Below are 62,025 nucleotides of genomic sequence, written 5' to 3' on the forward strand. Positions count from 1 at the left end.
CCCTACAGTTGTATGTTTGAGCTTCACTGTGCAGAATGGTGCAGAATTTGACACTAGAAGGATGTTTTCATCTGCTGAAGGTGGAAAGTTTCTGTGCGCTCATTGAGAATCCAATTTTAAGGGGTGGGCCTATCAGCGTGATTTGTGACATCACGAATTGTTTGGAAGCCGATCCTGGTCCAATATTCAACTTACACAGGTGTGATGTGGAGACTTATGCAAAAGTTTGGACACACTTTCCCATTCACTTGAAATGGACTGGTACTGTACACTGAGAGTCATGGATGTATTAAGAAGAACTGAGGATGCTGAGAATGGACTTAAAGTAGGAGTGTTAAAGTAGAAATGTTGTGCCCAGCAGTTAAACTTCTGAAATGAAATATATTTGCACATTTATAGATGCATTTATAGATTATGATTATATTTTTAATTAGGGAGATGGAGTAGATGTAATTTTAAGGATAAGGTTGTGAGTCTATTTAGTTGAAGGTTCCCTTCAGTTTGGGTGTGTCGTCAGTTTACTTTATCTTTGCAGTCACCAGTTTTAACAACACATGTGGTGGTGTGCATTACTTTTTCTAGAGGAAGGCTGCAGAACATTTGGCCTGAAATATTTAATGATTTACTAACATTTACAACTGCAGGCTTGATGCCTTCTAAAGTAGAAAAACTCAAAACACACACCAAAAACTTCCTATCCACAACCTGGCAACTCAAAATTGTCTTTAGTTATTAATACAGAATAAATTCAAGATCCCCTCCAGACATGTTTTAAGATATGTAAAATACTCTGCTTTGAATAATTTGTGTCTAAGATGTTTTTTCCACTAAAAAAGTTCCAAATCCAGAATCTACAAATAGTCTATGCAAATATGTTTCATTTCAAAAGTTTAACTGGGTACAAGATGTCTCACACTTCATTGAAAAATGCATTTTTAGTGTATACTGGAGGCTTCAAGTTTCCACATCACTCTTCTATACTGGACGACAATTGGCCCCAAACTAGTTGTGATGTCACAAATCATGCTTGTAGTCACATGTCTTAAACTTTCACACTTCAGCCTTCTTGTGTCAAACATACAAATAAAGGATCAACAAACAAAACACATCTCTGACTGGAGGGGGACTTTAACCAATAATTTAATGAATAGCAACAACTAAAGCAAGTCTTTGTGACTTTGTATTGTAAATTCATATCAAACATTCTTTTCAAACGGGCAAAAAGTTGACAATAATGATAGTAGAATATGATGATGGCCAGATGCATCCTAGCAGAATAAGAAAGCTCACAGATGTCTTGTTTTCCTACTGTTTATCTGGCTATACACTGTCAGGCTCCTCATGCACGAGAACCTCCACCACCACCTCTGTATGGGTGGTCTGAGTGGCTGTGGGACCCTTGGCCCTACACTTATCACTTCTACTAAACCTACAGCTGTCACTTGTCTTAGTATGTTGGCTGCTTTGCATCTCCAGAACATCACAAAGGACTGATTGAGACACTGGCCGTCCACTTTGCAGGTACTCTGCCATCCAAAGCCCTGTAGGAGATGCTGACTCTGAGAGACAGTTTTGTCCCATAAAATAAGGCTGCAGCACTGTGGATTTTGGATGTTTTTCAGATCTTGTTATACTCTGCTTAGAATTATCAGAAGCCACAGCGTTGTCAGAGGAAGGACTGTCTGTTCTTTGGCCTCTGTATGCAGGGAGCTGCAGTATCTTCAGTTCAAGCTGAGATCTGGTAATGCAATATAGAAATTTGTTGGAAGAAAACTGTGAATTCTGATCATTTTTCAATATTTGCTTAAAAATGGTCTATAAACTATGTTATTACCTGAGCAGGTGAGGTGCAGGTGGGGTTTCTCCATGATCACTGACATCTGTGTGATCATTCACCATCGTTTGTTCTGTCATGTGTGTTCTTACGAAGCTCTGTAACACATGCACAAAGCACTAAAACAGCAGTAGCATTCCAGAAAACCACTTTCTATCAAATAAAGTATTGTGTATGTGAGAGCATGTTCATGCTGTATGGGTGGACGCACTGTATGCATGCCTCTGTGTCTTATTTTCTGACCTGTGAGTCCATGTTGGAGGGTTCCTGTATGAGTGACATGACAGGGCTGTCCTCCCTGTAGAAATGGACTTTGGGGGGCAGCGTGTGGTGCAGGCTGTTGGAGAGTGCATTGAGTCTGAACAACAGTTCATCTACTAAGCTTTCAAACTCCTCGAGGTAATAGGTCTGAAAACAAAAACATTTAAAGGCAAAAGGCAACAGAATTTAAGGGAAATGGAGTCTTAATTTTAAGAGACATCCTTCATTGTCTTAATTGTTTACAGTGATTACACCAAAGTGTCACGTCCTACCGGGACGTTTTCTGTTTTTTGGACTCTTTGTATTTTTGTTCTTTTGACTTCCTTGGTTTTTGTTATCCTTCTGATGCCCTCAGACTTTTTCTGTTTTTAGTTGGACTTTTTGAGGGACTCTTTCATTTGTGTTTCCTGGTTTTGGTTTTCTCTGTTCCCTTGTGTGTTCCTCCTGTGTTTTTTGTGTCACCTGTTTGTTTACTGCCTTTGCACTGCGTATGCTCCCAGTTTTTTTTTTTTTTTTTTTTAACTGTCACAAAGGTGGGTGAATGGAGCAGGTGGACCTAAATGCAGAGACGGTGGGCAGGTTGGATGCAATGCTGAATATTTAATGAAAGAACTCAAAAATCACAAGAGACACTGGGAACAGGAACAAAGACCATAAACGCAGGAAAAAAACTTGGCGCATACACAGTGTGAAGGCAGAACAAAAGCAGACAATTCGACAAAGACCAAACTGAAAACTGGACTATAAATACACAGGGAGTGATTGCAAATGAAACACAGGTGAGACACATGAAATAATCAAACACAGGAAGTCCAACTAAAAACAGAAAAAGTCTGAGGGCATCAGAAGGATAACAAAAACCAAGGAAGTCAAAAGAACAAAAATACAAAGAATCCAAAAAACAGAAAAAGTCCCAGTAGGACGTGACACAAAGTAATTTGACAATGATATGTAGATATTTAGAATATTTTAAAAGAACAGCTTTTTCCTCACCCTCGTCTCCACACTGTTACCAGTCCATGTTGGTTTATGCTGCCCAGTAAACTCAGAAACTTTCAGTTTGATGTAACTGGATAATTCTCTCATGGTGAGGACATCATTCCTGCTCTGAGATCTTTTGGCACGTCTGACCAACGAGGACACGGCACCTATCATCTATGAGGAACAAACACCTGTAAGAACACAAGAATGACCTAGACAGACTGTTTGTTCTATGAGAATAAGTTGTGTGAAGACTTCATGTATGCATAAATCAGTCTGCCACTTATCTATTCAGTCACAATTAGAATTTTATGAGGAAAAAAATAAAAATGATATAGTATATACCACTGCTGTCCACACTACTGTGCAGGACAGATAGAGAGCTCTATAGTAAAGGAAATCATGTCCTGAGTGGAGGAGGCCCCTGACGGCCCTGAGACCCCGGTAGTGACAGAGCAGAGTCTGAAGGGAGCGGGGAAGGGAGCTGAAAGCCCAGGAGCTTTGTACAAACAGCAGGTTCCCCGCACAGGACAGCGCCACCAGCAGGATAAGACCTGAAATCTAGGACAGTAGAAGATACCAAATTTTAGCGCTTTCTTCATCTGTCTGTGTAGTGAGCTTAGTATTTGTTTCTAACCAAATCCAAACTTTAAAATAATTATTTTCTGTACAATCTGTGAAGAAAAAACCTGCACACCTGAAAGCAGAACATATGAAAAGCTATGTTTTTTATTGCAGTTCACTTTCAGACAGCATTATTTCTGATGATGCAATCATATTGTACATATTTTGAAGACTGTGACTTGCTTTTTCTTGCAACAATATATATTAAAAGGAAGTGCTTAGAATCAACATCTTTCATAACTGGTGGTATTACTGCACTAAGTGTTTACCATCGGCCAGATGAGGCTGGAGAGTGAGCGGGCGAAAAGTGTAGCAGAGGTAGACGAGGTCCTGGTCACCCCCAACACACTCACACACCTCATGGTGAGAAGGAAGAGCATAACGCCACGCAGAGCACGAATATACTGCAGACACAAAACATCAGCATCAATGTGATCTCTAACCTCAAAGTTGGGTTTTCCATATGTATTTAATAAGGGTGTGTTTAGCAAAAACAACAAACCCTGTACACAGTGTGTCCTCTTAAAAAGTAACTACAATGCGATGTTAAACCAGTTTTAGTAATGTTCTGCAAACTCTTTATGTTTGCTCCAATACACAAAGAAAGACACGGAGAGTGAACTGTTTCTTAATATATGTGTTCCTTTCTTTTTCTCTCACTTGTTCCCAGGTAGCCAGAGGGCTAACATCCACATGCCCCCTGTGGTTGTGTCTCTGCAGCAGCTCCACAACCTCCATGATGACCATAGAGTGATATATGTAATGAACATAGTACGCCATGATCACTGTCAGCAGAATGACCTGCAGAGAGAGACAGATGCAGTATATTTCTGGTACATTTCATACTCTGCAGGCAAACCCTATTGTGTTTGACCTTCAAATGCTTTTTCTGTGTGGTTTACTTAAGAGCTACAGGTTGCCGTACCCTTTTAGCTAGGTCACTGTGATCTTGTTTACATTGTTGTGTGCACAAATGGGTGAGTGTGTATATGTGCCTTTGTCCATGTCAGCTGAGTTTACATGAGTCTTGTAATCTTTTTGTGAAAACATTATGTTGGAATTATTATTTTGCCCATGTGTGTTTATGAGGGAGACTCACTTCCAGCCAGTTGCAGGGTGTCCTGCAGTATCCCATCAGCCCTTGCTGCCCTGCAGTGTACACTTGAAGACAGAGATGCAGCAGAGACAAGAGGAGGAAGAGAAGCTGAAGGAGAGGTGAAGAAAACATGAGGAACTTTAAGTATTTTAACAAAAAAATGATTAAAACTGAGGTTGATGTTGTCATCAAAATGTACAATGTTAGTGTGGAGTTAGATGGTTATGCAATGAAAAATTGTATTTTTTTCCCCCTTTTAAAATCAACTGAATCATTAATATTTTGTTGCCTTTTACCTGGCAGACCATGACAACATAGTCCCACACGGAAGGAGTGTGATTCAACCTAACTGACTGGACTTTGGCAGAGGGCAGCAGGGCACCGATGGGGCTCTGCTCAGCAAGCAGGGTCACACTGCTGAACAAGTTGGGTGCAGGGCTGTACAAGGTGAACTGGACCTTCAGGGCCACCGTCTGTCTGCCCAGCCAGCCACATGAACGCAGGAGCTTCAATCTGAACAGAGCGTCAGACCTGTAGAAGAGCAGAGGGAAAGTAAATGATGGTTACGATGATGTCAGAGACACGAAGGAATAATTTCAGTAATAACTCCTCTCTCCTCTACGTCAGGACTGTGTGTTTCTCACTTTGTGTGGCCGAGGCTAACTGTAGCACTTGGTCCTAAATAACAGCCCGGGTGACCACATGTCCTTGAAGGTGTTCCCATAGCACCCATGGCATCTGACTGTGGGTAAGTTGATGCTCTGCTCCCAGATAATAAGTGAAGACATTCTGGTACAAGAGTCACGCCAGAAACCTGAGTCACAAAGAGCACACAGTCAGAGCAAAACAAAAAATCAAAGGCACATGCAAAAACACTTAAAGTCCCCCTCAAAAATATTTTGTTTATAGTTACTACACCTGAATATTTGACCTTCATTGTACAGAATGATAATGATGAAGTCAATCATGGTTCTATATGCAACTTTCACAAGTGTGATGTAGAAATTTGAAACATCCAGTGCAAATAAGTAGGAGACATCTTCTTCATGTTTGCATATTGAAAAGGTGGGGATCTTTAAATGTGACACAAAGGTATCTTCAATAAGGATACGGCGCAGGTTTCTCTAAATCTGAGCTCCTATCAGTGTACTCAATTCAAACCCTTAACAGACACTACAGATGTATATTAAAATTGTAATTAAAGTTCAGTTAATTATTTTGAAGCAAATCTGCCCGCTGGATTGTTTGCATTCAAAATACATATTGACTGATCTATCTAGTTGAGGCTTAGGCCCATTTTATGAAACAGCACACTCTACAGGAAGTTCAATGCAAACACAGAAGTGTGAACAAGACTGAAGAAAGTGACTTCTGATACAATACTGATTATTTTCTTGAAATTCAAGTGGCTAAAAAAATATATCTGGACCATTCAAGTAATATGTGGTTCATTTTTCTTAGATTGCTGTTCATTAAAAACACATATTAAAACTAGTATCAGTCATTTTTCAATGTTTGCCAAATCAGAATATTTTGCTTTTCAAACACGTCAGATAAGTCAACATTTAGTCATCCTTGTTTTTTCAGTAAATGTAATTATATTGGCACATGTTTGTAATAAAATTAGTTAATTAAGTAATGGAGTACTACATGTAAATGCAGTTTTTGTTTACCTGGTCCTGAAATGAGCTGGAGATCTCCATCTTCCACAGGATTGGCTCACCAATCAAGATGTGTGATTGTTGGATGACATCAAACTATTGAGTCACGAAAAAGGTGAAAAACATTTAGCTTGCGTACATGGTCAAGGTACATCATTTTTGAAATATTTTTATTGTATAACAATCTTTGACAGAGAGAGGTCAGAGCTGAAACTTGATTCTTTTTTGTTCAAAATTTGATTCAAGATTAATGGATGAATTCTTGTTGGTTTATCACAGAAACTTTCATGGAGTGCTGTATCTCTGCACAGCCCTTAGTTAATAGTTTACCTTAGTTGTGTCTGATGCATTTTTGTACAGTAAGTTAAGCAGGCTCGTCTGTGTCCACCTCCACCAGTCATCATGCTTTTGTATGGAAATGAACTCATTATCCTGGCTGCTACTGAAAGAAATAAAAAAATATGATTAGTCAGTGCTTGTAGTGAGTTTGTGAAAAAGGCAAGAGACTCTGCATGTGTGTGTGTGTGTATTACCCTAGAAACTGTTTTCTGACAGCTTTATTGACATGGTAATGGTCACTGAATGAGCTGCCATAGGTTATACACATCATCAGGAAAAGCATAGAGACACAGACAGAGAAATCCCTGGAGGACAAAGAGAAAGAGATGATTCCTTACACATTTACACACACACAAGTGCACATATAAACACAGAAACACACACACACACACACACCTGAGGGTTTTACAGATAAGAGTCTCTCTTCTTTTCCTCCCACGAGTCCTCCTCAGCTCTGCTGGAGTTGGCGGACGCACAAGACGTAGGTATCTGGCTCGCTGACGAACTCCTAGCAGCTGTCAATCAGAAACAATTGACTTGATGTTCTAATAGAGTAGACTAGAACAGGTTAAAATGAAATAAAATGTTGCTATCACCTTTTTGAGATATGAGCATCTTTCCTGGAGGAAAGCAGGTTCTGGTTGATTAGCACCATTTTGACTCAACAGTATTGAAGTCTCTATCTCAAAGTCTGTGATACTTGAGAAACTATGAAAGTCGGGTCTTCTTCTGTACCAAAGGGAGACAGTCACTGCCACTGCAAGTATCTGGAAAAGAAAAAGGACAATTGCAAAGAGTTAAGCATAAAACAACTTGTTTGATACTTGTTTTGTCGGTCATTTTAATTGAAGATTATGGATTATAATTTTATATGGTTAAAATGCAATTACCACAGCTGGCTGGATCAGGAGGATGCAAAACAACAAGGAGAAGAAAACAGAGTGTATCCAAAGCAGAACCTTGCTGCTGCTGAACCTGACAAATGAAAACACATGTTAATTAATGTAAAAATGACACAGGTTATATTAACAAGAAGAAAAACATGTTAAATTTTTTTTTACTTTACTATAATAATAAATCAATTGAACTCTTCCATTACCTCAGCCCCAGCACTGCAGAGAGCACCAGGCAGATGAGAGACAACAGCAAACACAGTGCCCAGGCCAGATATTGACACCACTGTGATGTTGATCTGACTTGTCTTCCTCTTAGCGTGTCAATGATGTGGGAACCACCACTATGCCCTGACCACGCTGCCTTGCGAAGCCTGTCATCCTCGAAGCCACCGTCTGATGGATCTTTCTCCTTCGTACCAGACAAATTATCTTTCTGGGTTCCATGAAACCTGCCGCTTTCACTAACACTATCCAACTCTTTTCTGTGACGTCCTTGATCAACCTTGTTTCCGTCTGTAATCAGAAATGAGTTTTGAAGTGCTGGTCCCGTACTGCTCTCAACTGAAAGAGCATCCTCCTTCCTTATGACCACATCTGTTTGGATCACAGATTTCTCATGTGTGTCTTTATTTTCCAGATCCCTAGTGGACATGGAGAGCCAGTCTGTATCCTACAGCAAAAATGAATAAGGATGAGGAGATGCTATGAGAGCAAAGACCAAGAGAAGAGGAAAAACAGAAAAAGATTGCTAACTGCTTGAGGTGTGACCTGATGTTTCTTCCTCCAGGCTTCCTGCGCCCACTGTTGAAGGCTGCTCCAGGAGGGCTCAAATATACTGTTGTTCACTGACAGTGCATCTGCACAGAGACAGACAATGAACAAGTGAGGTGACAAGAAAGTAAAGGAAGAAGAAAATGCAAAACAAGTAAATGAATAATTGGAATAATGCATAAAGAAACGGAACCACATGATCAGACAGTATTTTAATGTCATAAAGTAGAAAATAGAGGAGAAAGTTGGCATTTTTGATTTTGTCCATGAATTCTCACCATCAAAACAGTCACTGTCAAACTTTCTGCCATTTGCGTATTGGACTCCTGACCCCGTCAGCTTGACCTTACGCAGTCGGAACAGGAATGATATCACTATTGCTGCGGGCAACACTGCCACCACACTTAATACTCCTGTTGTCACAGAAACAGCTGATACATCAACCATGCCCAACTGCAACGGCAACTGTAAACAAATGATTTGGAACCACGGCGTTATAGGTGACAAGTTTTATAACTCTTATGCACCAAATCTCAAACTTTAATGTTTTTTTTAAACCAACCTGCTCATCTATTTTTGATATGATTACTGCGCTGACACATTCGTAACCCAACAGTAGCAGCAGACACACGCTAAGTCTCTGAGTGCGTGTGAATGAGCCAGGGCAGGGGCAGGTGCACACAGATATCCAGGTGTGGAGGTCGGCCAAGTAGTCAGATAACTTTAGGCACAACATCTGCAAGGTAGAGACCCACGGTCACACGGGAGAAGAGATTAAAAGATGTTTTCATATGTGTGTGTGTGTGTATGTGTGTGAGTGTTGTACCTTAGCAAAGCCTATTCCCTGGTTACAAACACGTAGTGTTCTCTCCACCTGGCCATCACCTTTGTTGACAGCCAACCAGCACTGACCGACAAAGAGCCAAGCACGACCCTTCACGTGGCCTCTGTTCACCTTTATTGAAAGTAGACAAACAAAGCATGTTGGTGGCCAAGTTGAAAGTGGAAACAACACATCCACAAAACAGGCAGACCTTACCTCAGATACCTCCACCAGTTTGAGGTACCAGTTTGGGGAGGGTCCCGAGTTGTCATGCCAGATGTGAACCCCCCGCACTGCGCCCAGGCTGGTTGCTGCACTGTGGTGTCAGACACAAAGAATACACTGGAGTAGAAGTTTATGTACGATTTTTATAAAACTACTGTATATATTATGTAGTGTTATAGTAAAATCTGTAGGAAACTAAAATTTATTTATTTATTTGTTTGGAGATATTTGAATGTTACCTGAGTATAAAGGTGGCTTGAGAGTTCCTCCTGAACAGAATGCATCCTGGGACTTGTAGTTCTCTTGTCTGCGAGAACTCATCTTCACCACACAGCACTATGTAGACCTGGTAAACATATAAAAACAGTTGCCCAGATACACATTGCAGTATGTGTCCCATATGCTGGACTAAACTGGATTTTATGAGGATAGTTTAGCAGCAAAACAAGTGTTCAAGGACCTTTAGCTTTATTTTTATATTTGTTGTCAAAGACACCTGTTTCATTCTCATACAGCAGTTCAATGACCTGTTTTATGTGTATATAAAGACGGGAACTGAGCGAGACGTGTCAGAATGAATTTTGCTGTCTAAAGAGGTGATATTTCACAATGAGGAGTGCTGCAGCTTTTCTGGCGTTGCTGCTCTGTCTGTACTGGACGAGGGCTCAGGGTGAGAGTGGAGGGGTGACAGAGAATGATATCACTCAGACAGATGTTCAGTCTGAGATCCTGGGTGTTAAAGCAACCAGTGATCAGACTAACATCACCCCTGATATCTGGGCTGAGCTGGAGGAGCTGAGATACATGGTGAAGTGCATTAATGTCAGTCACACAAGGCTTCACACATTCATGCAATGTTTGTATATTATTGAAATGACTGCTCTGAGTAGTTTATTGCTTTAGTTGCAGCTCATACAGCACAACTGTCTGTCATGTTGGTCCAAACTAACAGCCAGTGGTTTTATAGGCCCACATCTATTTATATGGGATGAGATTCATCCATGTAACTTTTATATCAGCTTTATGGTGCATATACTGTATATTTCCATTTTTAGTTTGGTAGTTTGACCAGAGAGTATCAATCATGCCTGAGATGTCCTTAGTCTGACTCATTTACTTTCTGCTCAGTTAAATATTTGCACAAAAGATGTTTATTTGAACAAAAAAGTATCTTTTTAAAAGACACAGTAACTTTAAATGTTTTCACAGTTCTGAGGGCCAGAATGAGCACCAGTGAAAAAGCGGTGGAGGAACTCAAAAGGGAGAACACAGATAAGCTACAATAACATGTACAAACTTTTTTACCGCATGCTAGCAATGAGAATATATTTATTTGATATTAAGGTATGGTTCTTGATGAACCTTTGGGTGAAAACATATTTGAAGTTCCAGTTTGGTACCACTGAAATGTCACTGGTCTGGATCATTTACTATCAGCTCAATTAGATATTTGCAAACTTTGATGCCCAAAGTGACTGAAGAGAATTTAAAAGATATTTATGTATTTAGCAGAGACAAGTTCAACATGAGATTTTACATCTGGCTGTTGATCAATTATTAATCTGCTTATTAATTTCACCTTCTATTGCAGATCTTCTGGTCAGAGTAACAGTGTGTGAAAATAAGAGCACAGGTTGGCCTACATAGTGATCATGTAAAAAACTTGAAACCTGCTGACCATAAACATACTTCATAATAATATTAATGTTAAATATGTTCACATGTGTGCAACACATGTCTGAGTCTGGGAAAACCAACTCATACACACAAAGATATCAGAGACTGAAATCCCACTTATCACCTGTTTAGATCTGATGAGGATCTGATGATCATTCAACATTAAAGGTTCACAACTTCTTAAAACAACAGTCATGTGTGTATATGAACACTGAAAGAGGTTTTCCTCACTGTAATCATTCCTCCTGTTCATACTGGATATTAAAAGATCCTCTTCAAATGTGCTTTCAATGTAAGTGATGGAGGCCAAAAGTCATTTTGTGCAGAAATGCATTTAAAAGTTGATGTGAAGCTTATATGAAGCTTCAACAGTCTGAATTAGTCATATCAAGTGGATATCTGCCACATTTACAGTGTTTTTAGCATCAAATTCCCTCTTTGTTTTTCCTCACGCAGTGTTTCCCTGTTGAGCTATAGTGGAAGTATAGTAACAAAAAGAGGAACTTTTGCACTAAAAAGACTGTAATGTTGAAAGAGATCTACTTGATTTACTTTGACAACAGCTTCATTTTAGCTTCAGATAAACTTTTAAACATATATTTCTGCACAGAAGGAGGCTTGAGGATTTTGGTCCCCATCACCTACATTATAAATGCATTTTCAAGTGATCTTCTTATAGTCAGTATGAACAGGAGTAATGATTATGGCAAGAAAAACCTATTTTAATGTTCATAAGGGCACCTGACTGTTGTTTTAAGAGAGACTTGAAATATTGTGAACCTGTCCTTTAATGTTGTTATTTTGAAGGATTCTAACTTGCTGTTTGCTTTAAACTCAGTTCAGTGTTCAAGGATCTTTGGTGTTATTTTTATAATTGTTATCAGACACCTGTTTCATTCTCATACAGCAGTTCAATGACCTGTTTTACGTGTATATAAAGACGGGAACTGAGCAAGACGTGTCAGACTGCATCTTGCTGTCTAAAGAGGTGATATTTCACAATGAGGAGTGCTGCAGCTTTTCTGGCGTTGCTGCTCTGTCTGTACTGGACGAGGGCTCAGGGTGAGAGTGGAGGGGTGACAGAGAATGATATCACTCAGACAGATGTTCAGTCTGAGATCCTGGGTGTTAAAGCAACCAGTGATCAGACTAACATCACCCCTGATATCTGGGCTGAGCTGGAGGAGCTGAGATACATGGTGATCCAACACAGTCTGGAGCTGAGTAACAGCAAGAGCAAGATAGAGAAGCTGGAGCAAGAGAATACAGGTTCATTCACATAGTGGTAAACAGATTCATGCAATTTTCACATATTCATTACTTTTAGGACTAATTTACTGCTTTTATTCCAGCCATACAGGCCAGACTGACAGCCAGTGAATGCATGAATGCAGGTAGATATTTACATTTTATTAAATGGTATATAATTCATTCATGTTTGTGATGATTTTCCTGTCAAGTTCAAGAGTAAATTGTAACCAAATCTTTAAGGTGTTTACTGATATTAATATCTAAGATGTAAATTAAACCTTTTGGTAAAAAACTTCAAATGTATTCACAGTTTTGGAGGCCAGAATGAACGCCAGTGAAAATTTGGTTGAGGAGCTCCAGAGAGAGAACATAGGTAAGCTTAAAAAAATCAAAGTGTGAAAATGAAACTGAGTATATTATGTTGGCAATGAGAAAATATTTAGTGAGGTTAAGATAAGGGTAAGTTTCATTAATAATGTTTTGGTGGGAAAATGTTAAACATCTTTGCAGTTTTGGAAACCAGATTGAGCGCCAGTGACAACATGGTTGAGGAACTCAAGCAGGAGAGCAGAGGTAAGCTAAAACAATCAATAAAAAGCAAAAATAGCACTGTATGTTAGAAATAAAAATATATTTAGTGAGAAAATGATCAAAGCATAATCAACCTTTTTGTGAAAAATGTTACAGTTTTGGAGACCAGAGTAAACACCAGTGAAAATGTGATCGTGGAGCTCAAGAGAGACATCATGGGTAAGCTACAAAAACATCATTAAAAAATAAAAATGGCATATAATGTTAGAAAACAAGTTTTTGCAAAATGTGATGTGCAAAAGTAATTGGAAAGGAGTTAAAAAGATTTAACAGAAATGTAACATCTGGGGTTGTTTATCAAATAATCTATTTAACATATTCATTTTTCTCCTCTATTGCAGATCTTTTGGTCAGAGTAACAGCTACTGAAAATCAGAATACAGGTAGGCCTACATAGTGATCAAGACAAAATGTGAAAACTGCAGACCATAATCCTATTTCACAATAAAAGTGATAAATGTGTTCACAGTGTTGGAGGCCAGAATGAGCTCCAATGAAAACGAGGTGGAGGAGCTCAAGAGAGAGAATGCAGGTAAGATGCTTAAATCATTATTGAAAGTCAAAATGCTGCTATCAGCATTGAACTGACTGCAGTGTCACTATATTGTGTGGTTGAAAAGCAGTATGTCAGTGAGGAAAATATTTTACAAACAAAAGATGCAGTTACATTTCTCAGAGACTCAGTGACGTTTTCAAAATGCATGTCTTCCACATTCATACAGACCGACCAAAGGTGGCGTTTTCAGTCGGTCTTACTGATGTAGGACATGTTGGACCCTTCAATACTGACACCACACTTAAGTTCAGTAAAGTCTTAACCAATATCGGCCAGGCCTACAACCCAACTACAGGTATTCAGCTCTTTTATATCCAGTTTTCAGTACTGATGTGGGGAGAAGTTCTGACCCCTCACTGATTTTCTCCTCTGATGCAGGTATCTTCACAGCCCCAATCAGAGGAGTCTACTACTTCAGATTCACCTTGTGGGACAACCGTAGTTCAGCTTGGATTTGTGCTTATCTTAATCACAATGACAATAGAGTGATGTATAGTTCAGACTACAGTGATAACACTGGCCATATCTCTATGTCTAATGCTTTAATTCTTCGACTAGAAAAGGGGGACGTGATCTTCCTGACTCTCGCCTTAAACTGTGGTGTTGCGGATTACAACAACAATCGTACCACCTTTGATGGTTTTCTGCTTTTCCCTCTGTGAGTGCAGCTGTGAAGTACCCACAGTTAATATTACACAGTTTCAACATTACTTAGAAAATATAAGCATTTATAAAATCCAAATAACTTTTTGTCTGTGTTTTTTTCTGGTTAGAAGAACAAGACTCTAAAAATTATAGAACATTCTCACCTAAAATATAAAAAAACCCAAAAAACATTTAGAATTTAATTTTAACTGTTAAACCCATGTTAGTGAATGATCACAACTCCTACAATGACACTTTGTGGATCCATCTATGCACCTTAGAGCTTTATATAGTGCAGTAGAGTCTTTACATATTTGGACAGTACATGTTTTTTGTTGTGTTGGCTTTGCTCTGCAGCACTATTTGCAATAAATTCTTTAAAAACACACGTTAATACACATCAGATGAACCATGACCCAGTTGTAGCCCTTTACAACCTGAGTCTGGGAAACAAACATACACACTTTTGAAAGATCAAAGACTGAAATTGCTCTTATCAACTGTTTAGTTCTCATGATCATTCAACATTAATGTACTGTGGTTTTTTAAGGATTCACTATTAATGATTTTAAAAGAACATCATTCTAACTAGTTGTTTGCTTTAAATTCAGTTCAGTGTTCAAGGGTCTTTGGTGTTATTTTTACATTTGTTATCAGACGAGGGCTCAGGGTGAGAGTGGAGGGGTGACAGAGAATGATGTCACTCAGCAGGGCTGTGCAGAGACCTTTAGAGGGGCAGTTGCTCAAAGTTAAAAAGGGGCACATGGAACAAGATTTTAAAAAACCACATACACCAACATCATTTATAGCACAACCTGTTGAAGTATAGCAACTCATATTCAAGCAGAATGTAACATGGAATCTTACAACAATCTGCATCATACTATATCATTGTCCCCCACCTGATGAAACAAAGGTCCTGTCCTGTAAGGACTAAGGTTTTGTCATTGTAAGGGTTAATGAATGGCAGGATTAGCCAAAGGCTTCAAGTATTCTTGTCTAACGGACTCAGTTTATAATGTTTGACTGAACAACATATAAAACAATTTACTTTCAAAAACAAAAACCCCTGAATGGTGAAAAGGCTGCTTTTAAGACATTTAGCATAAACATATTGTTTCTAAACAAAGAATATGCTTTTGATATGATGACAATCTCTGATCCAGACATAACATATAGCTCTTCAAATCCCATAATTACAAAGAAATAAAAAAAACAAAAAAACTACAAGACATACAACAACTGGGATGGAAAGGGGAGAATCTTTAAAGACTATAAAATACAGCTAAAAATAACAGAGAGGCAGAGTTCAAAAGTAGTGCAAGAGACAGTGAGACAAAACCAGCTGCTACAGTCTTATCTTAAAACAAACTAAACCGCAAAAATATTTATAAATGCTTGGACTCCATTTGCTGTATTTCAGAACATGGTTGAAATACCTTATTGGATGTTTTAATTGTTTTTAAAATAGAGATGTCACTGAATAAAGACTCAACTTTGTAGGATTCTTTAATATACATTTTTCCAACCAAAATGAGAACAAAATGAATTGTGATTATTCACCACTGGATGTTTTCTGATATATACAGTACTTTTCTGCTACTTCTACTTCTAGTCAGCACATCTTCAAGGCTTAAAACAGTAAGAAACGTCCACTGAGCTGCGATGTGTCATTTTCAGTTTTTCCAAACATGCTTGTCAGGAATGTGAAAATAGTCTCCCAAGTATTTAAATATTTACACAGAGATTTTTTTTTTTTGCTGGTGTCTCACCTATTTCAACCTGTTAACAGCTTGTGAAAACATCATGATAATAGAGTTGTTGTGTAGTGTTACTACCTGTATTAAAGGATCTGTTAGTCCTTTTATAGCAGGTTTCAATCTTGTGCTTTGACTTTTGTTTGTTAAGATGTCCTTTAGTTTACATTTGGATAACAGATTGTGCCTTTAAAAATATTTACCAGAACAGTAATTTCAACAGTAACAGTAATCTCCAACACAAGGTGGAGCTGAGGAACACCAAAAGCAAGATAGAGAAGCTGGAGCAAGAGAATACAGGTGAGTGCATTAATGTCAGTCACACAGGGCTTCACACATTCAATGTTTGTATATTATTGAAATGACTGTTCTGAGTAGTTTATTGCTTTAGTTGCAGCTCATGCAGCACAACTGTCTGTCATTTGTCCAGACTGGTTTTATAGGCCCAAATCTATTTATATGGGATTAGATTCATCCATGTAACTTTTATATCAGCTTTATGGTGGATATACTGTATATTTCCATTTTTAGTTTGGTAGTTTGACCAGAGAGTATCAATCATGCCTGAGATGTCCTTAGTCTGACTCATTTACTTTCTGCTCAGTTAAAGTGATCTTCTTATGGTCAGTATGAACAGGAATATTTAATGTTCATAATATTTGCACAAAAGATGTTTATTTGAACAAAAAAGTATCTTTTTAAAAGACACAGTAACTTTAAATGTCTTCACAGTTCTGAGGGCCAGAATGAGCATGAGGGAGAACACAGGTAAGCTACAATAACATGTAAAAACTTTTTTTTACCGCATGCTAGCAATGAGAATATATTTATTTGATATTAAGGTATGGTTCTTGATGAACCTTTGGGTGAAAACATATTTTGAAGTTCCAGTTTGGTACCACTGAGATGTCACTGGTCTGGATCATTTACTATCAGCTCAATTAGATATTTGCAAACTTTGATGCCCAAAGTGACTGAAGAGAATTTAAAAGATATTTATGTATTTAGCAGAGACAAGTTCAACATGAGATTTTACATCTGGCTGTTGCTCAATTATTAATCTGCTTATTAATTTTGCCTTCTATCTTCTATCGCAGATCTTCTAGTCAGAGTAACAGCGTGTGAAAATAAGAGCACAGGTTGGCCTACATAGTGATCATGTAAAAAACTTGAAACCAGCTGACCATAAACATACTTCGCAATAATATTAATGTTAAATGTTAATTTCACAGTGTTGGAGGCCAGAATGAGCTCTGCAACACACAAGATTCGAAATAAAAGAATGATTATGAGGTTAAAATGCTGAATTTACACTTTAATTTGTTGATATTGAAACCTGAGTCTGGGAAAACCAACCCATACACACAAAAAGATCAGAGACCGAAATCCCACTTATCATCTGTTTAGTTCTGATGAGGATCTGATGATCATTCAACATTAAAGGTTCACAACTTTTCTGTCTTAAAACAACAGTCAGGTGTGTATATGGACACTGAAAGAAGTTTTCCTCACTGTAATCATTCCTCCTGTTCATACTGGATATTAAAAGATCCCCTTCAAATGTGCTTTCAATGTAAGTGATGGGGGCCAAAAGTCATTTTGTGCAAAAATGTATTTAAAAGTTGATGTTCAGCTTATATGAAGCTTCAACAGTCTGAGTTAGTCATATCAAGTAGATATCTGCCACATTTACAGTGTTTTTAGCATTAAATTCCCTCTTTGTGTTTCCTCACACAGTGTTTCCCTGTTGAGCTATAGTGGAAGTATAGTAACAAAAGAGGAACTTTTACACTAAAAAGACTGTAATGTTGAAAGAGATCAACTTGATTTTCTTTGACAACAGCTTCATTTTAGCTTCAGATAAACTTTTAAACATATGTTTCTGCACAGAAGGAGGCTTGAGGATTTTGGTCCCCATCACCTACATTATAAGTGCATTTTGAAGGGATCTTCTTATGTTCAGTATGAACAGGAATATGTAATGTTCATAAGGGCACCGGACTGTTGTTTTAAGAGAGACTTGAAAGATTGTGAACTCGTCCTTTAATGTTGTTACTTTGAAGGAAAGAACATCATTCTAACTTCTTGTTTGCTTTAAACTCAGTTCAGTGTTCAAGGATCTTTGGTGCTATTTTTATATTTGTTGTCAAAGACACCTGTTTCATTCTCATACAGCAGTTCAGTGACCTGTTTTATGTGTATATAAAGACGGGAACTGAGCGAGACGTGTCAGAATGAATTTTGCTGTCTAAAGAGGTGATATTTCACAATGAGGAGTGCTGCAGCTTTTCTGGCGTTGCTGCTCTGTCTGTACTGGACGAGGGCTCAGGGTGAGAGTGGAGGGGTGACAGAGAATGATATCACTCAGACAGATGTTCAGTCTGAGATCCTGGGTGTCAAAGCAACCAGTGATCAGACTAACATCACCCCTGATATCTGGGCTGAGCTGGAGGAGCTGAGATACGTGGTGATCCAACACAGTCTGGAGCTGAGGAACAGCAAGAGCAAGATGGAGAAGCTGGAGCAAGAGAATACAGGTTCATTCACATAGTGGTAAACAGATTCATGCAATTTTCACATATTCATTACTTTTAGGACTAATTTACTGCTTTTATTCCAGCCATACAGGCCAGACTGACAGCCAGTGAAAGCAAGAATGCAGGTAGATATTTACATTTTATTACATGATATATAATTAATTCATGTTTGTGATGTTTTTCCTGCCAAGCTCAAGAGTTAAATGTAACCAAATCTTTAAGATGTTTACTGAGATTAATATCTAAGATTCAAAATGAACCTTTTGGTAAAAAACTTAAAATGTATTCACAGTTTTGGAGGCCAGAATGAACGCCAGTGAAAATTTGGTCAAGGAGCTCCAGAGAGGTAAGCTTAAAAAAAATCAAAGTGTGAAAATGAAACTGAATATATTATGTTGGCAATGAGAAAATATTTAGTGAGGTTAAAATAAGGGTAAGTTTCATTAATGATGTTTTGGTGGGAAAACTTTAAACATCACAGAGCACAGGTAAGCTACAAAAATCAATAAAAAGCAAAAAAGCATCATATGATAGAAATAAAAACATATTTAGTTAGAAAATTATCATGATAAAAGGTTCATAATTAACCTTTTTCTGAAAAAAACGTTACAGTTTTGGAGGCCACAATAAATACCAGTAAAAATCTGGTTTTATACATGCAATTTTCACATATTACAAATGGTACAAATGTCATTTCACACTTGACTGCTGATCGACTGTAAATCTTTCATAATAGTAACTAGAAATGTGTTCACAGATTTGGAGGCCAGATTGAACACTGCTGAAAACGTGCTGGAGGAGCTCAAGAGGGAGAACACCGGTAAGCTGCAAAACACACAGCTGCCAGTTTATTAGATACACATACATGTATTTCAAGTTCCAGTTATGTAGTTTACCTCCTTTACAATAAAAACGATGAATGTCTTCACAGTGTTGGAGGCCAGAATGAGCTCCAATGAGTTCCAGGTGGAGGAGCTCAAGAGAGAGAATGCAGGTGAGCCGCTTATATCATTATTAAAAAGTCAAAATGTCATATTATGGTAGCAGTGAGAATGGCAACGGTAAATCGAGGGTCATCCTCTGTGCAGCAGGATGCAGAGTGACATGAATACAGTTATTAAATGAGGCAGAAGTGACATTTTGCAGCTGTTACTGATGTGAGAGGAAAATATTCTCTCTATGTGTGTCTTCCACATTCACACAGAACGACCAAAGGTGGCGTTTTCTGTCGGCCTTACTAACGCAGGATATGTTGGACCCTTCAGTACTGCCATCACACTTCAGTTCAGTAAAATTTTCACCAACATCGGCCAGGCTTATAGCCCAACTACAGGTACATATACCTCTCTAACCTACTCACACTGATTTTATTTGAATTATTACACAATCTTATAGATTTATGATCCAATTTATCATTTTTTTTGGAATTGCCTTTTTATGGATAACTTTTATTGTATCCCTAGTTGTCCAAGTGTGGAATATCTCTCTTGAAACTGTCTGACTCGCCATTTTTTAAATGTTTTTTTCTTTGTTTGTATTTCTTGTCTTCTTAGTAGGCTAGTTCTGGGTTGGAAGCTCTTATAAAGCTCTTTCAGATAAAGTATGTTATACTGGGATATACATGATGCCATGAAGGGAAGGGACTTTCTCTTTTACATAGTTTGCACATGTATTATGTAGCTATTTTTATTCTATTTGGCAGTTTTTTTTTATTTTAATGGGTGCTTCTGTGAAAGCTTTGATAGTTCTCACTTGTATTTGGTTTGGTTTGTGTTTTCACTGAATTGATTAGATTAGATTTCTAACACAGTCTAACATCACGGACTTGGCAACAAATTCCCAGAGTTAGACAAACACCTATAAAGCCTGACAAAATCAATTAAAAGACTGAATTCCTTCTCTGTTGCAGGTGTCTTTACAGCACCAGTCAGAGGAGCCTACTACTTCAGATTCAACGGGTTTGCTGCGTGGAATTCAATAGCTATTGACCTGTATCACAACGGCAACCAAGTGACTCTCTCTCTTGATAGAGTTGGTAACAATGATTATGTCAATGTGTCTAATGGATTTGTTCTTCAACTGGAAAAGGGAGATATGATCTATGTGGTTCTCCGCTCAGGCTATGGTGTTTATGATGATTCCCTTGATCGTACCACTTTTAGTGGATTCCTACTTTTTGCTATGTGAGGTCAGCTGTAAAAACAACTACAGTTGATTGCATGAAGTTTCAACATTACGCTATTAAAAATATGAAATCCAAATAATCTGTTTGTGTGTGTGCATTTTTGTCTGGTTACATGAACAAGACACAGGATGAAAAAGTTCTCTACTGACAATATCAAAGAACCTCTCCACAGTTTAAGATAAGTTACATTTTAGTGTTAATTAATATGAAGAGGATGTCATATGTAATTAAAATTATTTCGTAAAGCATTTTGAAGAAAAGAAGAAAAATGCTTTACACAACTCCTGTAGTAGCACGACAATATTCTATGACTAACTGTTTTATGAAGAGAGAACACAGCAAGAATATCCTGGTATCAAAGTACTGCAAATGTCATTTAGATAAGACAGCAGCATCCAAATGACGACCCTTATGGTCATGACTGATCATGATCAATTATTAAAGAACCACAAGTCAGTTTCAATAAATTAAAAGCAGTGTGACCAACTCTGTTGGTCTGAAGGAACAAATGACAGCCTTACCTTTGCGCTCATACTGGCTGCAGAGTATAGACCAGTGTGGATGGTCACAGCATAGAGGTATGGGTCACATAGAGAGTTGTCAGTAAGGTAGTGGACTCTCTGATTCTCCTCGGAGACGACGTCAGCTCTCCTACACACCACCAACCCCGGGACGTACAGGCAAACACACAGCACCAGCACACAGAGCACTGTCACATCACTGGACACACTGAGGTGACAGAGAGGGGGGAGAGAGGAGGCACAGGAGGGTCTTATTGTTTTATTGAATGAGCACAGACATACAGAATGATGTTTGTGTCATACAGGACCATGTGCTAGTAAAGAAAAGGTCCAAATTACTGCTACAGTTAAAGTAACAGAGATTTTGTTTGCTCTTTTTGAGCCTCAGGATGATGAGGTCACCTTAGGAACGGATCCAGATCGACTGTGTCATGGCTACTCTGGATCTGCTGCTGCACCACAGTCAATGGCCTCAACTGGTGACAACTGAGACAAACAGGAAATACAGAGAAATATGAAGTGATTAATTTCTGTAAAACATCACACTGTGTAGTTCTTTTTTGCAATGTGTGTGGGTGTTTTAGTGTCTGTGCATAACTGCATGTTTTCATGCCCCCCCACACACACAACCCCTGCCTTACCTGCAGTTGACTGTAGTATTTGTGTCTGCCTGGTGTGTTCTGCAGCCAATGTGTGTCCAGGCCCCCTGGTGGCCATTCCAGGACAAACACAGGCTGCTGTCCGCTGTGAGACTGTAGTTGACCTGGCTGCTCAGGTGATTGTGTCTGGGTGGCTTCGCAAAGTCAGCGTTCAGCAGGGCCAAGTAACAAACACCTGGAGCTAGACATTTTTTATGATTGTTTAAAACATTCACTGAAATTACATGTGAAATGTCAAAACAAGTACATTTTCTGAGACACTTATTGCACTGAATGAGCATTGTCTTGGCAACTAACTGTCAAATGGTGAATAATAATCAGTTTAATATGATCACAACACACTTTCTATGTTATATTTTGTCTTTCAGAAAAACAGAGGAAATTGGATTTTAAAATTTTGATCACAAGTATCACTCAAATATCTACAAACTATGAGACATGTTGGACACACATTTTAAACACTGATGATACAGTATACCTCTTTTTTACATATTACATGCTTAAACCTTGTTTGACTATTTGAGTTACACATTCTGCTTCAAAGATTTATTCAGAAAACATGAAGATTTTTTTGTGGATGATGAATGAGAGCAGGAGGGAGAGGAAATGTAAAAAAACGAAAACTAATATAATGTGCAACATTTATTATATTAAATGAGCATTGGATTGGCAACTTTGTGACTGTCACATATTAACCCTCTAATGTGATTGCAACACATTTTCTATGTTGTCAATATCTGTCACAAATACAGAGGAAATAGGGTTTTTATGACAAGTAAAACTCCCAGAATGACAAGGATCAACTGAAATATGTGACAGATATTTTGAGTGTTTTACACTTTGCTAAAGCCTTGTTTAATTATTTCAGTTACACATTCTGTATAAAAACTCTGTTAATGGATGATAAGTCTTATACTTTATAGAATGAGCAGAAGAATGGTGACAGAGCTGAAAACTGGATGGAACCAAAACAAATCTTACTATGGAGGTAGGACGGTGGCAGAGTGATGCGAGTGCTGTTGCTCTTCCAGCGGTGAATCCTGTGCAGATGGTGCATGCTGGGAGTCGGCCTCTCAAACATCCTGGCACAACAGAGAGTCAAGGTTTAACTTTGTGGCACATACAGTAGATTAACCATGTTGTCTCTAATGCTCTACCTACCTGAAAAGCAGCATGATGGGAAACGTCTTGTTGGGTGGCGGTGCAAACACCACACTCAGCTGGACGGCCTGCTGCAAGTGCTCCTGGGTAATGTTGAAGCTGTGGTAGTTGATTTGGCTGCGCAGGAGGACGAACTCACGCACAGAGCTCTCCTACAGCACAGATGTGATCACATGTTGTAGTTACTTCAGTCCAAAAACATCCCCTCTAGAGCTCACATGGTTAAAGATCATCCACTGAAAGGTAATCCTCAATTTCACTGATAACTAGCATTTTCTAATGTTGCTGGTCACTTTTATCTATAAAATATTCTTTAGTGATAAAGTGGAGTTGCTGAAAACAACAGAAAAGAAGAAGTAGTCACATACATTTCTTGGTGGTTGTTGTAGCTTGATGTCGATTGGCTGAAAGAGGGTTCGAACAGGAATTTTTCTTCTCGTGCTGCATTCATACAGACTCAGGTCAACCACCGGTCCACTCAACTGGAAATCAGCAGAGGAAAATGAGTATAATGCCTTCCCTTTAATCACTTAAGTGTCAAATTATCATGCCAGTCTCACCCTTCCAGGATAGCGGGTCAAGGTATAAGGGCTGTAGGGGAGCTCAGTGAGCAGGCTGAGCACACATGGTTGACGCTGTCTGCTCTCAGTCTCTCCTCTATGACCAACAAACAGAAGCTGGATGAGGGAGGGAGGCATGTAGAAGGTGGTTGTGTCACTGCTGATGACTGTGGAGGTTTGGTTTTGGTATGTGACATAGAGGGACATGAGACTGGTGTTGACTCTGTGCTCCTGGATCTTAGAGAACAAGATGTACTTCTGAAAAAAAAAAGACAATTGATGTCAGTCGAGAGATAAATGGAAGTGCAAAAAAAGTTAGTGAGTGTAAGGAAACAAGTTTGTTTTTTCTCACCAGCATCAGATCTGAAGCAGTCTGCAGAATATCATCTACAAGCCGCATCACCTGCTTTGTTGAAATAGATGTTTTAATAAAAACACCACTGGATGAGTCTGATATGCAGCCATTTGGATCAGCTATGGCATTTCTTATGTTTTCACCAGTATGTGAGTCTGATTCCATTTCTTGTGTAATGTCAGCACTGTTGGTTGTGAAGTCATAACCGGTGACAGCAGCCTGCAGGCTGTATGAGAGCAGGGTGACCAGGCTGTTCAGCGTCTTCTGGTCCAGATGGTACCAGACAGGAACACTGGACTCAGAAAACTGCTCTGAGATGGCCTGAATGTGAGCTCTCACCCGTCTGGCACTGGCTAATGTTACCTAAGAAGGATAAAGCAAGTGTGAGAAACAATTTTCATCTTTCAGCATGAATCTATCAGCATCTGTTTGTGCATTAAAGTCAATGAAAGAAGGCAATTGTTCACCTACCTGACTTGTGACTTGTAAAAGGTCGTTGAGAATGTAGATGCTGTCCACCATTGATACCTGGGATTAAATTACATGTTATCAAAATGCTTGAAAAGTTGGACAAGTTTGTTGAGATCTAACTGAGTGAGAGATGCTTAAACAGAATATTTGAGGGAAATATGAGTGTTATTTCGGTCAGTCTTGAATATATGTGTGTGCACCTGTTCGCTGCTCTCGAGTTCACACACTGTACAAATGAGTATATTGCGTATGCGTCTCTGTGCGTGTGTGTTGGCCTCAGTGTCCATGCTGAGTCTGTTCAGAATGCTGGAAAGGAGACTAATGTAGTTACGGATCTCCACACTGTTCCCAAGCTGCACCAGAGCTGACAGGTTCTTCAGACCTGACTCTGAACTGGAGAGAGAGAGAAACTAGTAACACAACAATACAAAATATTGACAAAAACTGACAGTTGACTTGCTTAGAAACCTAAATGAGCAGGGTTATGAGTACCACTTCCTGATAAGGAATACTTAAAAAGGGGTTTAAGTTTTAATTAAGTGTTTTATTGATTTATAAATCAATAGTAAGTAATTTGTAAGAACAATGTTTTGGGTTGCTAGTTTGTGAAACCTTCCTTACAGCTCCAGATCAGGATCATGATGGGAAGAGGAGTCTCTGAGGAAGCTTGGCTGGACTTGGACGGTGACAGGACAGGGTTTAGTGGCTGTTCCATACGTGCTGCTTCTGATCTTTGTGTAAATAGTTACTGTGGAAACAATGACGTTCAGTCACTCAAACAATCAAAGGGAAATTGCTGTGATAATATGTTTTGATAAAACATCTGTGTGGAATTTAATAGTCATGAATCAATGTCAGTATGTTTACCTTTATTGTCGTCGCTGCGGTCTCCAGAAGGAAGGCTGAAGTAGTACTGGAAGTCTCTCCCCTGATACAATATCCTGGGAGGTCTGTTTCCGACACTGAAGCTATACTCATACAGTAAGTCCTTCGGCACACACACACACACACACACACACACACAACTTGAGGGTGAGGGTTGACATGAAGGGAATCATGTAAAGAAACAAAAGCTGGAGAGAAGTAGATACATTTGTAGTTTGTGATGTTCAGATTCCTTGAGCGTATTTAGAGTGTAAAAATCTGAATTTTCCCAGTGAATGGGACAGTGGATTAGTAAGTGTGATGTAGGATTTTTTTTTTAAAAAATGTCACTACATCTTAGCATGTACTTATGGCACCATTAAGCAATCACAACTTCACTGCGAGTGGCAATTTAGCTCCCTTTGCTTCAGCGATTGAGAGTATTCTCAAGGACTAAAAATACATTTAAAAAGTACTACTGTTCAAAAGACGATCAAATTAGCCTTTACTTTTTTTCCTGCATTGAAAAACCACTCCCACACAGAGAAAGTCAAATAAGTAATAAGTTTAAGTGCTTGGTCATTTACTTCTTTGTGTAAATGTATGTATGTGAGATGGGAGATACCTCTTTCCCCGAGGTGCAGAAGATGCTGAAGTGTGTGTATAACTCCGACCCTTTGATCGGTTGCACCTGGCACGTCATTCCTTTTGGAGCAGAGTTGGTTTTTAAGAATATCTGAGTCCGGCCCAGAAAACTACTTTGAGACTCTGAGTTCAAAAGATAAAACAGAACAACAGTGTTAGCATCCAGATCCATCCCTCCAATATTCCTTTGGAAAACAAATGATGGGCTGACACAGAATCAATGTCAGTGTCAACCTCTTACAGGACAATTAGAACATTATGTGATGACTGCAGTTTTCCCTTGCTGCTGTTATTTCATTGACATTGACATTATCTGCAACAATAAATTTGTATATCATAGCTCCTTTGTGTTTGGAAAGAGCTGTCTGGCCTGTCTTTAATGACTCATTTTGACTTTCAATACTTTGAAATACTTTTACAACTGAAACAATGACCATAATCAACAAAAATACAACTTTCAGTTTCCAGTTGACCACCTTACCACTCATAGTTAAGATGTATAAATTAACTTTTATGGGTTTGTGTATTGCCTATTGCATTTTAGCAAAAATTAAACTTACTGGCAGTAACCCCCAACATGTATCTGCTCCCCGGTCTCAGACTGAACGGTCTGAAGCTGAGCAAAGGGGAGGAAATTCCTGTAAAGACGGACAGAGAGAAAATTATGACTAAAAACTGAGATATAGAAAAAGAGAGAGGAAATGTGTGTTTGTGGAGTTTTCTGAATAATGTACCTGTGTAAGTGTAGGACTCAAACAGCGCTCTGTCTACTGGGTCTCGAGGTAAGTCAAGCAAAGTTGGCTCCTGGATCACCATAGACGGCCTGGAATCCACCAGATTACTCCCCTCATCGACATGTGATGCTGGATCAAACACTGAGTCATCTTCTGGACTGAAGGTGTCATCATCAACACCTGAGAATACATACAAGTTAATGTATAACCTTTTACACATGTGACAATTTGCATATGCACACACATACAGTATGTACCTGTGGGTCTTCCTGCTGAGATTCCTGGGTCTCCCTCCTCTGTGCTCAGGAAGGGAACATCGTAATCTGAATCTATAAGAGCAGATCAGCTTTAATGCACATTGCAGATTCACACTGAAAATCTGCACATAAAAGAAGTTACTAATTATGTTAGGATCAGACACAGAAATTAAGTGGTTTGGTTTCCTATTTTTACATGGTAGCATTTTGCTGAGTTGGTTGTTGGTTTAGAAAACTATTTTTTTTTTCATGTACTGGCTGCTTTTCTCCTTATATTTCATAAAAAATATTTTTGTTAAAGCTGCTGTAATCAATATTTTTATATTAACAATGGATGAAATTACTATGTGAAATGTGAAAGGGGTCGCTGGTAGCGATAAACCCACAGACAATTACAACTTGACTCTGCAGTTTGCCTCAGCTCTGCAGGCTTTTTTGGCATCTTTCAGCCAGCATCTTTCTCATGGTTTTGGTTTTACCGCCTGCAACTTTAACGTTACTGTTTGGTTCAGTCTTACCGCTCTCACAAGCATAGCATCAGTGTCAGTTTTTAGTGGAAAGCTCTTATAACCTGGTTATATACTATTCTCCCAGTACCAAACAACAGACAGGCAAAGTTAGCAACTGACTAGTGTAAACATGACTCCAAACAAATGCTAATGTTGCTCCATATCTGCTGGATGTGTAAATAGGCAACTGTTTGCTAACAGGTTTGCTATATCTACTGTATAAGATGATAATGTGTCAATGTGGTGATAATAGCTTGTTTCTGCTGCCCCCAAGTGGCTAAAACAGTGGTTAATGCAGGTTTAAAACTGTATACATCCATGTTACACCTAGTTTTCATTAACTGTGCCTGATTAGACATCTTTTTGGACTGTGTATATGTACACAGCCTGTGCTCGGTCCACATTGACCTCACATTCTGTTGCACCGGATAAGGTGAGACAACTTAGACCTTTATCAATCTTATTAGTATATGTATTTTGACCTCACATCATTTTCCACCCAACTTCAACCAGAACAGAGGTGTAATCAGCCAGAATGACTGAGAACACCCGTGCATGTGTGCAGGGCTTTTAACCACATCATTCAAAGACCAGATTCAGTTTCAATTAGATTTTGATTGACTGCGTTTCAGCTACGTTTTTTCTCACCCAGTCCATCTCCCACATCACCACTCTCCAGGACAGGAAAAGAAAACTCCCAGTCAGTAGAGGAGTCTGAGTCAATAGGGAATTCGCTGATAACGTCACCCTGGCTGCTACCATTGTCAAGGGCAAGTGGCAAGTATTCAGTGGAGGAGTACAGAGGCTCTAGAAACTCTCCCAGAGGATGATAAATGGGCTCCTCTCCTGGACATAAAGAGGATATTCTGTTAAATAATTCATAAACTACCGATTTTACTGTAACTATGACCTTGCACATAATTACTTCTTGTAGGTTTCCTTATTGATGTCCAGGACACAAACACTTTGGGGCTTTTTTTTAAAATATTGGATTCCAATAAAAGCTAGCAGTATTATGGTAGTATAAACAGCTCCCCACTATTACCTGACTCTGCTGTTCTTATGTTGACTGGAGAAGAGCTGAGGAGTGGCTCAGGGTCTGTCAAACCTGTGTGAGGATTAAAAGGGAGACGTCAAATTTAGTGAGTTATACCGTTGGTACCCTCGGGATTTGTTTTTACTGAGGTGATCACTTGTGAATTGGCTCAGAGGTTGCCATTTTTATCCCCCCAGTCACATTTAATAACACACCGGCGATGTGTAACGTGTTTCTGTTCCTCTTTAATGATGTCTCGCTGTCAGTCACATTCGGATTTTGCTTTTTGGCTGCAGTTTCAGAAGCATTCTCACTCAGGGGGACAGTACGAGTGTAGTGTGAAGCATCTGCAGCAGGTGGATGCAGGGTGGATGTCCCAGGAGTCTGAGGAGAAGTAGCAGGACCCTCACTGATGGTGGAAGGAGCACTGAGATCCACTGTGTAACAAAATGGGACTAGAATAGAGCAGAATAGGATATAATATGCTGAAAATGTCTCTAACAAATGAAACACTGGCAATTTACAAGTGTTTTACCTTCTGTGACAGGTTTGGACGAAGCATTGACCAAGTACAGGCTCCAGGTGTACTGGATGTTTTGTTGGGAAACATCACAGTCTTCACATGAGGCACTGACAGAGAAAGACTGATCCCAGTTCATTTGGTCTCCTCGGCACTGAGGGCAGTAAACTGCTACCTTTCTGGATTGACATGTATTTGAAACATTTAAGTACATGTTAAAAGTCAGTTCAGGTTAATTCAAAGCAATCTTCAACTTTCCAAAAATACTGTGTAGTTATAGTCATTGGGATACAGTGATATAGTTTTTGTTACATAATTCATACCTAATTACATTTGATGTCACTGTGAGGAAGGTCTCTGTTGAAGCTGAATGCTCTCCACTGCTGACGGTGAGTGTGAACCGAAACTGGTCAAAGTTGTGTTTTAGGAAACTAGCAGGAAACGTGAGCACAGAGGAGGAAGTGGTAACGTGTTGGTTGAAACAGGATCCGGTGATGGAGCTGACTGGTTTACATGCCCAGCTGAAGCTATTAAGAGAAAATTAAAAACAGAGTCAAGTTCGGATGTACATTTGAACCCGATTGAAAATTGGAATGCAGTGCAGTTTCTCTCTACCTGACAGGGTTCATGGGGAAGTCAGGGTTGTAAGATCTCTGCCCGTCTAGGGTTACCACGGTGGTGTTTCTGATGTTAATGAAGACGTTGGTGCCGCCCTGAATGGACGCCACAGGAGGGCTGGGTATCACTTGAACTCTCACACTGTAGTTACTGTACACCACACTGCCGACAACCTGAACCTGCAGAACAACGGCAGCTACAGGGTCAAATCACAATCACTCACTCAGACACTTGTGTCTGCACTCAATTTGCCACAAAAGGTGAGATTGTACATGGGCCAATTTACATTTTATAGTATTTTCTTGTATCACAGTGAAAAACAGTCAACTCAAAATGTCTGAATTTTCACAATAACAATAACATTTGTTTGGATTAAAACAAAACAGGATGGACTCTAACTATATTTTCAGACAGTTCAAGGAGTCTGTGCACCATTTGATCAATTATAAACATTCCTTATCTTACTATTTGGCAACCCACCAACAAAAATTTGATATTTTAAGGCTGTTAATTGTGATGGAGTCTCCTCTCTCCTTCATGCACAACAGTTTTCGTTGGCTACTTACCCTGGCTATGGCAGTGTAGGTGTCATAGTGCAGGAGATGGCTTGGCAGTATGAGGCTCTGTCTGTGAGTGTTTGTGAGAGTCAAAGGGAAGACCTGGCCTGCAGAGTCAAACAAGGTCCAGGTGTAGTGAAGGCCTCCTGATATGTCACAGCCAACTTCAGTCTCATAGGTCACCCCCAGATGGATAACCTCATATCTTCGCACCTAGAAGACGGGATCTTTTTAGATATACTCAGCCATACTCTGATGAGATAAAGATAACAGTCATGCTGGTGAAATGTACCTGTAGTTTGAGAGGCCCCATGTTTTTGACTGGTGGAGGCTGACATGGCTGGTCCACAACAAAGATGTGGCTGCTCAGAGAGGCAGAGCTCACCAGGTTAGATACAATCACTTCCACTGTGAACTCACCTGTCCTGTGGAGAGAAACACATACAATTAATGTACTCAAGCATAAATACACATTTTAGTTAAGCAGATATACCATGCACATTTGAATTTGCCTGAGCTAACGTAGCTAACGCTACATCAAGATTCATAGTGAAACTTTCTTGCTCACTCGTGGAAGATGTGCTGCTCTGTGCTCTGTCCCAGCCTTGTTGTTCCGTCTCCAAAGCTCCACAGGAAGATGACATCGGTGCCCACGGTGACTCGACAACGCAGCGTCACTGTGTGGTTCTGCAGGACAGAGGCCCGGTGGACAAGCCTGTTGAGCTTTACTGCTCTCTGGATGACCAGCGGGAACACTTCAGAGGTGAGGGAGGTCCGACCACCAGACACAACTATGACTACATCATACCTACATCAAAGAGAGGCGGATTTGAATGGTGGATTTAAGTGTCGTAAATACTATCCTGTGTGCTATCAAAGGTTCAGGATAAGATATATGTACTGTGTCTACATGTATTTTAGTTATTTGTTGTTCTCTCACTACGGTAATGAGATAGTTTTGATGATTTAATTGCTTAAATATCTAAAAAAAAAAAAAGTCAGAAGATTAGGAATTTATAAATGTATATTTAGGATTTTAAATATCTAAAACTGAAATCCTGCACATGCACCACTGTGTTTACATGCCTCAGTATATACACACTTAAACTGAGTTTGTCCTCATTTTTTCGACACAGTTTACAGTAACGTAAATGCACAAGCTCTTAAACTGATTACTTGAGGTATCCACATAATTTGCAAATGGAAAAGTAATCACATCCATTGTCACCAGATGTTGACTGTAATGAGACACAAATATTTTACCCTTCTGGCTCTTATGAATGGAAAAATGGCTTTAGTTAAAGGAGAAACACAACATTTGAACACTTGAAAAATGCTATTAGAGTCACATTCACAGAGGTTAATCTATAAATCTGGAAGATTAGGAGCACTTTTGACATCATTTTGAAGTCATAAAAAATAGTCACATAATTAATTTGAACAATTTTTTGGTAATTAATAATAGAATAAATCAGCTACATTATAGTCAAAACAGCACCTACACTGTATTTCAAATATTTGTTTCTGTGTGTTGTACCTGCCGGGAGTGTAGTATCTTTTGGTGATGGTCTTTGAGGTGGTTCTGGCGGATTTTGAGTCTCCGAAGTACCAGAGAAACTCCACAGGGTCTGGCACATCAGCTACAACCAGGAAGGTTATATCTGTGTTTGTGGGATAAGCTTGTTGTGCTGCATGAATCCTCACAGCTAGAGGACAAAACAGATTGCATGGTCGACATGTTATGTATTTGTCACAGAAATGTAAACACTCCATGACAGAGAGATGAAGAAATACTGCTGTTTTAAACAAAATGATGTTGTCTCAAGAAAGTGGTAAATAAGAGAAAATGTGGAAAAAAGACAGATTAAAGGATGCATTATGAGCATTCATTTACTTAATTATGTTGAAACTTACATTTTCTTTGACAGTAATAAACTTCCGAAAGTTAGCTTATCAACACCTTTGCAGTGTCACATTCAGATTAAAGCAGAGACTTTGATTGAACTAAAGCTGTATGTAACAAAGCAGCTGTTTTGGGTGGTGCTTGTACATTAAAAATACATTAGGGAATTATTTAAGAACTTTGTCACAATGAAAGATAAACACAAAATCTGAGTTTATATGATATTTTTCTTAACATTTACAAGAAATAAACGTGTATGTTTTGTACTGCTCAGTGAGTGTCAGTTACTTCCTTACCATTGTCAGTAAGGTTGTGAACAGGCCTTTGACTAGTGGGTGGTTGCCAGATTGGATTAACTTGTGGTGACGGCTTCCGTTTCCCCTCAACACGCACTGTCGCACTCTTGTTCTGAGAAGAGACTCGATTCTCAGCTTGAAGCTCAATCACAACTGTCCCAGTGTGGTCAAAAAACAAAACCACTGCTGCCTCCTCTTCTGCAGCGTAGTTGCTGTTTCTGTACAGTACTGTTGCATTCACCAGCAGAGACACAGTTACATTCGACCCTGCTGTGACGCTAAATAAAACTGAATGTTTTCGATTTGTTGTGATCACACTTGGAACCTTTAAGACCAGCTCTCCAACTGGATCTTGAACCAGTATGTGAGTGTGGAAGGAGGCCCAGCTGACTGGGTTAAATGCCTTAACTGTGACATTATAACTCCCTGCTATTGGAAGAGACACATTTATGTTCCAATTTTCAGTTGTTCTGTTAATCACAACAGCATCATCCAAACTAAAAGTCCAAACCACTTTTGACTTCACACAGCTGACAACCTCCAGGCTGAATTCAGTCTGTGTCAGAACTACTGACATCCAACTCCCAGAAGGCCTCAGGGCTCGTATACGCTCATATACCATCAAGGCTGGAGGCAGGACAGTGAAGAGCAGCACTGATGAAGGATCAACGGTGGAAAGGACAGATGCTGTGAGGTGATACTGTCCTGCAGTGGTGGGAAGGCGGCAGTGAAGGTGGAGGTGCAGACGGCAGCTGGAGCGGTTGGATGTGTGAAGTAGGTGTAGAGGGATGAGGCCGTTAGGGTGGGGATGTGAGTGGGTGCCACTGTGACAACGGATGTTATTGTGGTGTTGACTGAGATTGTGATCATAGTTGATGTTTCCATGGCTACCGTTGCTACAGTTGTGATCATTACTGTTTTCCTGGTTGGTAATTTTTCTTGTATGATTCTCAGCTTTATTAATGTTAGCGGTGTTGTCGCTGATGTTTTCATTGCAATTAGTTAAGTCACTTCTGTCATCATCATTTTGGTTGTTGTCGCTGTTCAGTGTGAGGTTGAGAAGAAGTAGTTGCTTCATGGTGGTGAGCAGCTGCACGTCTACAGAAATGCCCTCTCCTACACTCAGCTGTTCCCCAGATACACTCACTCTTAGGTCAGATACAGCAAGACGCACAACCACCTGCAAATGCACACACCCACATCACACAAATGTCAGATTAAAGGATAAGTGTGGTCATATTTTACATTTTTCTTTTTGTCAGACCCCATTAAAAATACCAAAATCAACAATGAATTGATCATACTGAGAAGTGTAGCCAAAGTCTGATGTAGCTCATTTCTCTGTGCCTTAGACCACGATTGCTGTCCAAAAACAATTAAAAACACATTAATGTGCCACACTGTTGCACTGTGTGACATGTTCCTTCATTAAGATGAACATGGGCACTGTGGTTTGTTTGGACTGTCCCACATACACCGTTCTGCTGTGGTAAATACTTGCTAATACAACAAATGTATATTAATCCGCAGATGAAAATAGCTCCTAACAAATACATTATTTACTCCTGTTTGAGTAATGTTTGCAAAAAACTACAGTGCGCAGCTGTTTGAGGAAATGATTCAGCCTTTTTTTTTTTTTTTTTTTTAAAGTGAAACTATAAATTTGTGACCTGTTTTTAGAGATCTGTGTGTTCCGTAGGAACCAGTGGGCTTGAGGCTGTGAGCCAGAGACAGGCTGGGGAAGTCGTAAAGTATAGAGCGACAGATGGAAATGTGCTAGTAGCTAAATCTGGCACAACACATCTCTTTTCCTTATGTGAGATGAATGATTTTTTGTATTTGGTCTCTGACAAATAAATCTAATAAATTAAACTAATCAGATTAACATTTTGTTGGTTTTGGTCTTTTTTATGAGATTTGTTGACAATAAAACAGATTTAGAATATTATCAGATGTATCCTTTAATCATTGATGCCACATGAAGAAAACATTTTTAGTGAATGAAAGCAGAATACTCACGATATGGATTGTCTCCTGCGTCCATCCAGAGGTAGTGGAGGCATTTACTGACACCACGTGAACTCCTTCTGTTTCAAAGGTCCAGTTCTGAGGGCATTTAGAATTACATTTCCTCAGTTGCCAGATTAAAAACATGACAGACGGTGTTGAGCCCTGTCCTTTTTTTTTTTACATCAAAAAACACCTTTCTTGACAGCCTAAATCACCAAATGGGACTGCAATAGACAACAGCATTCATTTTACACTAACAGAGGCCCCATAAATTCATACTATGTGATTTTTGGTGTAGTTTTAGTGTCATATATCCTTAACTACTAAGAATAATCAAAATGAAACTCCAGCATCTTCTAAAAACCACAAAATGAGCTCTGCATCAGAGACAGCTTACAGCATTTCTCTCTTAAATCCTGAGTCTGGGTACCTGAGTTTGGTATAAAGCAATAACAAATAGGCCGCTAACACTTCTTCTATCAACTGTCTCTTGTTGTGATTTAGGGCCAACAATGTGCCAAAGGTGCCTCATGTAGCTTAGATAATGAAGTTTTCTTAATTCATGAGCAAAAGAATAACTTTACAGACCTTGTATAGGAATAAATGTTGAAAATATATCAACTTAATTTTGAGATACATTTGCATCACATAGTCGTGCTATTTTCTCAGTCCTACATACCATAGTACTGTTCAGACAGTCAGTGTTGGCGAGGCAAGCTGTCTTTACACTCGTCCTCTCCTCTTCCACCCCCTTGTTTTCCTCCTTCTCTCTGTGAGTAAACCACCAGGAGAACTCTGCCTCCATCCCATCAGCCACATATGCCTGTAGTGTGACAGGGTCACCCACGTATGCTGCCTTCACAGTCATATTGTGGGAGTTCATCTGTAGGAAGGGGATGCAGGAGGGGACGCCCAGCGGGCCATGAAGCAAAGAGATCACCAAGGTGTCAGGAAATGGCTGCAAGACAGAGAGCTGGAGGGTGGAGGAGAGTCTGGATAGAGGGTTGGAGACGCTGATGTCTACAAACAAAATAGAGGGGTGGAGAGGTAGTAGGTGTTAGGTCAAATATGTAATAATTAATGTTTAAAAATATATTAATCCCTCAATTTTTAATTACTGAACAAAACAAGTTTGCTCTTGTGCCTTACTGATTTCATGTTTTCCTGAAGTTTCCAAAATCCAATCAGATGACACAGCAAAGGAACCATCATCCAACACGCTGACATGATGCGAACTTTGACCTGCAGTGGTCGTCCACAGAAACTCCACATTGACATGAGAGAGGCTCTCCTCTCCCAGACCCACAATCCCTGAAAATAAAAACAAAAACCTCATTCAGAAAAAAGTGCTTAAAATTATGTATGTATATATTAAACCAGTAACAGATAATATATATGTATATTTTTGCCTTTGTGTAAGTAGATTCCTTTAGATAAAAATCTATGATCAACCACATTCTGGATGAAATACTGCTCACCACCACATAAAGAAAACATTTTCATAAAATAATTATTTTAAAATTGGATCTAAATCAATTACCTGAATGCATTTGATCTTTACTAATATTAATGATAATTATACATTTGGCAATCGTCTTGATTTTGTAACACATTATAGCATGGTTCTGCAGCAGCTTTAATATGTATATAACTTTTTTTGTAACATCATTATAACACATATAGTATTTTCCCTTACAAGGCTTTAACTGTGGTTTGCAGATGTATTATTTTTATGTTTGCAAAATTGGGGGAAAAAGCTTATTAAAATATAAATAAAAATAAATGTTGTCTCTCTAAAATTAAGTCTAAAGTTGAAGCTTCCACCAGACTTTTCTTCTGCAATAATAACACTTTTATCTATACCTTTCATTCAATGAATGAAGCTAAAAAATACTTAACATAATATCAAAAAACACAACAGATGACAATTTTTTAAAAATAAAAAAAAACAGACACTGTAACACAACTGGAAAAATCATTTCCTTTCATTGTTAACTTAAACAAACCTCTGTGTCAAGTGAGACACAGCAGCCACTGTATGCATATTTCCAGGAACAGAACCTACAGTGTGTAAAGTAGCAGCTGACCTGTGGGCTGCTTGGGGCGTCCAGCCAGGTTTCCAGAAACCTCCAAGACAAAAGTTTTCCCAGCATGCACTCTGTCTGGAGAGGTAGACACACTGATGCTGTGCAGAAAGGGTCCTTCAGTTCTGTAGAGTGCCACGTTTCCCTTTCCACCTCCAACGGGCAGGTACAGCACACTGGAAAAGAAAAGAAAAGAAAAGCAAAGAAGAGAAAAGAAAAGAAAAGAAAAGAAAAGAAAAGAAAAGCAAAGAAGAGAAAAGAAAAGAAAAGAAAAGAAAAGAAAAGAAAAAATGGAAATTGACTTTCTTCATTCACAGTAAAAGAATCCAGGACAAATCAAACACAAAAAGCTTCAAACACAAAGGGTATAAATGATGATGTGGTCGTCAAAGCTATTATGAATTTGAAATGTTTTACTTTACTGAGGAGATAGTAACAGATAGAATACTGAAAGAAATGGAAAGGAAATAGAAAATGCCGCAGCATATCTCACCTTCGTCCCTCACTTTCTCCTCTGATGTCCTTTGACCCTCCATGGGAAGATATGTTGAAGCACTCACTGACTATCCAACCATGCAGCTGGTTACCACAGTAACATCTCTCTAATGTTAATGCTGCAGTCTGGTACCTTCAACAACAAATACTGAAGGTTAATATAATACTCTCCAAAATAATGTCTAAGTGCTGCACACCTCCTGCTAACATGTCTTGTGTTTTAGAAAGATGTTGGGAATCCAAGATGTGATGCATTAAAATCTGGTGATTAGAAAACATGTTAAGTGCAAAAGTCAGTCAATCTCTCTTGAGTCCAGAGGTCAAGTTAACATTTATTTTCCATGTTTTAAGGTTTTTTGGTGTTTGAAAATACTTTTAAATGCTAAGTTTTAAACCATTTTTGATTTTTTTTTTTCATAGCATAAAAAAGAAATACTGAGGGAAAATGAGCTGTCCTGTCATATATTTCATCTAAAAGAAATCGGCCTGTTGTTTGATTTTACACCCCAATATATTTCAGAGTGAGAACATGTCATTTACGTAAGTGCTTGATAATGTATATAAAAATATAATGTTATCATACATAATACAAGATTACTTAATGTCAGATTATTTGTGACACCTTTGAGAAAATACTTCTTCCAGTAGGAATACATTTTAAAAATTCATAAAATGCATTTTCTCCGTAATTTTACGACACAAACATCCAAACCAGCTTTGGCTGAAATTCAGCTTATTCCGCATGCTCTCTCACCCTTCATCCAGGCAGCGCACAGAGCAGGTTACCGGGTCAAGGTCACGGACATCCTCAGGTGAATAAAGTCTGTTGCTGGCGTTAACGCATCCCATGAACCACGACGGATCCCCGTGACCTGCAGCAGACGAGCGGTGACATAACGAGTTCAACGCAATGAACGTATAAACAAAAGCACTGAACATGTCTGATCTGCGAGGATAAAGGCCGCAAAGAACAAGAGGACAGCTGATGGACAGACTGCGTTTGGTGAAGACGTTTCAGACGGAGAAGAGGAAAGGAAAGGAGGAGAAAGGCAGGTGCGTTGACACCACAGACTGTGTGTATACACTGTTTATGAGTGAGTTAGAGGAGATAATGGGACTGTATGCAGATGGGATGGAAAGGTGTGAAGGAGGAAGGAAGGTTTCAGTGGATCAAACAAGTAAAACAACATTTAAATGATAGGCCTGTTAATATATTGCAATATATTGCCCTGCAAAAATAAGCAATGGCTGAATTTTAGAGAGAAACTATGAGGAAGCTTTTCATTAAAGGCTGCAGTTTGCTGTGTTGTGTGAAACTGTCTCGTTCACTGTCTTTCCTGTAATCTTGTTGTGAGAACTTGTGATCACTGATCGTCTTCACTAATGCAGTATTTCCAGTGTTTGGCATTTACTGTCATGATGTGTGAGGATTTAAAAAAAAAAAGTATAGCTGCCCTTTAAAATACAATCTTGATTCTTTAAAGTTGTGTTTCTGTTATACTATCTATTCCGTGAAAATCACATTATTACAATTGCAAAGGTCACCAGTGAGTCAGGCTGAATATACAAAGACATAGTTGCTATATTAATTGCTGGTTTATGAAGCACAGCCACTAAAAATAATTAAATAGTCTAATATGGCAAATAAATAGTTTGTGATCACACACACAAGAAAACGTGCATTGAAAAGAGGATCAGGTGCTGCTTGTGTCATTTTGTCCACCCATCTGTGTATATTTTTCATCTAAAGATCTGTAATTATGATTATTCTTGTCATTATTAAAGCATTTCATTAAGATAACCTGAACTGGCCTAAAGTGACCTGGCCACGTGCCAACATGCCTCAGGTAGGCCCCAAAAAAATAGATCACAAGAAAGAGATGAATTATTTATATTTTCCGTCATAGGACCGACAGGACGGTCACACAGAGGCAGGAAGCAAACCTCGTTATTGATTTGATTCCGTTAATGTCCGGTGGCCCATTTGAAGCCTATTAGATCATGTAGAGGATCAGAATCTGATCTGTGTTCTTTCATCAGCATCAAAAATAATATCTGATGTCCCTAAAAGCATCTACAAATATTCACATCATGTTTTAATAAGTTACTGTGAAGAATGATCCTGCTGCCAGATGAGGGACCTGCATCATCTGCCAGCCAACTTAAAGATTTACATGCGTCTCCAGTCAAACTACATTGTTGCAGATGAGAGCAGCAATCGTACCACCTTTGATGGTCTCCTGCTTTTCCCTCTGTGAGTGCAGCTGTGAAGTACCCACAGTTAATATTACACAGTTTCAACATTACTGCATTAAAAAAGATAAGCATTTATAAAATCCAATTAACTTATATGTGTAAAACATTTATTGAATCCTTAGTTGTCCAAGAGGGGAATATCTTTTTTATTCTAATGGGTTCTTCTGTGAAAGCTTTGATAATTCTCACTTGTATTTGGTTTGGTTTGTGTTTTCACTGAATTGACTCCTTGATTAGATTTCTAACACAGTCTAACATACATGGATTTTACAACAAATTCCCAGAGTTAGATAAACACCTAAAAAGCCTGACAAAGCAATTAAAAGACTGAATTCCTCCTTTGTTGCAGGTGTCTTTATAGCCCCCTTTCTCCTTGATTTTCTTTCAACACTTTTACATCCTGCAATTCTTCCTCACTTCTGTCTCCTCTCTCCTGATTCTTTCACTCACTCTGGAAGTGTAAAAAGCTTCCTTCCTAAAAGTGTGACAGAAAGTGTGACAGACCATGAAGCAGAACTTGTATGGTGTTAATTACAGTAATTGTTGACAAACAATACATCACAGTAAAGCTATCCAAACTATCAAGCTAACATTACATTAACATTACTATAAAGTAAATAACATTAATATTATTATATACTGCCCCCTGCACGTGCTAGTCACTCAGACAGAGGTTCAGTCTGAGATCCTGGGTGTCAAAACAACCAGTGATCAGACTAACATCACCCCTGATATCTGGGCTGAGCTGAAGGAGCTGAGAGACATGATGATCGAACACAAGGTGGAGCTGAGGAACAGCAAGAGCAAGATAGAGAAGCTGGAGCAAGAGAATAGGGGAGAACGGGGTAAATAGAGACAGTGGATAAAATGAGCCACCCCCTTTATCTAGGTAACCATAGACGCCCCCCACAGTGTAACAGAACCACCAGATCCCCTCACTGTAGGGGTCAAGCATTCAGACCTGTACCGGTTTTTTATTTAATTTGTCACCTGTCTGTTTACACAAAAGCACATTTACACACACTTTCTTTCTGTAGTTAACACACAAAGATCACAGTTTAATCTTTACTGAAAATGTTTAGGTAACATGTTGAACAACAAGACACAAACATATGATTTTACTTAAAAGTACAAGTTTTTGCATCTGTTAAATTGATGGCATGAATAAAGTTCAAAATTATTTTTAATTTTATAATAAATTTGTTTGATTTTTTGTAATTTTTATATCAGTATATAATGGTAGCGCTATTTACCCTATCTCCATTCTCATTTTATCCCTACCTTGCGGTAAGTTGTGCCATTGGACTAACTTTTTTTGATGGCTCATTGTTCTTAAACCATAATAATTAGATAACTTGTTTTAATTTCCATGGGTATACAACAACCTGAGGTGTATATATAGTAACTATTATTTGAAACAAATACATTTTCATTTTGCAGTAAAATTATCATATGTAAAATGTGGCTCATGTTACCCCATTCTCCCCAACAGGTGAGTGCATTAATGTCAGTCACACAGGGCTTCACACATTCATGCAATGTTTGTATATTATTGAAATGACTGTTCTGAGTAGTTTATTGCTTTAGTTGCAGCTCATGCAGCACAACAGTCTGTCATATTGGTCCAGACTAACAGCCAGTGGTTTTATAGGCCCACATCTATTTATATGGGATTTGATCCACCCACGTAACTTTTATATCAGCTTTATGGTGGATATACTGTATATTTCCATTTTTTGTTTTTTGATTTGACCAGAGACTATCAGCCATCAGCCATTTATGTATTTAGCAGAGACAAGTTCAACATGAGATTTTACATCTGGCTGTTGATCAATTATTAATCTGCTTATTAATTTTGCCTTCTATTGCAGATCTTCTAGTCAGAGTAACAGCGTGTGAAAATAAGAGCACAGGTCGGCCTACATAGTGATCATGTAAAAAACTTGAAACCTGCTGACCATAAACATACTTCACAAAAATATTAATGTTAAATGTTAAATTCACAGTGTTGGAGGCCAGAATGAGCTCTGCAACACACAAGATTTGAAATAAAAGAATGACTATGAGGTTAAAATGCTGAATTTAAGCTTTAATTTGGGGATACTGAAACCTGAGTCTGGGAAAACCAACCCATACACACAAAAAGATCAGAGACCGAAATCCCACTTATCAACTGTTTAGTTCTGATGAGGATCTGATGATCATTCAACATTAAAGTTTCACAACTTTTCGAAGCTGTCTTAAAACAACAGTCAGGTGTCTATATGAACAGTGAAAGAGGTTTTCCTCACTGTAATCATTCCTCCTGTTCATACTGGATATTAAAAGATCCTCTTCAAATGTGCTTTCAATGTAAGTGATGGGGGCCAAAAGTCATTTTGTCCAAAAATGCATTTAAAAGTTGATGTGAAGCTTATATGAAGCTTCAACAGTCTGAGTTAGTCATATCAAGTGGATATCTGCCACATTTACAGTGTTTTTAGCATCAAATTCCCTCTTTGTGTTTCCTCACACAGTGTTTCACTGTTGAGCTATAGTGGAAGTATAGTAACAAAAAGAGGAACTTTTACTCTAAAAAGACTGTAATGTTGAAAGAGATCAACTTGATTTGACTCATTTGGACGGCTGAAGCTTCATATTAGCTTCAGATAAACTTTTCAATATAATTTTGCACAAAAGGAGGCTTGTGGATTTTGGCTCCCATCAATTACATTATAAATGCATTTTGAAGGGATCTTCCAATGTTCAGTATGAACAGGAATATTTAATGTTCATAAGGGCACCTGACTGTTGTTTTAAGAGAGACTTGAAAGATTGTGAACCTGTCCTTTAATGTTGTTACTTTGAAGGAAAGAACATCATTCTAACTTGTTGATTGCTTTAAACTCAGTTCAGTGTTCAAGGATCTTTGGTGCTATTTTTATATTTGTTGTCAAAGACACCTGTTTCATTCTCATACAGCAGTTCAGTGACCTGTTTTACGTGTATATAAAGACGGGAACTGAGCGAGACGTGTCAGAATGAATTTTGCTGTCTAAAGAGGTGATATTTCACAATGAGGAGTGCTGCAGTTTTTCTGGTGTTGCTGCTCTGTCTGTACTGGACGAGGGCTCAGGGTGAGAGTGGAGGGGTGACAGAGAATGATATCACTCAGACAGATGTTCAGTCTGAGATCCTGGGTGTTAAAACAACCAGTGATCAGACTAACATCACCCCTGATATCTGGGCTGAGCTGAAGGAGCTGAGAGACATGGTGATCCAACACAGTCTGGAGCTGAGTAACAGCAAGAGCAAGATGGAGAAGCTGGAGCAAGAGAATACAGGTTCATTCACATAGTGCTGAACAGATTCATGCAATGTTCACATATTCATTACTTTTAGGACTAATTTATTGCTTTTATTCCAGCCATACAGGCCAGACTGACAGCCAGTGAATGCATGAATGCAGGTAGATATTTACATTTTATTAAATGATATATAATTAATTCATGTTTGTGATGATTTTCCTGTCAAGCTCAAGAGTTAAATGTAACCAAATCTTTAAGATGTTTACTGAGATTAATATCTAAGATTCAAAATGAACCTTTTGGTAAAAAACTTTAAATGTATTCACAGTTTTGGAGGCCAGAATGAACGCCAGTGAAAATTTGGTCAAGTAGCTCCAGAGAGAGAACATAGGTAAGCTTAAAAAAATCAAAGTGTGAAAATGAAACTGAGTATATTATGTTGGCAATGAGAAAATATTTAGTGAGGTTAAGATAAGGATAAGTTTCATTAATAATGTTTTGGTGGGAAAACTTTAAACATCACAGAGCACAGGTAAGCTACAAAAATCAATAAAAAGAAAAAAATAGCATTGTGTGATAGAAATAAAAATGTATTTAGTGAGAAAATTATCATGATAAAAGGTTCATAATTAACCTTTTTGTGAAAAATGTTAGTTTTGGAGGCCAGAGTAAACACTGGTGAAAATGTGATCATGGAGCTGAAGAGAGACATCATAGGTAAGCTACAGACATCATTAAAAAATAAAATTTGAATATAATGTTAGAAAACGTGTTTTTGCAAAATGTGATTTACAAAAGTAATTGGAAAGGAGTCAAAATGATTTAACAGAAATGTAACATTTGGGGTTGTTAACTAATCTATTTAACCTATTAATTTTTCTCCTCTATTGCAGATCTTTTGGTCAGAGTAACAGCTACTGAAAATAAGAATACAGGTAGGCCTACATAGTAATCAAGACAAAATGTGAAAACTGCAGACCATAATCCTATTTCACAATAAAAGTGATAAATGTGTTCACAGTGTTGGAGGCTAGAATGAGCTCCAGTGAAAACGAGGTGGAGGAGCTCAAGAGAGAGAACATAGGTAAAGTAAATAAAAAAAAAATTCCTAAGTAAAAAAGTCATGTTATTAGAAAACATATTGTTGTTTTAAAGTCTATCACATGTGAAGTCCAAAACTGATGAAAGAGGAGTAAAAAGATCTATTTATCAGAAAAAAGTTTGACATATTAATAAAATTTTATGCTTGGACGTTAATTTTAATTCATTTCCTCCTCTAATGCAGATCTTCTAGCCAGAGTAACAGGAACAGAAAATAAATGCACAGGTAGGCCTACATAGTAATCAAGGAAAAATGTGAAAACTGCTAACCATAGTCCTACTTTACAATAACAGTTTAAAATGTGTTCACAGTGTTGGAGGCCAGAATGAGCTCCAATGAAAACGAGGTGGAGGAGCTCAAGAGAGAGAATGCAGGTAAGCTGCTTAAATCATTATTGAAAGTCAAGATGCTGCTATCAGCATTGAACTGACTGCAGTGTCACTATGTTGTGTGCTTGAAAAGCAGTATGTCAGTGAGGAAAATATTTTACAAACAAAAGATGCAGTTACATTTCTCAGAGACTGCACATCAGTGATGTTTTCAATATGCATGTCTCCCACATTCACACAGACCGATCAAAGGTGGCGTTTTCAGTTGGTCTTACTAACACAGGACATGTTGGACCCTTCGACACTGACATCACACTTAAGTTCAGTAAAGTCTTCACCAATATCGGCCAGGCCTACAACCCAACTACAGGTATTCAGCTCTTTTATATCCAGTTTTCAGTACTGATGTGGGGAGAAGTTCTGACCCCTCACTGATTTTCTCCTCTGATGCAGGTATCTTCACAGCCCCAGTCAGAGGAGCCTACTACTTCAGATTCAGCTTGTGGGATGACCGTACTTCGGCTTTGATAGGTGCTTTTCTCTATCACAATAACAAGTCAATGATGTATAATTCAAACTACGGTAATAGTGTTGGATATATTACTGTGTCTAATGCTTTAATTCTTCAACTAGAAAAGGGGGATGTGATCTACATGCGTCTCCCATCACAGTTTGGTGTTTCAAATCGTACCACCTTTGATGGTTTTCTGCTTTTCCCTCTTTGAGTGCATCTGTGAAGTGCCCACAGATAATATTACACAGTTTCAACATTACTATGTTAAAAAATATAAGCATTCATAAAAATAATTTGTCTGTGTTTTTTTCTGGTTAGATGAACAAGACTCTGCAAGTCACAGAACATTCTCACCTAAAATTTATATAAAAAAAGCACATTTTATAAAAAAGTTACCTTTAACTGTTAAACCCATGTTAGTGAATGACCACAACTCCATCTATGCACCTTAGAGCTTTATATAGTGCAGTCGAGTCTTTACATATTTGGATAGTACATGTTTTTTGTTGTGTTGGCTTTGTCTGCAGCACTATTTGCAATAAATACTTTAAAAACACACGTTAATACACATCAGATGACTGTTATCAGCCTATTAAATAGGCGTTATAGGCACACATCAGTCCCAAATATATGGGCTAATAGGGGCCTACCAACCTACTAATAGGTTCAGGAGGCTGTTATCACCCATTTATTTCAGTGAGCCAATGTTGGTGGAACCCAGTAGGCACAGAGGGCCTGTTATCAAGCACGTGCTTTGAAGTACATTATCAATTTTTAAAAAATATTTTATTGACCAAAATCTATCCTCCATACCGCATTCATCAAAACGATATTAAACAAAGAGACCCCCCCCCATCCCCCCATATAACAGTATTTGAGTCTGTGAAGGACTCGTCACAGATACTCGTTACAGATCTTGTCAGTTTTTTAAATGTTTACGGAAACATATATTTATGTTCTGTAAAAATATGTTTATGTTCTGTAAATGGAAAGTTTTTTAAAAAAATAAGTAAAAAAAAAACAACAAAAAAACATTGGCATGCACGAAATATACGTCATCTGGGCGTGGGTGCTTTCTCTTTGTTTCTCTCACTCCCCATCAATCCCAAATTAAACAGATAATAGAATATATAACCTTTTAATATTAATGTTTTAAGTGATTTCTTTTTATCTGAACAAAAGGCTGTCATTTCGACTAGATTGTCACATATTATTTTACTTTGGTTGCTAAGCAACTGGCAAGGGACGCCTATATCTGTGTGCAACATGTGAAAAGAATGGGAAGCCAAATATTTTTCCCAGGATAGCGAAGTCATGACCCGCCGTATTCTGCCTCTGATTGGCTAGTACTCGTTGCCTTCGTTGGTTGGGTTGGTTAGGTTTAGGCATAAGGAGTGAAATTGGTTAAGTTTAGGGTAAGAATATCAGGGTAAGCCAATCAGTGGCAGAGTATGGCGGGTCGTGACTTTGCCATCCTAGGAAAAAAATTACCACAAACGGGAAGGACCGTTGGCATCAGTCATGGATGACAATAGATGTGCTGTGTCACAGCACTAGCTATTAGTTACTTAAAAAAACAAAATGTTAACAACAAAACAAAAGCAACAGTTGCAAACATGGGATAAATATTATTTCCGTTATTTTTTTTTATTGATATTAGACAGGGGTTTCTGTATCTTTCCATCCCATGGCTAATAACTTTACCAAGTAAGTTGAAGTAACGTTAGCTAAAGTCAATACCTAATGCTTGCTAACTGCTATTAAGCAATATGCCATTGCATAGTCTTGTCTGCCTAACCAAAAGAAGATCTACCTTGGCCAGCGATTAACCATACCTTACCATTCCTGATTTTGCACTCCAGAATAATGCACTACTGTAATGCAGTAATGAGACCATGTGACTACAATTAATGTTCTCTTTTTTCTTATTTAAATAGGTGAATATGGCAAAAACAAAAAAAATCAGACCTTACATTACTGTATAAAAAATTCCAGTGAGAGGAAGGACAACAGTGGCCTGAAACTATTTAAGAGGAGGAATCCCCTTGCCCAAGAAGCAGACAGAGAAACGCTGCTGCTTGTTTTCACAAGCAGCCAATAGTGACTTCCGCCCAGAAAAAGAACCCTTCATTAACACCAGTAAAAAGAAGAATGACACTGTGGAGGTATGGCAAAGCACAAGGGAAATATTCCTCAGTGTGAGTGCTGAGCTCCTTTGTCCTCCAGACGACACAGCCTGCACAGTTTGCAGTATTTCCCTCACTGATGATAAAAGTGAGATCTGGTGATGCAGCGACTGCGGAAGTGAAATGTACTTATGTTCTGTCTGTGCCCACAGTGTCCATCAAAGCACTGCTGTGGTGCATGCTCTAGAAAAATGGAAGGTTTGTATCACTCATTATTTTCTCCTCCATTTTGTACAACAAGAAAAGTATTTTGTTGTACATTAAGCAAAGAGAATAACTAGAAACTTGCCAGTGCAGGATAAAACTGTCCTCCTCACTGCGGTGATGATGATGATGACTGTCAACCTGTCTGATGATGTTGGTACAGATCACCATTGTATGGAAGCGCTGATTTGTGAGCACAGAGCCAACACCGATTTCCCTCCAATCTGGGGGCCTTTGTCGGCAATCTCCAAAAACTGTTGTTGAGTGGAAAATCAGGGCTAAAATTGTATAGTGTGAACTGAAGTGATGTTGTGTGATGTAGTGATTTTGATCATGGAAAAACTGGGCATTTGGATTGATAACACGCGTCACTAGAGTTCCTAAACACCAGCCCCTCGGTGGCTTTTTTGTGCAGTAAGTAGTCAATATAGTGATATTTTTTAATCTGACACTTTAAAGTTGAACATTGTGATAACAGGTCAAACCTATCTGAGCTTAACATATATAATGTTTCCCCTATGAAAGTGTTGCCAAAGAAGTTGTCTTTATCTTTAAGGCAGGTGAATTTCATCAGAGAATTCCCATGGGCTTCAGATGGAATTGGTTAAGTAAGGATGGCCACCAATGTGAAACGTCTTATGTATGTCAAACAAAAGTATTTGACTATCAAGGTAATTAACATTTGTATGTACATTGTAGATATATATCTCACAAAACAGTCACACCCTCTCTGCACAAGGAGGAAAATTATGAAAAACAAAAATGTACACTTAACAGCTTTTCTAGCTCTGTCATGAATTCTAGGAAGGCCTCATGTTTGGATCCAATTTTGCAAGTATGAAATGGAAGTTGCAACTCTACTACGTTACAACCTTTGGCCAGCAACTGTTAAGCAACCCCAAAGTGTCATTTCCATCAAGCTCATGGACTTGAACTGCCAGTTGCAGCATGAATGTGGTGCATCACTGAAGGCTACATGTGCATCAATTCAGCATTCCTCTTCCAAGGTTTGCTTATTGTAGCCTCTTTCCATATGATTCCTCTTTTACCATCACCTTTACAAGTTTCCAATTTGAAATACGCATTTTAATGACAGCCCTGTTGTGAATATGATTGTTTGCCTTACATTGCCAAGACCTCTATGGCATTCTCATCAATGAGTGCTATGAGGAATACAGACACCTGCAATACCAGTTTTCTACACTGCGTCATCTTGGGCCTGAGATAACTGATGGGACACACTGTCCTCTTTGTCCACAGATATGACATATTCATTTTAAGCATTAAATTAAGGTTATTATATTTAATGCAGTAGTTATGTGTTAATTAATGGGCTACTTATCAATAACAAATGAAACAAAACAACAAAAACAACTAAACAAATAGAGATATCTGAAAGATCAGCAATGGGCCTATTATATCATGGTCTGGATTATAAATATTCCACGACAGAGCATTTACCATTAGCCAAAAACCATTAATGAAAAGCTTTGATGCAACTGTTCAGTTATCAGGCATATAGTATCTTATTGTAGCTGAAGTGAATTTGTTTTACTGACTTCAGTGTATTTGAGTGTGGTGCTGCTGAGTTATGTAGAATATGAGCAATCATGAAGATATTCAAGAAAACATGAAATATCTCTGTCTTCAATCTCTTCTAAGAATGTGATGTTATGCATGTTCTGTAAGGTGTTTTAACAATGTATCAAACATCCTTTTCAGTGGTTGGAGTCTTAACTCCTAAGCCACAGGGGCACCACGCATCCTCCCTATAAAGTCTTTATTTGTTGTGAAAAGTAATAGTTTAATAACATGTCTTCCTTTGGATTTCTTTTCTCAATTTAAAGCAAAAGCCCTGGGTGTCAAAGCCGAAAAAACCAAGTCAGTTGAAGAGGAAGCAAATACAGAGATGGCTGGGCTGAAATCATAAAAAGACAGGTACAATATTATTTTTCAAAACTTTGGATTGAAAGGGTATGGGATTTTGAACTGCTACTCATTGTTATTTTAAAAACTATAAGAAGGGTCTATAGATTTTTTGGCCACTGTTTGACCCCTGCAGTAAGGAAGTTAGAGAGCTAAAGTACCTTTTTAAATGAAACGGTGTACAGATAGCATAATGCTAATTAAAATGTATTGTAGCTCTGAAAAAATAGATGTTGAACAGAGAAACTTACATAATGTAAATGTCATTAAGTTCACTGGCAGAGGCTAAAAATATACTTTCTAATTTAAAGTATTTACATATTTCTGTTGCAAGGCCTCACACAGCAAGACATACAAATCTGGGCAGACCAGTATAAAATCTCAACTGACCAAAGGTGGCGTTTTCAGTTGATCTAACTGATGCAGGATTTGCACAGTACATCTTGTTGGCTTTGCTCTGCAGCGCTATTTGCAATAAATACTTTAAAAACACACATTAATACACATCAAATGAACAATGACCTAGTTGTAGCTCTTCACAACCTGAGTCTGGGAAACAAACATATACACTTTTGAATAATCGAATCGCATTGCTCTTATCAACTGCTTAGTTCTCATGATCATTCAACATTAACATTTTGTAGTTTTTACAGGATTCAGTACTAATGACTTCAAAAGAACATCATTCTAACTAGTTGTTGTTTGCAGTTCAGTGTTCAAGGATCTTTGGCTTAATTTTTATATTTTTACATTTTTTTTTTTACATTTACAAGATTGTGACCCCTTCCTTTAATGTTGTTATTTTGAAGATTCTAACTAGTTGTTTGCTTTAAACTCAGTTCAGTGTTCAAGGATCTTTGGTGTTATTTTTACATTTGTTATCAGACACCTGTTTAATTCTCATACAGCAGTTCAGTGACCTGTTCTATGTGTATATAAAGACGGGAGCTGAGCGAGACGTGTCAGACTGCATCTGGCTGTCTAAAAATGTGATATTTCACAATGAGGAGTGCTGCAGCTTTTCTGGTGTTGCTGCTCTGTCTGTACTGGATGAGGGCTCAGGGTGAGAGTGGAGGGGTGACAGAGGGCCATGCAGAGACCTTTAGAGGGGCAATTGCTCAAAGTTAAAAAGGGGCACATGGGACAAGATTTTAAAAAACCACATACACCAACATCATTTATAGCACAACCTGTTGAAGTATAGCAACTCATATTCAAGCAGAATGTAACATGGAATCTTACAACAAACTGCATCATACTATATCATTGTCCCCCACCTGATGAAACAAAGGTCCTGTCCTGTAAGGACCAAGGTTTTGTCATTGTAAGGGTTAATGAATGGCAGGATTAGCCAAAGGCTTCAAGTATTCTTGTCTGAAGGACTCAGTTTATAATGTTTGACTGAACAACATATAAAACAATTTGCTTTCAAAAACAAAAACCCCTGAATGGTGAAAAGGCTGCTTCTTTGAAGACATTTAGCATAAACATATTGTTTCTAAACAAAGAATATGCTTTTGATATGATGACAATCTCTGATCCAGACATAACATATAGCTCTTCAAATCCCATAATTACAAAGAAATAAAAACAAACAAACAAACTACAAGACATACAACAACTGGGATGGAAAGGGGAGAATCTTTAAAGATTATAAAATACAGCTAAAAATAACAGAGAGGCAGAGTTCAAAAGTCGTGCAAGAGACAGTGAGACAAAACCAGCTGCTACAGTCTTATCTTAAAAGAAACTTAACGGCAAGTTCTTGGACTCCATTTGCTGTATTTCAGAACATGGTTGAAATACCTTATTGGATGTTTTAATTGTTTTTAAAATAGAGATGTCACTGAATAAAGACTCAACTTTGTAGGATTCTTTAATATACATTTTTCCAACCAAAATGAGAACAAAATGAATTGTGATTATTCACCACTGGATGTTTTTCTGATATATACAGTACTTTTCTGCTACTTCTACTTCCAGTCAGCACATCTTCAAGGTTTAAAACAATAAGAAACATCCACTGAGCTGCGATGTGTCATTTTCAGTTTTTACCAAACATGCTTGTCAGGAATGTGAAAATAGTCTCCCAAGTATTTAAATATTTACACAGAGATTTCTTTTTTTTTGCTGGCGTCTAACCTATTTCAACCATTTAACAGCTTGTGAAAACATCATGATAATAGAGTTGTTGTGTAGTGTTTCTACCTGTATTAAAGGATCTGTTAGTCCTTTTATAGCAGGTTTCAAATTTGTGTTTTGACTTTTGTTTGTTAGGATGTCCTTCAGTTTACATTTGGATAACAGATTATGCCTTTAAAAATATTTACCAGAACAGTAATTTATCTATATACAGCTGTAAGTTTCTTACCAGTTTTCCTGCTTTGAATGTGTTCATGTCTCTCCATCACCTGACACCTGGGCTGCTTCTATGTGTTTCTCTTTCCTCCTTAAACTGTTTCTTTCAATCTTGAATCAGTTGTGTCTTCTTTACTTTCTCCTTGTTTTTCTTTCAACACTTTTACATCCTGCAACTCTTCCTCACTTCTGTCTCCTCTCTCCTGATTCTTTCACTCACTCTGGAAATGTAAAAAGCTTCCTTTTAAAAGTCTGACAGAGCATGAAGCAGAACTTTAACTTGTACGGTGTTAATTACAGTAATTGTGGACAAACAATACATCAGCAGTAAAGCTATCCAAACTATCAAGCTAACGTTACATTAACATTACTGTAAAGTAAATAACATTAATATTATTATATACTGCCCCCTGCACCTACCAGTCACTCAGACAGAGGTTCAGTCTGAGATCCTGGGTGTCAAAAACAACCAGTGATCAGACTAACATCACCCCTGATATCTGGGCTGAGCTGAAGGAGCTGAGAGACATGATGATCCAACACAAGGTGGAGCTGAGGAACAGCAAGAGCAAGATAGAGAAGCTGGAGCAAGAGAATACAGGTGAGTGTATTAATGTCAGTCACACAGCGCTTCACACATTCATGCAATGTTTGTATATTATTGAAATGACTGTTCTGAGTAGTTTATTGCTTTAGTTGCAGCTCATGCAGCACAACTGTTGGTCCAGACTGACAGTCAGTGGTTTTATAGGCCCACATCTATTTATATGGGATTAGATTCATCCATGTAACTTTTATATCAGCTTTATGGTGGATATACTGTATATTTCCATTTTCAGTTTTATAGTTTGACCAGAGAGTATCAGCCATCAGCCATTTATGTATTTAGCAGAGACAAGTTCAATATGAGATTTTATATCTGGCTGTTTTTTTTTTACTGCATGCTAGCAATGAGAATATATTTATTTGATATTAAGGTATGGTTCTTGATGAACCTTTGGGTGAAAACATATTTGAAGTTCCAGTTTGGTACCACTGAAATGTCACTGGTCTGGATCATTTACTATCAGCTCAATTAGATATTTGCAAACTTTGATTCTCAAAGTGACTGAAGAGAATTTAAAAGATATTTATCTGTTTAGTACAGACAAGTTCAATATGAAATTTTACATCTGGCTGTTGATCAATTATTAATCTGCTTATTAATTTTGCCTTCTATTGCAGATCCTCTGGTCAGAGTAACAGCGTGTGAAAATAAGAGCACAGTGCGGCCTACATAGTGATTATGTAAGAAATTTCAAACCTGCTGACCATAAACATACATCACAATAATATTAATGTTAAATGTTAAATAAAATAAATACGATGTTAATGTTGTTATTTTGAAGGAAAGAACATCACTCTAACTTATAGATTGCTTTAAATTCAATTCAGTGTTCAAAGATCTTTGGTGTTATTTTCATATTTGTTATCAGACACCTGTTTCATTCTCATACAGCAGTTCAGTGACCTGTTTTACGTGTATATAAAGACGGAAACTGAGCGAGACGTGTCAGACTGCATCTGGCTGTCTGACACGAGGTGATATTTCACAATGAGGCGTGCTGCAGCTTTTCTGGCGTTGCTGCTCTGTCTGTACTGGATGAGGGCTCAGGGTGAAAGTGGAGGGGTGACAGAGAATGATATCACTCAGACAGAGGTTCAGTCTGAGATCCTGGGTGTTAAAACAACCAGTCATCAGACTAACATCACCCCTGATATCTGGGCTGAGCTGAAGGAGCTGAGAGACATGGTGATCCAACAAAGTGTGGAGCTAAGGAAGATGGAGCAAGAGAATACAGGTTCATTCACATAGTGCTAAACAGATTCATGTAGTTTTCACATATTATACATTTTAATGTCATTTGACACTTGACTGTTGATCGACTGTAAATCTTTCATAATAGTAACTAGAAATGTGTTCACAGATTTGGAGGCCAGATTGAACACTACTGAAAATGTGGCGGAGGAGCTCAAGAGGGAGAACACCGGTAAGCTGCAAAACACACAGCTGCCAGTTTATTAGATACACATACATGTGTTTCAAGTTCCAGTTATGTATTTTACCTCCTTTAAAATAAAAATGATGAATGTGTTCACAGTTTTGGAGGCCAGAATGAACACCTGTGAAAATGAGGTGGAGGAGCTCAAGAGAGAGAATGCAGGTGAGCTGCTTATATCATTATTAAAAAGTCAAAATGTCATATTATGGTAACAGTGAGAATGGCAACGGTAAATCGAGGGTCATCCTCTGTGCAGCAGGATGCAGAGTGACATGAATACAGTTATTAAATGAGGCAGAAGTGACATTTTGCAGCTGTTACTGATGTGAGAGGAAAATATTCTCTCTATGTGTGTCTTCCACATTCACACAGAACGACCAAAGGTGGCGTTTTCTGTCGGCCTTACTGATGCAGGAGCAGTTGGACCCTTCAATACTGACATCACACTTCAGTTCAGTAAAATTTTCACCAACATCGGCCAGGCTTATAGCCCAACTACAGGTACATATACCTCTTTCACCTTCTCACACTGGTTTTATTTGAATTATTACACGTCTTATAGATTTATGATCCAATTAATAATTTTTTTGGAATTACCTTTTCATGCAAAACTTTTATTGAATCCTTAGTTGTCCAAGTGTGGAATATCTCCCTTAAAATTGTCTGTCTCTCCATTTTTTTTTTTTTTTCCTTTTTCGTATTTCTTGTCTTCTTAGCAGGCTAGTTCTGGGTTGGAAGCTCTTATAAAGCTCTTTCAGATAAAGTATGTTATACTGGGATATACATGATACCATTTTAGTGAAGGGACTTTCTCTTTTACATAGTTTGCACATGTTTCAAAGTATTACATAACTATTTTTATTTCATTTGGCAGTCTTTCTTTATTCTAATGGGTTCTTCTGTGAAAGCTTTAATAGTTGTCACTTGTATTTGGTTTGGTTTGTGTTTTTACTGAATTGACTAATTCCCAGAGTTAGACACACACCTATAAAGCCTGATAAAAGCAATTAAAAACATTTTCCTGTTGAATTGACATAAGATTTTAATGGTGAGAAAAAGACTGAATTCCTCCTTTGTTGTAGGTGTCTTTACAGCTCCAGTCAATGGAACCTACTACTTCAGATTCACCGGGTTTGAAGATCGGTCTAAAAATTGGCTAGGTATTAAATTGTATCACAATGACAAGAGAATTACTGGTAGTTATGATGGAAATTATGACGATGGCACTGTCATGGTGTCTAATGGATTTGTTCTTCAACTGGAAAAGGGAGATGAGATCTACATGGTTCTCACCCCAGACTACGGTGTTTCTGATGATCACAATAATCGTACCACTTTTAGTGGATTCCTACTTTTTCCTATGTGAGGTCTGCTGTAAAAACACCCACAGTTGATTGCATGAAGTCTCAATGTTACAATATTAAAAATATGAAATCCAAATAATCTGTTTGTGTGTGTGTTTTTGTCTGTTTACATGAACAAGACACAGGATGAAAAAGTTCTCTACTGACAATATCAAACAACCTCTCCACAGTTTAAAAAACAAGTTACATTTTAGTGTGTTTTTTTTTTTTTCGGAAAAAATAAAAATAATACTAAACCAAACCCATCCTGCAAAACTTGCCTGAAATGCATCCAAACCCAAACAGATCACGCCCTCCACTTATTTATTTTTATTTCTTTTAATTTTTTCTTTCTTTTCTTCACATGCTGTCCCCTGTTACCTATCTGTGTCCTTTTGTTTTGTAAATCAATATCATCTCCTGTTGCCTTTGTATTAATTAGTATGTCCATATTGTCTATATATGTATGCACTTATCAGTGAATAAAAAAACATTCTAGTGTTAATGAATATGAGGAGGATGTCATATGTAAAAAAAATAATTTCACAAAGTATTTTGAAGAAAAGTACAACTCCTGTAGTAGCGACAATATTCTATGACTCCATACACAACTGTTTTATGAAGAGAGAACACAGCAACCTTTTTGTGAAAAATGTTACAGTTTTGGAGACCAGAATAAATACCAGTGAAAATGTGGTTGTGGAGCTCAAGAGAGACATCATGGGTAAGCTACAAAAACATCATTAAAAATAAAAATTGCATATAATGTTAGACAACAAAGAATGTTGTTTTTGCAAAATGTGATTTACAAAAGTAATCGGAAAGGATGCAAAAGATTTAACAGAAATATAACATCTGGGGTTGTTAATCAACTAATCTATTTAACCAGAGGATGAACTTAGGGCATTTAGTGAATATAAAAATAGCACTCATCCCACTTTGCATTTTACTATGGAATACAGTTGTGATAAAAAACATTTTTTGGATCTTTTGATTACTGTTAATGAAAACATAAATTTGGAGACATCTATTTATCAATAAGAAACACCATTTTACACTCTATACATTTTGATCCTGACCATATGATCAGCAACATCCTATATGGTCAGTTTGTGAGATTGAGAAGAATATGTAGTAAAGAAGAGGATTATCAAACTAAAACTAAGGAAATGTCTCAATGTTTTAGACAAAGGGGATATGACCAGACACTCATTGATCAAACTTGAAAAAGCTAACAGTGTGGATAGGAAGAATTATTAAATCCTCCCCCTAAACACACTGAAAACAGAATATCTTTTGTGTGTGAATATTGTACATCTATACAAGTCAAACAGATTATAAACAAACACTGGAAAATCCTAGAATGTGACCCAAGTTTGAATCATTTGTCATCCTCTAGACCTCGTTTTTGCTTCAAAAGAGGCAGAAATGTCAGAGATACTGTTGTCAGCTCTATGTATAAGGAATCTGCACAAACTAATTGGCTTTCTCAACAAGTGCATGGAAATTATAGATGTGGAAAATGTACACACTGTTCAAACACATTTGATACCAAGACATTTAATCACCCTCATACAGGAAAAACATATAATATAAAAGAATTCACTAACTGTCTTTCTACACATGTCATTTACATCTTGAAATGCCCATGTGGCTCAATGTATGTAGGCCTAACAAAGCACCATCTCAAACTGAGAGTTTCTGATCATAAGGCTGAAATTAGAAATGGAAATATGGTTTATGCCATTGCTAGACACTGCAAGGAGAAAAACCCTTGGGTCAGCTACTTCCCTCAAATTTATCAGCATTGAAAGAGTGTGACCCAGTCCAAGAGGTGGTCATTTGATTAACCAGTTCTTAAGAAGGCGACTAAATGAAACACAGGATTTGAGTTATTTTCTGTGATATGTAAATATTAAGTTGTATTGCTCTCCGCAGGCCATTTGGACTCGTATGGAGAGATGAACCACTAGGCAGTCACCCTTTCCCATTTAATGATATAGAGGGACAGCTGTAGGATCGATCATCCTGTTTACAGGAGATAGTCTATCTAATGAAGTTTAAATGATGTAAAATTCTTGTAACTCTGTAATATTAATCATGTCATGTTTTTTGAAATATGTATTTTTATTGTCATGCCCTTTGTAAAATACTCACCTTTAAAAAATGAAGACAGTGATAATTAGTCATGTGACTCAGTTGTATTCATCTCACCTGTGAGTAATTGTGAGCAATTGTGCTGAGCGAACCTGAAGAAGCTACAGGCGAAACATGTTGTTCGCTCCTAATAGAATCACAGTAGTCATCTCAGTGTGCGGTGGTTCATTTTGATTTTCACAAAATCTATTTAACCTTTTAATTTTTCTCCTGTATTGCAAATTCTTTGGTCAGAGTAACAACAACTGACAATAAGACGACACGTAGTTCCAACCAAGCAATCCGATTGGTCAACTAGATAGTTAGAACGTGCTCAAATCAGCATGATCAGCAACTCAGCATCTAGCCATGCTCACCCACTGTTTTGTTTTGTGGGGGGATCTGTGGTGAAAACCTGGAGCGGAATTTTGAGTTATCTTTCTTTTATGTTTGTGAAACTGGATTGAACTGAATTGATTAGGGGTTGTGGGGAAAACAAAACAGACCCTTTGCCGAGTGGATTAAACTCTGAGACTGTGGGACGAGTTACACATACACACAGTCACACACACACACACACACAAAACCCGAACCCTTCTTCACTCTTCGTCGTTATCTGGCACCCCCATACACAGCAAAACTTAGCCATTTTCCCTTCAGTTGAGAGTATATCTTATCTTCCACTCTGGCATCCTCCATCAGCTGTGCTGGTGACACGGTGCAACTAGTTTAAAAATGTCTGTAAAGTTTGTGGACATAGTAGCTAAATCTGTCCATGGAATTTTTTTTTTTTTAGCGGATATCTTAGTTATAACGAGATTGAGCTAGCAAAGCACTTTTGTGTTTATATGTGAGGTATTTTTTCAGTTTGGGAAATGCCGCGATCTCCAGAAAGTTGAAGTTGAGCCATCAGGGATTAGAAATCATCTCTGTTGCTAGGTCGTTGCTAAGGGTCAACCTACTTGCTGAAGTAGTTAACTATGTTTTGTTACATAGGATTCTACTGATGTGAGTGATTGTTGTCATACCCCATGTATTTCCATGGAAACAGATATAAAACAAGCAAAAAGTTTTTTATTTTTAGAGTGAACTGCCTCACAATATGAATACATTTTGTTTATATGGTTTTTTTTGTTAGTAAATGTATAATCGCAATATTACACTCGAGGGTGTGCTTTACCGTCATTGTTGGCACGACAGTGATGCGGTCAGGAATGAGACGCTTCCGTAAGCATCATGAAGTCTTGTGTAATATGACTTAATAAGAGCAGAGAAAACATGTTTTTGCAAAATTTGATGTGCAAAAGTAACTGGAAAGGAGTCAAAAACATTTAATAGAAATGTAACATCTGGGGTTGTTAATCAACTAATCTATTTAAACTATTAATTTTTCTCCTCTATTGCAGATCTTTTGGTCAAAGTAACAGCTATTGACAATAAGAGCAGAGGTAGGCCTACATAGTAATCAAGGAAAAATGTGAAAACTGCTAACCATAGTCCTACTTTACAATAAGTGTTTTAAATGTGTTCACAGTGTTGGAGGCCAGAATGAGCTCCAATGAAAACGAGGTGGAGGAGCTCAAGAGAGAGAATGCAGGTAAGTTGCTTAAATTATTATTGAAAGTCAAAATGCTGCTATCAGCATTGAACTGACTGCAGTGTCACTATATTGTGTGGTTGAAAAGCAGTATGTCAGTGAGGAAAATATTTTACAAACAAAAGATGCAGTTACATTTCTCAGAGACTGCACATCAGTGATGTTTTCAAAATGCACGTATTTCACATTCACACAGACCGACAAAGGGTGGCGTTTTCAGTCGGTCTTACTGATGCAGGACATGTTGGACTGTTTGATACTGAAACCACACTTAAGTTCAGTAAAGTCTTCATCAATATCAGCCAGGCCTACAACCCAACTACAGGTATTCAGCTCTTTTATATTCAGTTTTCAGTACTGATGTGGGGAGAAATTCTGACCCCTCACTGATTTTCTCCTCTGATGCAGGTATCTTCACAGCCCCAGTCAGAGGAGCCTACTACTTCAGTTTCACCTTGTGGGACGACTGTACTTCAGCTTCATTTGGTGTTTTATCTTTATCACAATGACAATAGAGTGATGTATAGTTCAGACTACAATGACAGCATCGGCTATGTCACTGTGTCTAATGATCTAATTCTTCAACTAGAAAAGGGGGACGTTATCTACATGATTCTCTGGTCAGACTACATTATTGCAGATGAGAGCAGCAATCATACCACCTTTGATGGTTTTCTGCTTTTCCCTCTGTGAAAAAAAAGTACCCACAGTTAATTTTACACAGTTTCAACATTACTCTGTTAAAAAAATATAAGCATATATATAATCCAAATAACTCTTTGTCTGTGTTTTTGTCTGGTTAGATGAACAAGACTCTACAAGTCATAGAACATTCTCACCTAAAATATATAAAAAAACATTTGCACATTTTATAAAGAAGTTAAATTTAACTGTTTAACCCATGTTAGTGAATGACCACAACTCCTACAATGACACTCTGTGGATCTGTCTATGCTTCTCAGAGCTTAAAATAGTGCAGTAGAGTCTTTACATATTTGGACAGTACATGTTTTTTGTTGTGTTGGCTTTGCTCTGCAGCACAATTTGCAATAAATACTTAAACAACATATGTTAATACACATCAGATGAACCATGACCCAGTTGTAGCCCTTTACCAGCTGAGTCTGGGAAACAAACATACACACTTTTGAAAGATCAAAGACTGAAATTGCTCTTATCAACTGTTTAGTTCTCATGATCCTTCAACATTAACTGTAGTTTTTAAAGGATTCACTACTAATGATTTTAAAAGAACATCATTCTAACTAGTTGTTTGCTTTAAACTCAGTTCAGTGTTCAAGGATCTTTGGTGTTATTTTTGAATTTGTTATCAGACACCTGTTTCATTCTCATACAGCAGTTCAGTGACCTTTATGTGTATATAAAGACAGGAACTGAGTGAGACGTGTCAGACTGCATCGTGCTGTCTAAAGAGGTGCAGGAACTTGCACAGATAGACCTCAAAGGGGGTTTGAGGACCTGCATTTTTGCCCTCCTAGAGAGAAAGTGCTCCTTTTCAGGGGTGTTTTGAGTGAGACGTGTCAGACTGCATCTTGCTGTCTAAAGAGGTGATATTTCACAATGAGGAGTGCTGCAGCTTTTCTGGCGTTGCTGCTCTGTCTGTACTGGACGAGGGCTCAGGGTGAGAGTGGAGGGGTGACAGAGAATGATATCACTCAGCAGGGCCGTGCAGAGACCTTTAGAGGGGCAGTTGCTTAAAGTTAAAAAGGGGAACATGGAACAAGATTTTAAAAACCACATACACCAACATAATTTATAGCACAACTTGTTGAAGTATAGCAACTCATATTCAAGCAGAATGTAACATGGAATCTTACAACAAACTGCATCATACTTCAAGTATTTTTGTCTGAAGGACTCAGTTTATAATGTTTGACTGAACGACATATAAAACAATTTACTTTCAAAAACAAAAACCCCTGAATGGTGAAAAGGCTGCTTCTTTAAAGACATTTAGCATAAACATATTGTTTCTAAACAAAGAATATGCTTTTGATATGATGACAATCTCTGATCCAGACATAACATATAGCTCTTCAAATCCCATAATTACAAGGAAATAAAAAAAACAATAAAACTACAAGACATACAACAACTGGGATGGAAAGGGGAGAATCTTTAAAGATTATAAAATACAGCTAAAAATAACAGAGAGGCAGAGTTCAAAAGTAGTGCAAGAGACAGTGAGACAAAACCAGCTGCTACAGTCTTATCTTAAAACAAACTAAACCGCAAAAATATTTATAAATGCTTGGACTCCATTTGCTGTATTTCAGAACATGGTTGAAATACCTTATTGGATGTTTTAATTGTTTTTAAAATGGAGATGTCACTGAATAAAGACTCAACTTTGTAGGATTCTTTAATATACATTTTTCCAACCAAAATGAGAACAAAATGAATTGTGATTATTCACCACTGGATGTTTTTCTGATATATACAGTACTTTTCTGCTACTTCTACTTCTAGTCAGCACATCTTCAAGGTTTAAAACAATAAGAAACATCCACTGAGCTGCGATGTGTCATTTTCAGTTTTTCCAAACATGCTTGTCAGGAATGTGAAAATAGTCTCCCAAGTATTTAAATATTTACACAGAGATTTCTTTTATTTATTTATTTTTTGCTGGTGTCTCACCTATTTCAACTTGTTAACAGCTTGTGAAAACATCATGATAATAGAGTTGTTGTGTAGTGTTACTACCTGTATTAAAGGATCTGTTAGTCCTTTTATAGCAGGTTTCAAATTTGTGCTTTGACTTTTGTTTGTTAAGATGTCCTTTAGTTTACATTTGGATAACAGATTGTGCCTTTAAAAATATTTACCAGAACAGTAATTTATCTATATACAGCTGTAAGTTTCTTACCAGTTTTCCTGCTTTGAATGTGTTCATGTCTCTCCATCACCTGACACCTGGGCTGCTTCTATGTGTTTCTCTTTCCTCCTTAAACTGTTTCTTTCAATCTTGAATCAGTTGTGTCTTCTTTACTTTCTCCTTGTTTTTCTTTCAACACTTTTACATCCTGCAATTCTTCCTCACTTCTGTCTCCTCTCTCCTGATTCTTTCACTCACTCTGGAAATGTAAAAAGCTTCCTTTTAAAAGTCTGACAGAGCATGAAGCAGAACTTTAACTTGTATGGTGTTAATTACAGTAATTGTGGACAAACAATACATCAGCAGTAAAGCTATCCAAACTATGAAGCTAACGTTACATTAACATTACTGTAAAGTAAATAACATTAATATTATTATATACTGCCCCCTGCACCTACCAGTCACTCAGACAGAGGTTCAGTCTGAGATCCTGGGTGTCAAAAACAACCAGTGATCAGACTAACATCACCCCTGATATCTGGGCTGAGCTGAAGGAGCTGAGAGACATGATGATCCAACACAAGGTGGAGCTGAGGAACAGCAAGAGCAAGATAGAGAAGCTGGAGCAAGAGAATACAGGTGAGTGCATTAATGTCAGTCACACAAGGCCTCACACATTCATGCAATGTTTGTATATTATTGAAATGTCTGTTCTGAGTAGTTTATTGCTTTAGTTGCAGCTCATACAGCAGAACTGTCTGTCATGTTGGTCCAGACTGACAGTCAGTGGTTTTATAGGCCCACATCTATTTATATGGGATTTGATCCACCCATGTAACTTTTATATCAGCTTTATGGTGGATATACTGTATATTTCCATTTTTTGCTTTATAGTTTGACCAGAGAGTATTAGCCATCAGCCTTTAATGTATTTAGCAGAGACA

The 62,025-nt window shown here is 38.0% G+C and overlaps 3 protein-coding genes and 1 pseudogene across 3 annotated transcripts; 3 read left to right on the plus strand and 1 right to left on the minus strand.

The window, feature by feature from the left end:
* Positions 1–219: 219 nt before the first annotated feature.
* On the minus strand, positions 220–36,956 carry LOC122973003 (polycystic kidney disease 1 like 1-like). The gene is made up of 55 exons (XM_044340453.1): positions 36,949–36,956; positions 36,474–36,646; positions 35,536–35,697; positions 35,066–35,406; positions 34,396–34,482; positions 32,377–33,556; positions 31,715–31,883; positions 30,746–30,985; positions 30,470–30,602; positions 30,187–30,390; positions 29,618–29,799; positions 29,326–29,529; positions 29,018–29,181; positions 28,698–28,937; positions 28,492–28,554; positions 28,095–28,292; positions 26,938–27,009; positions 26,681–26,860; positions 26,507–26,584; positions 25,927–26,069; positions 25,305–25,425; positions 25,059–25,185; positions 24,638–24,830; positions 24,438–24,494; positions 23,964–24,329; positions 23,612–23,869; positions 23,420–23,533; positions 23,052–23,203; positions 22,872–22,972; positions 21,873–22,071; positions 21,634–21,717; positions 21,232–21,439; positions 9,751–9,857; positions 9,503–9,602; positions 9,290–9,418; positions 9,026–9,199; positions 8,742–8,928; positions 8,461–8,549; positions 7,896–8,362; positions 7,687–7,771; positions 7,393–7,563; positions 7,193–7,311; positions 6,991–7,101; positions 6,788–6,896; positions 6,470–6,553; positions 5,441–5,748; positions 5,093–5,327; positions 4,800–4,904; positions 4,361–4,501; positions 3,970–4,104; positions 3,422–3,637; positions 3,089–3,250; positions 2,078–2,242; positions 1,835–1,932; positions 220–1,738 (listed from the first exon to the last, which is right to left on the minus strand). Exons 1-55 carry the CDS (start codon positions 36,954–36,956, stop codon positions 1,321–1,323), a joined length of 10,116 nt encoding a protein of 3,371 aa, XP_044196388.1. The 3' UTR covers positions 220–1,320.
* LOC122972705 (heavy metal-binding protein HIP-like) lies at positions 17,952–20,862 on the plus strand. Its single transcript, XM_044339962.1, has 7 exons — positions 17,952–18,525; positions 18,609–18,650; positions 18,818–18,871; positions 19,283–19,345; positions 19,457–19,519; positions 19,730–19,858; positions 20,435–20,862. The coding sequence occupies exons 1-7, from the start codon at positions 18,258–18,260 to the stop codon at positions 20,710–20,712; spliced, it is 897 nt and encodes a 298-aa protein (XP_044195897.1). The 5' UTR covers positions 17,952–18,257; the 3' UTR covers positions 20,713–20,862.
* A 15,706-nt stretch (positions 36,957–52,662) lies between the features above and the next one.
* Positions 52,663–54,612, plus strand: LOC122972707 (cerebellin-1-like). The gene is made up of 5 exons (XM_044339964.1): positions 52,663–52,968; positions 53,095–53,157; positions 53,269–53,331; positions 53,542–53,670; positions 54,252–54,612. Exons 1-5 carry the CDS (start codon positions 52,722–52,724, stop codon positions 54,533–54,535), a joined length of 786 nt encoding a protein of 261 aa, XP_044195899.1. The 5' UTR covers positions 52,663–52,721; the 3' UTR covers positions 54,536–54,612.
* Positions 54,613–57,488: 2,876 nt separating this feature from the next.
* LOC122973004 lies at positions 57,489–58,938 on the plus strand (annotated as a pseudogene).
* Positions 58,939–62,025: the final 3,087 nt, after the last annotated feature.

The sequence above is a fragment of the Thunnus albacares genome, chromosome 21, assembly GCF_914725855.1.
Source record: "Thunnus albacares chromosome 21, fThuAlb1.1, whole genome shotgun sequence".
NCBI classification, from domain to species: domain Eukaryota; kingdom Metazoa; phylum Chordata; class Actinopteri; order Scombriformes; family Scombridae; genus Thunnus; species Thunnus albacares.

What these genes read in the sequence shown, in the direction of transcription:
- LOC122972705 (XM_044339962.1), top strand. Translation starts at nt 18,258, where the DNA reads ATGAGGAGTGCTGCAGCTTTTCTGGCGTTGCTGCTCTGTCTGTACTGG. An exon ending in GCTGGAGCAAGAGAATACAG is followed by an intron (nt 18,526 to 18,608) that starts GTTCATTCACAT and finishes CTTTTATTCCAG; the next exon opens with CCATACAGGCCAGACTGACA. An exon ending in GCTCAAGAGGGAGAACACCG is followed by an intron (nt 19,346 to 19,456) that starts GTAAGCTGCAAA and finishes ATGTCTTCACAG; the next exon opens with TGTTGGAGGCCAGAATGAGC.
- LOC122973003 (XM_044340453.1), bottom strand. An exon ending in TTCAGGAAAACATGAAATCA is followed by an intron (nt 35,407 to 35,535) that starts GTAAGGCACAAG and finishes TTTTGTTTGTAG; the next exon opens with ACATCAGCGTCTCCAACCCT. An exon ending in AATACTACAGTCAACTGCAG is followed by an intron (nt 21,718 to 21,872) that starts GTAAGGCAGGGG and finishes TGTTTGTCTCAG; the next exon opens with TTGTCACCAGTTGAGGCCAT.
- LOC122972707 (XM_044339964.1), top strand. Translation starts at nt 52,722, where the DNA reads ATGAGGCGTGCTGCAGCTTTTCTGGCGTTGCTGCTCTGTCTGTACTGG. An exon ending in GATGGAGCAAGAGAATACAG is followed by an intron (nt 52,969 to 53,094) that starts GTTCATTCACAT and finishes ATGTGTTCACAG; the next exon opens with ATTTGGAGGCCAGATTGAAC. An exon ending in GGCTTATAGCCCAACTACAG is followed by an intron (nt 53,671 to 54,251) that starts GTACATATACCT and finishes CCTTTGTTGTAG; the next exon opens with GTGTCTTTACAGCTCCAGTC.